Source organism: Arachis ipaensis, chromosome B9 (assembly GCF_059453495.1).
Source record: "Arachis ipaensis isolate K30076 ecotype BB chromosome B9, ASM5945349v1, whole genome shotgun sequence".
Lineage (NCBI taxonomy): Eukaryota > Viridiplantae > Streptophyta > Magnoliopsida > Fabales > Fabaceae > Arachis > Arachis ipaensis.
The window spans coordinates 9,753,270-9,825,358 of record NC_142444.1 but is presented as its reverse complement, the minus strand read 5'-3'; the positions used below and the strand labels follow the sequence as shown (position 1 = coordinate 9,825,358).

Here is a 72,089-nt window from a genome sequence, read left to right as displayed (position 1 = left end):
GTTTCCTCGGGAGGGTCGCCCGTCACCTCCACCAAGAAGTCTGCCATTGCATGGGCCTTGATTGCGTGTCGGGGTTCATACTGTAGGTCATATTGTGAGAGCTCGATGGCCCAGGTCATCATCCTGCCAGCCAAATCAGGTTTTTGCAGTATTTGCCGAATCGCCTGATCTGTCCTCACAACTATACGGTGACTCTGGAAGTATTGTCTTAACCTTCGGGAGGATACTAGGAGCGCCAGCACCAGTCTCTCCAGTTTGCTATACCTCAGCTCTGGTCCCTGGAGTGCCCTGCTCACGAAGTAGACGGGCTGTTGTGCTCTTGCCTCTTCTGTAACGAGGACCGCGGCAAGCGCTTCCTCGGTTACTGATAGGTAGAGGTAGAGCGGTTCTCCGGCTCTGGGTTTCCCGAGGACTGGTGGTGCCGCCAAGATTTGCTTGAAGTGGTTGAATGCCTCCTCGCACGCTGGTGTCCATTCGAACGTCATTCCCTTTCTCATTAAATTGAAGAAAGGTAGGGCTCTTGCTGCCGATGCGCCGAGGAAACGGGACAAAGCTGTCAATCTCCCAGCAAGTCTCTGGAGGTCTTTGATGCAACCCGGACTCTTCATTTGAAGGACCGCTTGGCATTTTTCGGGATTGGCTTCCACTCCTCTTTGAGTGATCATGAAGCCCAGGAACTTTCCGGCTTCCATGGCGAACGCGCATTTGAGCGGATTAAGCCTCATGCCGTGTTGTCGTAGGGATGAGAAAACGTCGTTAAGGTCACTCAGGAGATCGTCAGGTCGGGCGGTCTTTGCCAGTATGTCATCTACATAGACTTCCACTGTTTTGCCCAGGAGTTTGCCGAATATCTTATTCATCAACCTTTGGTATGTGGCTCCTGCATTTTTTAGACCAAATGGCATTACCTTGTAACAATAGATGCCCCCTGGCGTTATGAACGCCGTTTTTTCCTCGTCGGGTCGGTGCATCGGTATCTGATTGTACCCTGAGTAGGCATCCATGAAGCTCAGGTATTTGTACCCTGCCGCCGCGTCGACAAGCGCATCAATATTAGGTAGGGGGTAGCAGTCCTTGGGACAAGCCTTGTTGAGGTCAGAGTAGTCCACGCACATTCTCCACCTCCCGTTGTGTTTTTTAACTAGAACCACATTTGACAACCAGGTCGAGTAATCCAGTTCCCGGATGAATCCCGCTTCTAAGAGGCTGGCCGTTTGCTTGGCTACTTCGTCCGCCCTTTCCTGCGACATTTTCCTCCTTCTCTGGGCCACTGGTTTGGCTCCTGCCTTTACGGCCAGGTGATGCGACATGAGCTGGGGGTCTATTCCTGGCATGTCGGCAGGTGTCCAAGCAAAGAGGTCGGCATTAGCCCTGATCATCTCCATCAAAGGCTCCTTTATTCCGTGCGGGAGGTTTCTGTTTATGAATGTGAATTTATCATCCTCCTCGCCGACTCTGAACTTTTCCAAGTCTCCCTCTGGCTCTGGTCTGGGTTTGTCGTCTACCCTGGCGTCCAGGTCGGCCAGGAAAACCCCTGACGCTTCCTTGGATTTTTTCCTGAGAGAAAGGCTAGCGTGGTCGCAAGCGATCGCCGTTTCCAAGTCGCCCCGGAGGGATCCCACGGATCCGTCATCGGTGATGAACTTCATCACCAGTAGTTTCGTACTGATAGCTGCCCCCATGTCATTAATGGTCTTTCTCCATAGGATGATTTTATAAGCCGTCGAATCTCGTAATATTACAAAGTCTGCCATGATTGTCCTCCGTCTTTGCCCTTGTCCCACAGAGGTCAGGAGTGTGATGATTCCATCTGGCTTGATGAAGTGGTCTCCTAACCCTACCACACCGTGCTGGTGGGTCGTCAGGTCGGAATCTCTCAATCCTAGGGCATCGAAAACGTTTCGGAACATGATGTTTGAGTCTGCCCCCGTGTCTACCAGGATTCGTTTGACGAGGCCAGTTCCGACCCTAGCCGTAATGACCATGGGTGGGCTTTCCGGCACCTCGTCAAACCATTGGTCCTCCGGGCCGAAAGAGATAGGTGGGAGACCTTTAAGACTTCTAACAGGTGAGGTGGAGACCGCTAGGACCTTGGCATCTTTCTTCTGCGCCGATTTCGACCTCGGGGCGGTATTCCTGGCCGTCACCACGTTTACCACCGTGAGACCGTGGTCGTCACCTTCTGGTTCTTGTCGTCGTCTTGTTGGTCGGGATCTGTCTTCGTTGCCGCTGTCCCGGTTGCGTCTTCTTGGTTCCCTTATAAGGTGGGAGAAGTCGGCGAGTTTGCCGTCCCTGATAGCTTGCTCGAGGGCATCCTTTAGGTCAAAGCAGTCTTGGGTCTTGTGCCCGTAACCCTTGTGATACTCGCAGTAGAGGTTCTTGTTTCCTCCCGTCCTGTCCTTCAGTGGTCGGGGCTTCGACAGTATCCCCTTTTCTGCTATCTGTTGGTAAACCTCAGTGATCGATGCCGTGAGGGGGTGTAGTTGGTGAACTTCCCAACTCGGGGGAACGGTTTGGGTGGTTTACTCGGACCGCCGTCCCTGGCGTGTTCCTTTGGTCTTTCTCTGGCTTCGAAGTGCCGGGATTGGTTGTAGGCGGGCTGCCGTTTATTGGCAGCCACAACCCGGCTGACTTCCTCGTCATTGATGTATTCTTTGGCCACGCACTGGATCTCTTGCATTGTCCAGACGGGCTTTGTGGTGAGGTGTTTCCTGAAGTCCTCATTCGAGAGTCCGTTCGTTAGACACAAACTTGCCACTGAGTCCGTCAGACCGTCAATTTCCAAGCACTCGTCATTAAAATGGTCCAGGTACTTCCTGGTCGGCTCTCCGGGTCTCTGTGTTACCCCCAGCAAATTAATCGGGTGTTTGGCTTTGACAATCCTGGTTGTGAACTGAGCCAAGAAGGCGTGGCTGATGTCGGAAAATTGGGTCACCGAGCCTTGCGGGAGGTTGTTAAACCACCGTATTGCTGGGCCCGCTAAGGTGACTGGGAAGGCGCAGCATCTGACCTCATCACCCACCCCTTCTAGGTTCATCCTGGCCTCAAAGGCCGTCAAGTGTTCCAGGGGGTCTTGCGTTCCGTCATATTTCATGTCTGTCGGTTTGTCGAAGTGTTTTGGTAGTCGGACCTCGAGTACAGAGCGGTGAAAAGGGGTCGCTCCTATTATGACGGGCCCTCGGGTAGTTCTTCTCGACTCATTGTTCTCGCGGTGGGCTTCCTCGTCACCCCTGTTAGACGCGCGTCGCCTTTCGTGTCGGGCGTAGATGATGGGGTCGCGACTTCTCCTTCTGGGGCGTACCCGCCCCCCAGTGCTCTCCGATTCGTACTGGGGGCTCGGCGTGCGCCTCGAGCGGCTCCTCGAACGGGAACGGGTGGGGCTCCGTTCTGGGGAGCGTTGGTCGCGCTCTCTTTCTGCTAGCCGGCGCTCTAAGTCCTGCATTCTATGGCGTAGTTCTTGCATTATCCTGGCGTGGTTATCACCCGTCCCCCCGAAGGGGCGTCTCTCGTGAGTCTGTGTCGCATCCCTCGGGGGCGACCGTTGCTGTTGCCGGGATTCCGTCGTGACGGCGCCTCCCCCGAGTATGGGAGGCGCTACCTCGGAACCAGTCCCAGTCTGGACCAGCACGAAATCCATGAGCGTGTCCCCACAGACGGCGCCAATGTTCGGTAGGTCGGGTACCGGACGGTTCGGGTTAGGATCCTGAGGTCAACGCTTCAGTTGGTGGAGAAGCTCGTCTGGTTGTAATTTCCTGGTCCCGGGTGAGCGAGGTACCGAGCACTTCGTATGGAGGGGGGTGCCACCTGCAAAGACACTCCGATGCCCTAGTCAGAATATGTGCAGGCGGAGAGGGAATGGTGTGTGAATGTGATGTACCTCGGGGGGAGAGCCAGTCTCCCCCTTATATACATGTCAGTAGTGGGCCCCTTCGATGGTCAGGCCCATACCCTCAAGGGCGCTGTCCTCCGGCTGTGTGCAAGCCGTACGGGACGCGTGTCCGGGTCGGGTGGAGGGCGTATTACTGGGCCGGCGAGAACTCGGGTCGGGTTGACCCGTGTGAGTTTGGGCCAGGCCGTAACAATATTCATTACTTGTCCCAAACTATAGCTCCAAGCACATGAACAACTCCTAGTATATATGTTCTAATTAAAGTCAAGAAAATCCTCCCCCACCCCCTCCAAAAAAAGTGTTTCCATCACTAGAGGTCATAGGGTTTGCAATTTTGTCTTAAAAATGTATACGTTTCATATCAGTATTTGTCTATACACACACATATAATTTGTTTAATAATTTGATTCATATCTGTCAATTCATCTATTGAATTGTAATAATTGATATAACTTTGAAATATTTTGTACTTCACCGCCAAGGTTCGTAGCTAAAATAGATAAAAACATTTTTTTTAATCTATCACAAGTGCAAAACTGTTTTATATACTAGGTACTGTAACACCCTACCACACTAAACTTTACGCTTAAGTCGTAAAATAGAGGAGGTGTGGTATTACGACCTCTAAAATAAAATGAGTACATATAATAGCAGAAGAATTATAATATGCTAGGAGCCTTGAAGAATAGAAGAAACAAAAATCGCGAAATAAAAGCGCAACGCTCAAGGAACGAGTTAACTTGCATACTAAGAAAACCATAACTATTGAACATATGATAACAGAAGTAGGAATAGAGTGCCAAAGATACAAAATAACAAGCTCCTAACTCAGCCTGCGAATTCAAGACTGGCCGGAGAATATTTACACATATATACATACATATCCAAAACCCAAAAGTACATATACACAATCCTGCCTCTCCATAAACCTCTAAGAGGATCAAAAAGAACAAATTATGCGGAGAGAAAGCTAAGTACATATATATACATCACTGTACAACAAAATAGCTCAGTAACCACTTCGCTTCAAGGGTCCAGACGCCTAACGAGATGCCTCTCGACCTGCATCTGAAAAATAACATAGTATGAGATGAGAACCGGAGGTTCTTAGTATGGTAAAGGTGCCACACACATAATATATAAGGTCCTGGAAATGCCAGAAGCAATCCTAGAACGCCGACACTCAGGTTATAGAGCTTAAAGTATTAAACAGAAGCCATAAAATGTGGTTTTCTAAGGATATTTAAGCCTAACTTAACTTAACCTTAAATCTAAGTCCTATACTGCCATTCCTCCATACCTCCAACTCCATCATGCATTTTCACAGACAAATAGACAGATAAAGCCAAACACAAGAATGTTACAACTACTACAGGTAACAAATACACATTTAGCATTGCAAATACAGATAGGCACACCCAATTAAAGCACAAGCAAGTAATTCAAGTAATATGCATATGATGCATGCATGTCCTATGGCTGATGAGGCTCATCTGTCGATTATCCAGCCAACCCGACAAGTCTGAATTGTCCTTAGACTGTCCCCCGACGTGCATCCCCAAGAGTCTATGCATAGCTTTTTCTCAAATAATCAATATTGCCCAATGGAGGTAACATTCCCGGGAATTTATATAGTGCCCGGTTACACTTACGTCGTAGGGTCAACAGAGTATCGAGTTTTCAACCTGGTACACGTGGTGGCAAGCTACGTCACTTAATCCAGGGAATCTCGTATCTCAGATTATTCAAATTCATAAGCCATATAAATAATTCAATTATAATTCATCAACATCCACATCATTCTCAATCGCATCTCATTCATCATTATACATCAATCATATTCAATCCTTATCCTTCATTATCACACCTCCCATTCCGTCCATCAATAGTTCCAATTCAAAACATAATTCATTCTTTTCCAAATGAATCAAACTTAAAACATGCTCATTTTCTTAATAACTCAAAATCAAACCATATAACATTTGAATCTAAATCTTTATAAATAATCATATAAACAAAATCTCTAATTTTTTTTTATAAAATTTTGACAACATCTCTAAAATTCGGACTTTGCCACCCTTTTCGGGTCTAAACCTGCATTCTTTTCAATTCAACATACCCTTCTTCATCATCATAACAATCACCACAATAAATCTACCTCAGATAAACAATTATACTAATACAATATTCAAATCCAACAACCAAAATTCAACTAAGAATCATAGTTCACAAATCCTAGGCTTTTAACACAAAATACCTCATTATCACAACAACCTCTACAATAGTTATACCTTAAATCAATAATTCGCCAAATCACCAGTTAATCAACAAGAACCAAACCAACCATGATCATTGTAACACCCTCACTATCAGAAGTCACGCTTCCGGCTGCGCTACTCTGATAGCAAGAAGTATTACGACTACCTTACATACTAAATACTAAAATAGGAGCCTGTGACTCGAACACTGTATCGCTGATTTCTTTGAAAACCGGGAATAAATACTTTATCTTAAGAAAAATACAAGCAGGCATAAATTCATATACAAGACTCCTTACATAATAACTCATAATATAATATACATATAAAACATACAACTCATATCCCTCTTACAAACTTGTAATAACAAAGACGAGGGAAGAAAATAATCTAACTAATACAACAACATATAAACCAAACACAGTATGACTCTTCATAATGCTTCATCCGGTTCCTGAAAAGGTAAAGCTGTAGGGGGTGAGAACCTAACCACATGGTCTCACCGCAGTGTTTCAAAGTTGTCATAAGAAGATATTTAATAAGAAAATTGTTTTCAACCTCGGTGATTATCATTGCCTTATGAATCTTTTAAAAAAAATCCAATAGGTAATCTTTCAAAAACATTTTCAAAGAAATAATGTTTAATCTTTCAGAAATCCGAAACCTTTCATTTCTTATAGAAAAATCTCAATCAGAAATCAACCACGCAATCAAACAACACAATCATTAATTTAGCACCAAAGTTCATTCTTAAATGTAGCACGCCAGGACAAACACAGGCAAGACAGACAAGGAAAGCACAAGTAGGTAGCAGTTACAACAAATAGTTCAAGTAGCAGTTAAGAACAGTTTAGCAATTAGGCAAACCAAAACAAGTTCAAACCCAAGCAAAACATACAAATGCATATGATGCATGCCTGTCCTATGGCTGATGAGGCTCATTTGTCGGTTATCCAGCCAACCCGACAAGTCTGAATTGTCCTTAGACTGTCCCCCGACGTGCATCCCCATGAGTCTATGCATAGCTTTTTCTCAAATAGTCAATATTGCTCAATGGGGGTAACATTCCTGGGAATTTATATAGTGCCCGGTCATACTTACGTCGTAGGGTCAACAGAGTATCGAGTTTTCAACCTGGTACACGTGGTGGCAAGCCACGGCACTTAATCCAGGGAACCTCGTATCTCAAATATTTCAAATTCATAAGCCACATAAATAATTCATTCATCATTCATCAATATCTAAGCCATTCTCAATATCATCATCATTCGTCAATCCATATCCCATTTCCAAATTCATTCAAAAATCATATTTCAAATCAATCCTCATCATCCTTCTTTTCGTTAATCAACAATCTCAATTCAAAACATAATTCTTTCTTTTCTAAATAAATCAATCTGAAACAAGTAACGTTTAAGAACTAAATCTTTTTAAACCATTACTTCAAACAAAACTTCTAATTTTATAAAATTTTGGCAGCATCTCCTCTAAAATTCGGATTTTGCCACCCTTTTCGGGTTCCAACCAAACCAAACCAAACACCTGCTAATCACTCAAATCACTTCTAATAACAATTTTCACAACAACCACACTCAACACAAGGAAATTGCAAAATCCAGAATTCAATCAATCAATCCTATAAATCGCAATCTAAATCAACCTCATTCAACAGCATTAATCAATAATTAAGAACTCTCGGTTTTCTCAAACAGTTTCAAACCAAACCGTTCCTCAAACCCTGTTCGAACCATTTCCAAAATAGTAAATTATTCTTAATAAACAAACCGTTTTCAAATATCAAGTCCTTTCCAAATTTGTTTTTAAAATCAAATTCCGATATCAAATCGGGTTCAATATCAAATCAAATTTCAATACTAAACCTTTCCTAAAAATCGAATCGTTTCCAAAATTAAACTAAATGCCATTATTAAATCTCTTCCAACCACTCTAGAAAAACTACTTTAACAACATCATTCAACTAATCATAATATTCAACTTTCTCAATCAATCCATCAATCAATATAACTAATAACCTCATTCATCCAAAACAACTCAATTCAATTAATAAGACTTACGAAATCACCAAAAATGTATTTTACGCATTAATATCGATTTATAACAACTCTGGAAAGTAAACAAGTTTAAGAAAGGCGCCCCTACCTCAATATCTCAATTGCAGAATTTAATTCAATAATCCCCTTTATCCCCAATTCATGGCAGCAGCAGCGATCTTAGCAGTTCCATTATCAATTATGACTTTGCAATAGATAAATCGACAGTGGCCGAGACAACAACAGCGGCGACTCCTTCTAGGCTTGACGGTGAGGTTTACGACAAAATCTTCAAAACAACCGGTAGTAGCTTCAAAGGGGACGGAACCGCAAACCTTCGGTTCATTTTCATAGTGGTGGCGAGCTCCCACAGCGACGACGGCTAGGGCTCTGGTGGCGATGGTTCCTTCAACGGCGGTGGTGGAGCATCCTTCGACGGCGATGGCTAGGAGAACACCCACCACCACGCGTTCTTCTCCTCCTCTGTTCATTCACCATTCTCCCTCCCCCTAACCTAATCGACGACGCAGCTTCAGAGATGCGCCGAGGATGCGGTGGCAACAGCGACGAGGCTCGGGCTAGACGGGCCGGCGGTGACGGGTCAGACACGCGTCTCCTCTCCTCGCGGTTTTGGCAGTGGCTCGTGGATGGACCGACGGTGACGGCTTGGTGACGACGAAAGCTACTTCTTCCTCGTGCTCAGCCATCTCAACGGCGATTGGGCAAGGTGCGACGACAGCGGCGGCCTTCACGCCTACGACCGTGACAATGATGGTGACGCTCCTCTCTCTCCTGAGCTCTCTTTCTTCGCGGCTCTGATCTCTTTGGCGGCGCGACGGCGGCGACCGTGGGCTCCTCGCCGGCGCCGTTCCCCCTCTCTTTTTCCTTGATACCCCTTTCTCCCTTCCTCGTCTTTCTTTCTTCAAGCTTCCCCTGTTTTCTCCCTTTCTATTCTTTCCCTTTCTTTCTTTTTTTTTCTTCCCTAATTTCCCTGCCCCCACTTCGTTCTTCCCTTTCTTTTGTTTCTTTTCTTTTTTTTTTTTTTCTGAAGGCTGAGGCATAAGGGGTGAAGGGGTGGCGGTGGTAAATTAGGATTAGGATAGGGTGTTTTAGATAGTTTTAATAAAATTAGGGGTATAGAGTATTAATTAAAAACCTAATTTTAATCTATTAAAATTACTTTGAAAATGTTATTTGATTATTAGTTTACTAATTGACTTTTAATAGAATATTTTAATTTAAAATTAAAGATAATATAATTAATTTTCTTTGTTTATAAAATTAAAATATTAAATTTTAGAATCTCTATTATTTAACTAAATTGTATAAAATTCTTATTCTTTTGCTACTGTTAAGCTGTATAATTTAAATATAGAAAATTATTCAATAATTATAAAATATAGTAAAATTTTTAATTTAATTGTCAAAATTTGATTTAATTACTTTTAATAAAATAATTTCTAAAAATAGAGTCTTTAATGAATAAATAAATTGAAATTAACTCATAATAATATTTTTCGAAAATTATGGGTCTTACATCCTACACACCTTATAAAAATTTTCGTCCTTGAAAATTAAATTAATATATAAGGTAATACATAGTTTTTGCACTCTACTTTTTAAACACTTTATAGAAAAGTACAAAATCTTAGTATGCATATATAAATATTCAAAACTTTACAAAAGCTTGAAGGAACAAAATAGGGTGCAAATCAAGATAGGCATTCACAAAATAAAACAGTAGCTAGTGTGGCAAAAAGGGCTACAAAACAGGCTGGTATAAAATAACAAATATAACGCTCGCTCCCAGATTTCTTGCCCATTCAGAACTTTAACTCCCCAATTCCATCAATCATCTCATAACTCCATAACCCGTCACAACCCTAACATCTGCAAACTTTTACGAGGAACAAACTGCTATACTCCTCATAACGTTGCACACTTACTAATACTAATCCATCTTTCATGTTTACGAATAGCATCTTAAAGTTTCGTTTGCTACCCCTAAAAGTTGTACGTGATTCTAAGGCAATTCTCGAATTTATTTCAAAGAACACAAGACCTTGGAAAAAGATAAGCGACAAAATCCGTCAAGGCTTGAAAGGATTCTTGAAACCACAAGTAATCAGGAATGCATAAGGAATGAAGAGTGTCAGACAGAAAATTAGTTTGGGCAAATCTCAAGAATGATTCCTGAATCAACAAAATCCGATAGGAATAACAAAAGAAAAGTAGCGCAGTAGTTTGAAACAAAATTAAATCGAATAAAGGAATACGAGGTTTACAAAAAAAAAAGAATGTTTAAGACCAAAGCAAAAGCTCATAAGTCTCGGGTAGAATTAAGAACACTTTCAAATAAATTGCTCATGGAGAATGAAAAACATTTTAAAAACTATTTCACGTTTTCAAAAAAGTGCGCATCAAATATTTTGTAAAAGAAATAACAAAAGTATATTTGTAGTATTATGTTAATACAATTTCATGTTGAAATAGATTATGTAGAGTTTTAAAATAAAATGAATACCAATTTGGCTAAGAACAAAAATATTCCCTCAAATATTTGAGAAAAATAATTAGGTGCACCACTTAACCAAAAGTAGGTATAAAGCTCGGAAGGAAATCAAATTGCCTTCTGTTAAAATAATTTACACAAAATAAGTGAGGTTTGAAAAGAAAAAGTCAATTGGGTTAAGGCCAAAATAATTTTCCAAAAGTCTTAATAGATATTTAGGTATTTAGTCAAATAAAGGTATATAGTGAAATTGTCGCAGGGTTATAAGAAAATCAAACGTTTGTTTAAAAATTCTCAACGTTTATATTCAATCAAGTGTGTATAAAAATTATAGCAAATATGGAAGAGGAAGAAGTTAAACTTTATTTAGAAAAGAATTCCGAAGTAAAAGTTTGCTTATAAATCCGTTTAAAATTTAATTTAAAACAGTGCATGCCAATTCCAAAATAACTTTGTCAATTAAAAGAATAACTATGGATGCGATTCAAGCAAGAAAATTTGATTTAACCTTTTTAAGAAGAGAATCCAAAACTTGTTTTAAAAGTTCATATCAAAATGAAATTGCCATCACATAAAAACATTCAAGAATATTAAGATGTACTTAAAAAGAAATCAAGCCATATGAAAAAAGATCTTAAATCAAGGAAGTTCAAACAAGATCAACTAGGCAAAAGACATCGAACAAGCTTTCAATCGAGCTACTGAAAACTTAAACTTTCTCTTCTACTAGCCATTTCCTAAAAAGCTAACACATCGGTCTTCACCTCTAAGGACCACATGTGACACTGAGATAAGTACAAGTACGTTCAAAGAGATACAATTCGCAGGAAGAGAAGAATAAGCGACAAAATTATGTTTCTCATAAATTTGGAAGGAGGTGTAAGATTGCAACTAAGCAATGATGTACAGACACGAGAAAACGTTTTGGAAAGAGTCATTTCACATCATAATAAGAAATATTCAATTTAGGAACTCTAAGAGGTACAAGAGAAAAGTAGTAGTAAATTAGATCAGAATAAACTAAAACCAAATCAAAAGAGTACAAGGTTCACAAAAATATGAAGGAATAGTTGAAATAACCAACAAATAAAAATGGTTAAAAGTCATAAAGTATATCGGAAGGGAGAATCAAAATGCAAATAGAAAAGAATTTTTATTTCAAAGAACTCCAATAGAAACTATAGAGAAAAACAGGGTAATTGTTTTACAAAACTCAAGGGAATCATCAAAAACGTAAATATTGTGTCATGTTAAAACAAATTCAAGTCGAACTAAATTATACAAGATTTGTGAAATGAAAATTAGCTAGCTAAGGATGAAATATTTTCTTGAAAACCTTAGATACTTTACATAATCAATTAAGAATTTGCATAAAAACAAAGCGATGTTGATAGAAAATCAAGTGTTTTTTTTTTTTTTTGCCAAAACTATTTCTAAGATAAAGATAAAATAAATAAAATTTGAAAGATGGAATTTAATTGGACTAAGAATCAAAAGTGATTCCTCAGAAATCTCAAAAGATATTCAAGCATTTAGTCAATTAGGAGTATATATTGAAATCACAGTAAAATTGAAAGAAATTTCAAATTTTGTTTAAAAAGGAAAATTTGAGATATGATTTCAAAAATACATATGATCAAAGACATGCCCAATTCAAAATATTTTATCAAATTTGAAAAATGATTATAGGTACAATCAAGTAAGAAAGGATTAAGTTAAAATTTAAACAATTTCAGATTTACATAAAAGACTACATGAATCAAAAAGAGTTTGGAAAGACAAACAAATCCTCCAAAGAATTTAAGTAAACATAAGCAGTAAGAATTAAACGAGAATGCATTTCAACAAGAGGTAAAATTGAGAAATAATCAAACTACTTTTTAGAAAGAAATCTCAAATAAGGATTTCAAGGCACACTATGAAAGAACAAGTTACAAGTCATCAGTAAAATTTTCGAGACATATAAAAGAATATCCTCGAGAATTAATTCCTAACGTCCGCAAGCAGCGCGATAAGCGTTACCTATTACTTATCAATTCCAATTCACCTATAATAACCTATTAACTTCCCGTTCGCATAAGCCATCAACATTAAGTTGGCCATACTTAACATCAACAGATATGCAACGGTAAGCTAACAGTATTAATTAATAGGCAGTCATGTGCATAAAATTCTAATTCTTGTAACTTGGACAAGACCTACAACATGACAGACACTCAGAGAATGCAATGAAGCATGGTCAGTCCATCCCCAAGGCTCTAATTAGGATGAACTGCTCTGATACCATAATGTAACACACTCACTATCAGAAGTCACGCTTCCGGCTGCGCTACTCTGATAGCAAGAAGTATTACGACTACCTTACATACTAAATACTAAAATAGGAGCCTGTGACTCGAACACTGTATCGCTGATTTCTTTGAAAATCGGGAATAAATACTTTATCTTAAGAAAAATACAAGCAGGCATAAATTCATATACAAGACTCCTTACATAATAACTCGTAATATAATATACATATAAAACATACAACTCATATCCCTCATACAAACTTGTAATAACAAAGACGAAGGAAGAAAATAATCTAACTAATACAACAACATATAAACCAAACGCAGTATGACTCTTCATAATGCTTCATCCGGTTCCTAAAAATGTAAAGCTGTAGGGGGGTGAGAACCTAACCACATGGTCTCACCGCGGAGTTTCAAAGTTGTCATAAGAAGATATTTAATAAGAAAACTGTTTTCAACCTCAGTGATTATTATTGCCTTATGAATCTTTTAAAAAAATCCAATAGGTAATCTTTCAAAAACATTTTCAAAGAAATAATGTTTAATCTTTCAGAAATCCGAAACCTTTCATTTCTTATAGGAAAATCTCAATCAGAAATCAACCACGTAATCAAACAACACAATCATTAATTCAGCACCAAAGTTCATTCTCAAATGTAGCACGCCAGGACAAACACATGCAAGACAGACAAGGAAAGCACAAGTAGGTAGCAGTTACAGCAAATAGTTCAAGTAGCAGTTAAGAACAGTTTAGCAATTAGGCAAACCAAAACAAGTTCAAACCCAAGCAAAACATACAAATGCATATGATGCATGCCTATCCTATGGCTGATGAGGCTCATCTGTCGGTTATCCAGCCAACCCGACAAGTCTGAATTGTCCTTAGACTGTCCCCCGACGTGCATCCCCATGAGTCTATGCATAGCTTTTTCTCAAATAGTCAATATTGCTCAATGGGGGTAACATTCCCGGGAATTTATATAGTGCCCGGTCATACTTACGTCGTAGGGTCAACAGAGTATCGAGTTTTCAACCTGGTACACGTGGTGGCAAGCCACGGCACTTAATCCAGGGAACCTCGTATCTCAGATATTTCAAATTCATAAGCCACATAAATAATTCATTCATCATTCATCAATATCTAATCCATTCTCAATATCATCATCATTCGTCAATCCATATCCCATTTCCAAATTCATTCAAAAATCATATTTCAAATCAATCCTCATCATCCTTCTTTTCGTTAATCAACAATCTCAATTCAAAACATAATTCTTTCTTTTCTAAATAAATCAATCTGAAACAAGTAACGTTTAAGAACTAAATCTTTTTAAACCATTATTTCAAACAAAACTTCCAATTTTATAAAATTTTGGCAGCATCTCCTCTAAAATTCGGATTTTGTCACCCTTTTCGGGTTCCAACCAAACCAAACCAAACACCTGATAATCACTCAAATCACTTCCAATAACAATTTTCACAACAACCACACTCAACACAAGGAAATTGCAAAATCCAGAATTCAATCAATCAATCCTATAAATCACAATCTAAATCAACCTCATTCAACAGCATTAATCAATAATTAAGAACTCTCGGTTTTCTCAAACAGTTTCAAACCAAATCGTTCCTCAAACCCTGTTCGAACCATTTCCAAAATAGTAAATTATTCTTAATAAACAAACCGTTTTCAAATATCAAGTCCTTTCCAAATTTGTTTTTAAAATCAAATTCCGATATCAAATCGGGTTCAATATCAAATCAAATTTCAATACTAAACCTTTCCTAAAAATCGAATTGTTTCCAAAATTAAACTAAATGCCATTATTAAATCTCTTCCAACCACTCTAGAAAAACTACTTTAACAACATCATTCAACTAATCATAATATTCAACTTTCTCAATCAATCCATCAATCAATATAACTAATAACCTCATTCATCCAAAACAACTCAATTCAATTAATAAGACTTACGAAATCACCAAAAATGTATTTTACGCATTAATATCGATTTATAACAACTCTGGAAAGTAAACAAGTTTAAGAAAGGCGCCCCTACCTCAATATCTCAATTGCAGAATTTAATTCAATAATCCCCTTTATCCCCAATTCATGGCAGCAGCAGCGATCTTAGCAGTTCCATTATCAATTATGACTTTGCAATAGATAAATCGACAGTGGCCGAGACAACAACAGCGGCGACTCCTTCTAGGCTTGACGGTGAGGTTTACGACAAAATCTTCAAAACAACCGGTAGTAGCTTCAAAGGGGACGGAACCGCAAAGCTTCGGTTCATTTTCATAGTGGTGGCGAGCTCCCACAGCGACGACGGCTAGGGCTCTGGTGGCAATGGTTCCTTCAACGGCGGCAGTGGAGCATCCTTCGACGGCGATGGCTAGGAGAACACCCACCACCACGCGTTCTTCTCCTCCTCTGTTCATTCACGATTCTCCCACCCCCTAACCTAATCGACGACGCAGCTTCAGAGATGCGCCGAGGATGCGGTGGCAACAGCGACGAGGCTCGGGCTAGACGGGCCGGCGGCGACAGGTCAGACACGCGTCTCCTCTCCTCGCGGTTCTGGCGGTGCCTCGTGGATGGATCGGCGGTGACGGCTTGGTGACGACGAAAGCTACTTCTTCCTCGTGCTCAGCCATCTCAACGGCGACTGGGCAAGGTGCGACGACAGCGGCGGCCTTCACGCCTGCGACCATGACAACGATGGTGAAGCTCCTCTCTCTCCTGAGCTCTCTTTCTTCGCGGCTCTGATCTCTTTGGCGGCGCGACGGCGGCGACCGTGGGCTCCTCGCCGGCGCCGTTCCCCCTCTCTTCTCCCTCGATACCCCTTTCTCCCTTCCTCATCTTTCTTTCTTCAAGCTTCCCCTGTTTTCCCCCTTTCTATTCTTTCCCTTTCTTTCTTTTTTTTTCTTCCCTGATTTCCCTGCCCCCACTTCGTTCTTCCCTTTCTTTTGTTTCTTTTTTTTTTTTTATTTTCTGAAGGCTGAGGCATAAGGGGTGAGGGATTGGCGGTGGTAAATTAGGATTAGGATAGGGTGTTTTAGATAGTTTTAATAAAATTAGGGGTATAGAGTATTAATTAAAAACCTAATTTTAATCTATTAAAATTATTTTAAAAATGTTATTTGATTATTAGTTTACTAATTGACTTTTAATAGAATATTTTAATTTAAAATTAAAGATAATATAATTAATTTTCTTTGTTTATAAAATTAAAATATTAAATTTTAGAATCTCTATTATTTAACTAAATTGTATAAAATTCTTATTCTTTTGCTACTGTTAAGCTGTATAATTTAAATATAGAAATTTATTCAATAATTATAAAATTTAGTAAAATTTCTAATTTAATTGTCAAAATTTGATTTAATTACTTTTAATAAAATAATTTCTAAAAATAGAGTCTTTAATGAATAAATAAATTGAAATTAACTCATAATAATATTTTTCGAAAATTATGGGTCTTACATTCATCAACAGGATACTAAGCATTAAATATACACATGCAATCCAACTTATCCTATGCTCATCTAGCCTAAGTTTTTACAGAACATTATATATTAAATGCAAGAAACCTAAACCATACCTTAACTAATTCCCAAGTATTATTCCAAGACAATTTTCCTAAAAGAACACAGCCCTCAAAACTAGGGGTTTTCGCGGTGCGGTTTGGTTCGGTTTTTGAGAGAAATTTCATCCGATCCGATCGTCTAATGAAACTGCGGTTCGGTTTTTCAATCAATTCAAAAAAAAATACTTCAATACTATTTCACAAAGTCTTATACATTGAAATCGACATACACAAATACACAATTGAAATCAACAATCCGGTGTCACCCATATTTTCATTTGAACTGACATCAAACTTACTAAATAAATACATTAAACAACAAAATCAATTTACAAGAAATTTACAAAATCAAGATCTTGTTTACAAAATCAAGATCCTGTTTATAAAATCAAGCAACTTACAAAATCATTAACCAACCAGCAACAATACCAACAATAAAGTAATTCAACAAAAGTAATTCAACAATAATTCAACAATAATTCAGTAATTCAAAACCTCCAACACTTGATAAATCATACTAAATCACTTCAAAACTCAAAAGTAATTCAGTAATTCAATAGAACAGCAAAACGAAACAAAACAGAAGCAGTTTCAGTAATTCAACAGAACAACCAGCAAGGCAGCAACAATAAAATAAACAAGTCAACAACCAGCAGCAATCCATAAAATATACATTATTGGCTCCTATTTTGTGCTTTATTGTCATCAAAATGCATTCAAGAGGATTTCCATATCTCTGGATGCATCCTATACCTGTCATGATAAAAAAAATAAAAAAAAGGATTCAGCTTTTATCATAAAACAGGACAATGTAAAATTATACACATCTTTGCCTAACAAAAAATAAGCCATAAATTAGAACAACACTAAAATTAAAATAACATAAATTAGAACACCAAACCACAAACTCAAATTAAATAATTAAAACAGAGAACACTATAAACTTAGATAATAAAAATAAGAACACAGTACAAATTTTTAAACATAAATTATCAAACAGAACCACAAATTACCAAAGCTGCAAGAACAAATTAGAAAGAACAGAACCAAAAATCCTAAACCAAAAATCATATATCAAAATAAAAATAGAACCAATTATTAAAACAGAACTAAGAACAACTAATTAGATCCAAGTAAAATTAGAACAAATAATTTACCTGAAAACTAAGAGGTATCCCCATTCTAGATGCAGAGGAATGGCTACTGCAATGACTACAACGCGAGGATGACAGTGGCTACGAACTCACGAAGGACGACGAACGACGGCTCTGATGCGTGGAGTAGACAACAAGCTGCTGGAAAAGGTGGTGTGTGGAGGACGATGGGGAGAGAGAACCGTTGCGATGTGGTGGAGGAGACAGCTGCTGGAGAGGTGGTGTGTGGAGCTGTCGAGAATGAGGGAGAAAGAGAAGCGCTACCCTACGAGGAAGAGAGAGGGAGAGGAAAGGGCCATGGTGCCACGATGGTGCTGTCCGACGGCGTCGGCATCATTGGCAGAGAAGAAGGAGGAGGATTCGTTGAAATTCGGCGATAGAGACTAAGAGAGGGATCGAGGGAGTTAGGGTTTGCTGGTAGGGGATTGCGGCTGGTTTAGCAGGAGATATGGAGGGAGGCTGCTTTTATAGTACGGTTTTTAGCAACAGCGGTTCGGGTTGGTTCGGTTCGGTTTTCTTTTCAAGAATCGAAAATCGAACCGAACCGCAAAAAACTGCAAAATTCATTTTTTTTCGGTTTTTGGTTTGTCCGGTTATCGATTTTTTTGGTTCGGTTGATCGGTTTTGTTTGGATTGGATCGGTTTTGAACACGCCTACTCAAAACCTCAACTAATTCGCTTCCTCCAAGTTCCAGTATTCACAATTTCAAACTCCAATTATTTATTCACAACCTAATACACATTCATAACACATATATATCTAATTTAATACTCAAAGCTCAAATTCAATGAAAATAAAATATAATTATCGTATTCTCACCTTACCCAAGCTTCACATAAGTAAGAGTGAATGTTTTTCTCAAGCTAATTGGATCCTAAAACATCAGAAATCAAAGAAATTCAACATTCCCATTAAAAATTTGAAAATTGGGGGAAAATAGAGCTGAGAGTGATTAAACAAGTTACCAGTGAAATTGTTCTGGTAAAAATGTAGAGCTCGACGCGGTGAACGCGTGGCCGCAAACGGTGCGGCGATTGGAACTCGGACGGAGAAGTTACGAGAGTTGGAAATTCACCGTAAGGGTTCGGGAGTGTTTTCGTTCTTCTCCTCCCTGGGAAGCATTCAGCTTCGCATTGCTGAAATGAGGGAGAAAGCAATGCTTGGGTTCATTTAATAGGTCAGTCCGGTTGGACCGATGGCCCGATTTGAGCCCAGTTCAACCGGTTCGGCCCATTCGGTCCAATCTTGGACTGATTTCCTCGAAATTAGTGTCAAAATTCTCGTTTCGATGAGCTCTACCCTAATTTAATATAATATTCACATTTCTAATCCTCATTAAAAACTAATTTATTGACTAATTATCTACTAATTTAACCGGGGTTTACATCCTATCCATCTAATAAAGAATTTTACCTTCAAAATTCAAATATAGTTACCTGAAAAGAGATGTGGATAGTCCTTTCGCATATCTTATTCGAGCTCCCAAGTATGTTCCTCGATACCAGCTCGACTCCAAGCTACTTTTACCAATGATACTTCCTTCCCGCGTAATCGTTTAATACTGATGTCATCAATTCTCACCGGAATTACTGGGAGTGTTAGATCTTCTCTTACTTGAATTGGTTCCGGTTCTAGAACATGACTTGCATCAGGAGTATACTTCTGAAGCTGTGACACATGAAACATATCGTGCAAATTCGAAAGATATGGTGGTAAGGCAATTCTATAAGCTACCGGCCCAATTCTCTTCAAGATCTCAAACGGTCCAATATAACAGGGATTCAGTTTCTTAGTCTTAATAGCTCTTCCCACTCCAGCGGTTGGTGTAACTTTCAAAAAAAACATGCTCCCCTTCCTCAAATTCCAAAGGCTTTCGCCTCTAATCAGCATAACTCTTCTGGCAGCTCTGGGCTATAAGCATTTGACTACGAATCTTCTTTATCTGTTTAGTAGTTTCAGCTATCATCTCAGGCCCTAACAAACTTCTTTCTCCAGTTTCATACAAACATAATGGAGATTGACATTTCCTGCCATACAGAGCTTCATATGGAGCCATTCCGATGCTCGCATGGTAGCTATTATTATAAGCAAACTCTAATAATGGCATATACCGGTCCAAGCTCGCCGGCTGGTCCAAAACATAAGCTCTTAGCATATCTTCCAAGGTCTGAATAGTTCTCTCTGACTGACCATCTGTCTGAGGGTGATACGCAGTACTCAAGCTTAACTGAGTCCCAAATGCACACTAAAAAGCTCCCCAGAATCTTGATGTAAAGCGAGGATCCCTGTCAGATATAATGGTAGAAGGCACGCCATGCAACCTGACAATCTCTTTAATATACATTCGAGCTAATTCTTCCATTGTACAACTTATTCGGATAGGAAGAAAGTGAGCTGATTTTGTTAGTCGATCCACGACCACCCAAATAGCGTCACAACCAGATCGGGTTCTAGGCAAACCTATCACAAAATCCATTGCAATACTCTCCCTTTTCCATTATGGAATCTTTAAAGGCTGAAGGGTCCCTGATGGTCTCTGATGCTCAATCTTAACCTTCTGACACGTTAAACATTTAGATACATGTAATGCCACATCATTCTTCATACCTGGCCACCAGAACATCACTTTTAGATCCTGATACATTTTAGTACTCCCCGGGTGAATTGAGAATCCACTCTTATGAGCTTTCTTCAAAATACTCTATCGCAAGTCTCCGATATCTGGCACAATAATCCGATTCTTGAACCTCCACAAACCATCATGTCCTTCTGACACTCTCCACTGTTTCTCCTGTTCAACTGCTGGTAATACTTTACGTAACGCTTCACTATTTTGATGAGCCTTCAGAAGTTTTGATTTAAAATCACTTGAAATCTGCAACTGACTCAAACACAAAATTCCAGATTCTTCTTTAACTCCCAAATTCAAACCTTGAAATGCCTTCAGTAACTCTTTCTCCTGTAGCATCATCCAAGCTGCATATAAAGACTTCCGACTCAAGGTGTCTGCCACAACGTTCGCTTTTCCTGGATGATAATTCAATTCAACATCATAATCTTTCAGAAGCTCCATCCACCTCCTCTGACACATATTCAACTCTTTCTGCTCAAAAAGATACTTCAAACTCTTATGGTCTGAGAAAACATGAAACTTAACACCATAGAGGTAATGCCTCCAAATCTTTAAAGCAAACACAACAGCAGCAAGTTTCAAATCATGTGTCGGATAATTCATTTCATGCGGTCTTAATTGCCGTGTGGCGTATGCTACAACATTCTAGTGCTGCATTAAAACACACCCCAAGCCCTTCAGCGATGCATCACAATACACTTCAAATGATTCGCTTGGTTTAGGTAATACCAACACGGGTGCAGTAGTCGACCTGTGCTTCAGTGCTTGAAAACTCTCCTCACACTCCGGAGTCCAGATAAAAGGCGTATCCTTCCTAGTCAACTTAGTTAAAGGTAAAGCGAGCTGTGAAAATCCCTTAATGAATCTACGATAATATCCCGCCAAACCTAGGAAACTCCTGATCTCTGTCACTGAAGTTGGTCGCTCGCAATTCATCACTGCTTTCACATTAGTAGGATCCACAGCTATTCCCTGCTTACTCACCACGTGATCGAGAAACTTTACTTCACTCTTCCAAAACTCACATTTAGATAACTTAGCATACAACTTCCTGTCTCTTAGAATTTGCAGCACAGTTCGCAAGTGATCAGCATGCTCCTCTTCAGTCTTAGAATAAACAAGAATGTCATCAATGAAGACAATAACAAACTTGTCCAAATACGGTCGGAAAATCCTGTTCATATAATCCATAAATAGTATCGGGGCATTAGTTAACCCAAAAGACATCACTGTATACTCATAATGACCATAACACGTCATGAAAGTAGTTTTCGGAATATCCTCGTCTCTAACCCTTATCTGATGATACCCGGATCGCAGGTCAATCTTAGAAAACATACCGGCACCCTGTAACTGATCCATTAGATCATCGATTCTAGGCAACGAATATTTATTCTTCACAGTGATCTTATTCAATTGCCGATAATCGACATACAACCGCATACTCCCATCCTTCTTCTTTACCAGTAACACTGGCACTCCCCACGGAGAAACACTTGGTCGGATAAAATGCTTACCCAACAGATCTTCCAGCTGAGCTTTCAGTTCAGCCATTTCTAAAGGTGACATCCCATAAGGAGTAATTGAAATCGGACCGGCTCCAAGCACCAACTCAATTGCGAATTCCACTTCTCGGTTAGGTAGAAATTCATTAATATCATCCGGAAACACATCTGGAAATTCACATACAACTGGAATCTGCTCTAAACTCTGATCATCACCTGATACTTCCGCAGTTAATAACATAATACCTTGACATTCAGTTCTAGAACAGTTTACTATCATAGAATTCAAATAGTAACTATTCACCACAACCGGTGCTTCTGACCCTTCCGGCATAAATTGTACTGACTTCTCAGAACAATCAAGCAAAACATGATTCTTGGATAACCAATCCAATCCCAAGATGAGATCAAGATCAGTCATAGGCAAACAAATCAAATCATGCACAAATTCACGCTGTTGTACTCGAAAGGGAACTTGTGGACATCCTATCCTAGTCACCATAGCTTCATGAGTAGCATTATATACTTTCAAATCATAACCTAAGACCACCATTCTCAATTCTAACTCATTGGCCTTTTCAAATGCAATAAATGAATGACTTGCTCCTGAATCAAATAAAGCATTTAAGATTTTACCAGCCATTTCATAATTACCTCTAATCAGTGTCTCAGATCCCTCAGCACCGATGGTAGAAATGCTGTATACTCTCTCCGGCTGCTGCACTCTACCAGTCTCATACTTTTTCTTCTCCGGACAATTACTGGCTATATGTCCGGGCTGTCCATAGGAATAGCACACTCCAAGTCCTAATCTGCACAGAACTCCAAGATGATACTTTCCGCACTTCTGACAATTTAGATCCTGTTGTGGCTGCTTCCCAAACCTTTTTTCTTGATTAGAAGTAATATTCGGCCTTCTGTAATTACCTTGACCCTGAGTCTGCTGCGGAACAAAACCTCCACGCTTGAAATTCCTACCTCTCGGAGCAAAATTCCTCCCTGAAGGCCTCTGAAAAGGCACCCTCAAACTCCCTTTCTCTGCTGCCGCCTTCTTCACACAATCCTTAGCCACCCTACTCTTATTCACCAATTCAGAAAACACACGAATCTCCATTGGGGCAACGAAGCTTAGAATATCGCTCCGAAGACCTCCTTCATACTTAATATATTTCCATTCAGCAAAATCTTCAGGCGCACCTTGACAGATACGAGAAAAGTGACATAACTCCTCAAATTTACTAGTATACTCAGCAACAGTCATCTGTCCCTGCTTTAACTGCATCAGTACAAGTTCCTTGGCATTTCTGGCTGAATTAGGAAAGTACTTCTTATAGAACTCTGTCCGAAAAATCTCCCAAGGAATTACAGCACCATCAGGCTGCAGGATACGTCGTGTTCCCTGCCACCAATACTGAGCTTCACCTTGCAACTAATAAGTTCCAAATTCAATCCATTGCTCTTCAGAAACCTGTTGTGCCTGTAACGCCCTTTCCATAGTCTGAATCCAAGTATCTGCATCAGTGGGATTTGAGGTTCCCCTAAAAGTCAGAGGGCAAACTTTCAGAAATGTAGCAAGTGTCATAGGACCGTCCTCATCATTATTATTCCTATGATTACCCAATGCCTCAACTGTTGCCTGCATAGCTGCAGCCGTATTTTTCAGGACAGCCATAAAGTCTACTGGATCAGTCCCTATGGGGACAGGAGTAATGGTGCCTGTCCTACCTCTACCTCGCCCACGACCGCGTCCGCGAGTCAACAATTGGTTCCTATACACACCAAACAAGTGATATTAAGTTGATCAGTCTCAATATCGCAGGTCTAATGCTTTAAGTTCCAAATGCATGCTCATAAACGTTTATGCCATATATATCAATCAGATATCCTAATAGCACATAAACACATATACAGAGAATGCACAGAAGTACAATCAGTCCGTCTTTCAGGCTCTATAGGAACGAACTGCTCTGATACCATAATGCAACACCCTACCACACTAAGCTTTATGCTTAAGTCGTAAAATAGAGGTGGTGTGGTATTACGACCTCTAAAATAAAATGAGTACATATAATAGCAGAAGAATTATAATATGCTAGGAGCCTTGAAGAATAAAGGAAACAAAAATCGCGAAATAAAAGTGCAACGCTCAAGGAACGAGTTAACTTGCGTGCTAAGAAAACCATAACTATTGAACATATGATAATAGAAGTAGGAATAGAGTGCCAAAGATACAAAATAACAAGCTCCCAACTCAGCCTGCGAAGTCAAGACTGGCCGGAGAATATTTACACATATATACATACATATCCAAAACCCAAAAGTACATATACACAATCCTGCCTCTCCATAAACCTTTAAGAGGATAAAAAAGAACAAATTATGCGGAGAGAAAGCTAAGTACATATATATACATCACTGTACAAGAAAATAGCTCAGTAGCTACTTCGCTTCAAGGGTCCAAATGCCTAACGAGATGCCTCTCAACCTGCATCTGAAAAATAACATAGTATGGGATGAGAACCGGAGGTTCTCAGTATGGAAAATGTGTCACACACATAATATATAAGGTCCTGAAAATGCTAGAGGCAATCCTAGAATGCCGACACTCAGATTATAGAGCTTAAAGTATTAAACAGAAGCCATAAAAGGTGATTTTCTAAGGATATTTAAACCTAACTTAACTTAACCTTAAATCTAAGTCCTATACTGTCATTCCTCCATACCTCCAACTCCATCATGCATTTTCACAGATAAATAGACAGATAAAGCCAAACACAAGAAGGTTACAACTACTACAGGTAATAAATACACATTTAGCATGGAAAATACAGATAGGCACACCCAATTAAAGCACAAGCAAGTAATTCAAGTAATATGCATATGATGCATGCCTGTCCTATGGCTGATGAGGCTCATCTGTCGGTTATCCAGCCAACCCGACAAGTCTGAATTGTCCTTAGACTGTCCCCCGACGTGCATCCCCAAGAGTCTATGCATAGTTTTTTCTCAAATAATCAATATTGCTCAATGGGGGTAACATTCTCAGGAATTTATATAGTGCCCGATCACACTTACGTCGTAGAGTCAACAGAGTATCGAGTTTTAAACCTGGTACACGTGGTGGCAAGCCACGGCACTTAATCCAGGGAATCTCGTATCTCAAATTATTAAAATTCATAAGCCATATAAATAATTCAATTATAATTCATTAACATCCACATCATTCTCAATCGCATATCATTCATCATTATACGTCAATCATATTCAATCCTTATCTTTCATTATCACACCTCCCATTCCGTCCATCAATAGTTCCAATTCAAAACATAATTCATTCTTTTCCAAATGAATCAAACTTAAAACATGCTCATTTTCTTAATAACTCAAAATCAAACCATATAACATTTGAATCTAAATCTTTATAAATAATTATATAAACAAAATCTCTAATTTTTTTTTTATAAAATTTCGACAACATCTCCTCTAAAACTCGGACTTTGCCACCATTTTCGAGTATAAACCTGCATTCTTTTCAATTCAACATACCCTTCCTCATCATCATAACAATCACCACAATAAATCTACCTCAGATAAACAATTATACTAATACAATATTCAAATCCAACAACCAAAATTCAACTAAGAATCATAGTTCACAAATCCTAGGCTTTTAACACAAAATACCTCATTATCACAACAACCTCCACAATAGTTATACCTCAAATCAATAATTCGCCAAATCACTAGTTAATCAACAAGCACCAAACCAACCATGATACTAAGCATTAAATATACACATGCAATCCAACTTATCCTATGGTCATCTAGCCTAAGTTTTCACAGAACATTATATATTAAATGCAAGAAACCTAAACCATACCTTAACTGATTCCCAAGTATTATTCCAAGACAATTTTCCTAAATAAAATGTATAAAAATTATGTTTGAATTATAAATTCTCTAAATAAAATTATCCTATTTAAAATCTTTAAATTATGATTTTAATCATAAATTATAATTATGATTTCAATCATGAATTACAATTATGATTTTAAAAAAATTCTTTGATATAATATTACATTTTTTCTCCACTTTACTATTAATATATTGATATTGCAAGTCTAACTTACAGTATTTTACTGAATCTTGACTGAAAAAGAAAATAGTTACATGTTTCTATCATTTAATTTATTTAATACACCATGTGCTAACACTAACGGTATTTTTTAAAAAAATATATTGATAAAAATAGATATAATATAATTACAAATATAACATAAATAAATAAAATATATAAATAAATGTGAAACCAATATGTTTACCAATGTCTTTGTTAAATTTTATAAATTAGAGAATAAATTATGTATTCGGTTGCTTGGTGATCACATAGATGATCAAGTAATTGGATTGTAAATTGATCTTATAGTGTACATCTTTTTTTTTTTCTCATTTTTGAATGAAAGCAATAATTAAGAGAGTAAGTAGTAATACATAATGGAAAAAAATTTGCACTACAACACATAATTATTACCAAAAGAAATATTCATATTAAAATTTTACATACTGCAAATCATGAAGATCAATCACAGTGTACTGGTCACTTCTCTCTATTTTTTAGCATTATATAAGTTTTTCTTTTCTAGTCAAGAATCCAATAACATCTAATTAAACAAAAAAATTGAATTAAAAGTACCAAATTAATGACAAATGAGTGAATAATATAAGAAATTATAACTTCGTACGTATATAAAATAAAGAGAATTTACTGATTTATTTTATGTTAAACGATAAAACTAACAATAGTATATTAATAAAAGGATATACTTTCAAAAAAAGTCACAATACAATTTCAAATATTTTCATAAATAAACTATTAAAATCTTTGTTATTGATAAAATGATGCTATTATACAATTTTTTGGCAAAACTTAAAATCAAAAGAAAAATAATTTTGTGTAGATTAATATAAATTAATTACGTACCAAATAAGTAGAATCGTTCATTTATTTGTTTCAATATATCAGCATGGGCAAGCAAATTAAAATAATTATTCAAAATTTTATGATCATCGACCGTATGTACTATACGTGACTCCATCTTAAAAGATATTTTGCACGTGTGTACATTCAGAAGATATATTCCGCTTGATTTCTCAATCTCAAAATTTGAGAAGACATAGACCTTTCTTTCTACTAATTCATTCTCAAATATTTTTGTTAAATAATTCTTGATTGAACATTGAATTTTATCGTATTGTAAAATAAATTAAATATAAAAGCTATTAGCATTTACAAAGCTATTAAAAAGAATTATCTTTGACTTGTGAAATGGTGTACTTATAAATTAACTTAAAATATGAATTACAAATATTTATAAGAATTTAATTTTGATGCACTGACAGTGTAAAGTAGTTTTACAAGTGCACCTAATTACGTAATGACACATCAATAAAAATAAATACCTTTCACATTGATCGGTGAATGGTCATCCAAAAGAACGGATGTGATTGCACGACTGTGTCGGTGCATCAAAATTAATCTCTATTTATAAATTGAACTTAGCATTACTTGAAAAAATTTAGTAAATGAATCAACTAATCTTATCATCTATTAGAACCATTTTTATGTAAACCGTCTTGCTATTGTCAAACTTGAATAGAACTTTCTATAACTTTATAATTATTGTCTTTATTTTTCATACTTTCTCTTCGTATAATCTATTATAGGTGATACTATTGATAGGATCGTAGTCAATAGCTATTAGGTATAACAAAAAAAATAGAATAAAGACTATGTGAAAATTATAAATTTTTTAAATGATAAACATGAAACAAAATTTACTATTGCTTATTATATATACTAATAATATGTCAAAAATTTTAAGAATTTACTAATAATACTAATAGTTTAAAGATAATTTTACTATAGTTATAATAAATTTAGTTATTACTCTAAATAAATAAAATAAATAATATATTTGAAAACTAAAGAAAAAAAGATTAGCGGTAATTATGTTTAGAATATTCCTATGTTTTTTTTTAATTTTTTTTTGCTTGTCATTCTTTTACTGCAATATTCGATCAAGAAAACTCTAAATTTAAAATATAATGATAAATATGTCATGTGATAGAAAAATAATATATATATATATTATTGCTATATACAGAATCAATACATAAAAATATGTTATCGTAATAAAATATCACACTATAAATAATTATATTTATCAAATAAATTTATTTATACTCTATATCTATTATATTATTTTATGTAAAATTAAAATTTAATCTTCTAATTTAATATTATATATATATATATATATATATATATATATATATACTTTTGACATTGTCCAAAATTAAATTGGGATTATGTCTAAAGTCTTAACACAGTAAACGAAATTTAATTAATATCTAATATTTTAATAATTAAATACCTAAAATAAGTTAATAAATAATAATAATTAATACCTAAAATATCACACACACACACACACATATATATATATATATATATATATATATTTGATATTATCCAAAATTAAATTGAAATTATGTTCAAAGTCTTAATACCGTAATTGAAGTATAATTAATACCTAAAATTTTAATAAGTAAATACCTAAAATAAGTTAATTAACTAACAACAATTAATACCTAAAATATTGAAAAAGAATTTTTAATAAATGTGAGAAATAAAAATAAAAAAATTAATAAATAATATTAGTATTTAAATGAAAGAATTGATAAAGAATAATAATTATAAATAAAAATAGTATTTTTATTTTTGAAAAAAAACACATGAGAAATTGTTTAATAATCCGTGCCATGTACATGATAATAAATTATTCAATAATTCGTACTATGCACGTGATAAGATTGAAATTATAATTTTAATTATTTTATTAAAATTAATTTGAATTATAGTAATTTGATTAATAAAAATGTAACATGTTATGCGTTTGTTTTTTCTTAATCTAGTGTTATGTGTATCAATTCTAATATAGTTATTAATCATTTTTGTTAATCTACTTTTTTTCTAAATTTATGATTTAAAATAAAAATTATAAATATTAATAATTAAACAAATTATTATATTATAATTATTTACGTTTTATTCCCAAAATTGAAAACATACTATTTCTTTTTTATTTAATGGTTTTTTATTTATACTACCAGTATATATTAATCGATTAGTCAATGATTTTTTTATTCGTAGGATATATTTATTTATTTTGTTTAAATAATTTTAAATCTTTTATTATTTAAGTATACATATATATTAAGTAGTCACATATATTAATTATTTTTTAATTTTTTTATTATAAATATTTTTTTTTAATCTACAATCATTCAATGATTTTGTTATTCCATTAATACCATCATACGCATAATAATATTCATAAATCATACTAATTTTCGTATTTACTTATATGTATATATATCAATTGTTTAGTTAATAATTTTTTTTATTTTTAGAATATATTTATTTTGTTAAATAATTCTAATATATATATATATAATATATTTAAATTCCATATATTAATTATTTTTTTATTATGATTAATTTTTTTTGAGCCTACAATTATTTAATAATTTTTTTTATTTTTTATTATTAATGTCATCGTATGTGTAATTTTCGTAAATTATAATAATTTCATATATATATATATTTATTAATTGTACATATAAAAATTTAAGTCACATATATTAATAATCATATAATATATATATATATATATATATATATGATTATTTTTTATTTCGAGTAATAATTTTTTAATTTTTATATCCATGCATATTTTTCAATTCCTTTCATATGCATGATTAACAATTTTTTTTAAACGGTGATATTTTAATTTTTTTCTTTCAATTATTTTCATATATTAGCAAGAAAATAAAACCACGTATTGTGACTCTTTTTTTTTCACGTCTTAATCTTAATTAATCAATCTTGTGTCCACATAATATAATTAAACTTTTAATCATTCTAATTTATTGATGAATTACATTTCTCTTAATAATTGCATTACTAATCTGAAATACAAAAAAAGGTGATACATATATCCAAAAAAGAAAATAAACTTAAAAATTAAAAAAAAAATCATATTAAAAAATTTAAAAATAACATATACAAAAAGAATAGTCATAATATATAAATTGAGACAACAATTTAAATTCTTCTAAAACTAATTTAATCAATTACCAATATTAGAACTAAATTATTTAAATAATATTTAATCTATTCTAATCCTTAGATACGTATAGATTAGAGTCATTCTCGTAACAACCAACCAAAATAATATCATAAGATCGAACACTTAGAATCCGTACAAATTCAGACTATCTTCTTATTAAAATGGTCAAATTAAATTGACTTTTATTCTCCTCAATGGCATTGCATTAATGCACCAGAAGACCGGTAGTTTCTGAAAAAAATCACAATATGTTATAAATTATTTTTAATACAAAAAGTTTAAGAGAAAAAAATTTAAATATAGTACCAATTTTTGAATTGCATCTTCAAGGTTGGCACGAATTTTTCAAAACTGAACCTAAATTGAGGAAATTCAATCTCATTATATGCTCCACTTCTAATATTTTTGGACAAACATAGAAAACGTGGAAGGGATGTGACTTGAACTTGACCTACAAAGCTCCTTAGAAACAATTGTCCAATCAAAGAAGAATAAAAGATTAGAAAAAAAAGAATGCTTTGATTCTTAGAAGATTTGGACTCACTAACCACAAAGAAACACTATATATAGCCTTTAGTAGTACAAAAATAATTATAAAAATTAATTATTGCAATATCAATTTACCACTACGAACGTTAGTATCATATTTATAACAATTAGAATTATAAATTTATGTTTAATTTTTTATATAATTATAATTAAGATATTCTTTAAATTAGTATAATTATGCATTATTCATTAAATACTAATTGTAATATATTTCTAATAAAGATATTTTTTAAAATAAATTTAGAAGAGAAAATAGTGCTTTTATTTTGAAAAAAAAATAAATTCATGAGGAATTGACACCTTACTTTTATTAGTTGGGGGAAAATCTAATTTTAGTATATTAAGTAGATTATTTTATATAATTATAATAAAGATATTTTCCTAAATTAGTATAATCACGCATTATTCATTAAATGCTAATTGTAATATAATTATAATAAAGATATTTTTCTAAAAATAATTTTAGAAGAGAGAATAGTGCTTTCATTACATGAGAATAGTACTTTTTAAAAATAAAGATATTTTCTTAAATTAGTATAATCATGCATTATTCATTAAATACTAATTGTAATATAATTATAATAAATATATTTTTCTAAAAATAAATTTAGAAGAGAGAATAGTGCTTTCATTACATGAGAATAGTACTTTCTAAAAATAAATATATTTTCTTAAATTAGTATAATTATGCATTATTACTTAAATGCTAATTATAGTATAATTATAATAAAGATATTTTTATAAAATAAATTTAGAAGAGAAAATAGTGCATTTATTTTGGCGGAAAAATGGATTCATGAGGAATTGACACCTCACTTCCATTAGTTTGGGGAAAATCCAGTTTTAATATATTAAGTAGATTTAAAAATAGCACATCCACAAAAAATACTCATAATATATAAATTGAGGCAATAATTTAAAATTCTCTAATTATAATTTAATCAAATACTAATATTAAAACCAAATTACTTAAACAATATTGAATATATTCTTGTCCTTAGTCACGTATAGAATAAAGTCATTCTCGCAACGACAATCAACTGAAATAACATCGTAAGTTTCAACATTTAGAATTCATGCAAATTCAGACCATTCTCTTGTTAAATAAGCTTCATCATCCGCTATCCATGCAATGCGGCAAGGTATAGAATTGCCACACCGAGAAACCAAACTAACCCTTATTCCCCTCAATGGCATTGCATGCATGCAAAAGAAAGCCGTTAATTTCTGAAAAAAATCACAATATGTTATAAAATTATTCTAATAACGAACAGCTTAAAATAAGAAAATTTAAATATATTACCAATCGTTGAAATTGCATATCCGTGTTTGTCACGAATTTAGCAAAACTGAACTTAAACTGAGGGAATTCAATCTCATTATGTGCTCCACTTTAAAGATTTTCGGACAGACGTAAAAAGCATGGAGGGGATGGAACTTGAACTTGCCCTAAAGTTCCGTGGAAACAATTCCTCAATCAAAAATCGAGCTCCTCCCAAGAAAGCTAACTTTATCCACATTCCATTAGGTTGGTCATAATAGGTGAGTAGATCCAACCATCCTTCGGTAAAGTAGAGATTATTGCCCCTTCTTTGAACGCTTACATCCATGTAGTTGAAACTCGAATCAGTGAAGCCAACTCGATGAGATATTTCATGGATGTGATGCATTGTAAACGATTGTGGCAAGACAATCGAATTGGAACATTAGACGATAAGAATAACTTAGAGTAACAACCATTAATAAATTATCAAAAGAATAATATAATAGAATGAGTATATGAAAAATATTATAAAAAATTATAAATTGTACCTTAAAAAGATCAATTTCAATAAAAAACAAAAAATACATTCTTATTCTATGAAATAGTAAAAAAATACTAAATATAAAATTATGAGTTGACTCTCAAATTTAGATTCATGTACAACAAAAAAATACTATATATAGACTTTAGTAAAACAAAAATAAATATATAAATTACTTATTATTAAGGTAATTTTTTATTATATACAGTAATTATGCATTATATATTAATTTTGTTAAAATTATATAATTTTATCATATCATGATTAAAATCCTTATCTTCTATCATGATAAGAGAAATCTCGGATAATAAATAAGAATATTATACCTAATATACACAGATTGAAATAAAAAGGGGTATATATATATATTATCATGCACGGGTTTGATAACTTAAAATGTTTGAAATAAATATCATAAGAAAATAGAATTATAACGGGTTAAAGTAATAAAAAAATAAATTGTACAATTATTATATGCTAATGCTAAAAATAATTTTACCTAACCCTATTATAATTTTTACGATTACCCGTGATAAATTATTATAAATTTAAGTTGTTACTTTACTCACGTGATAATTTCAATTTTATTATTATTATTATTATTATTATTATTATTATTATTATTAAATAATGAATAAGAATTAAAATTATATCAATATTTTTAAAATTAATATAATTAAAATAACTAAAAATATTTAAAATTAATGTGCGTTATTAGTATCATAAGATTTGATCATTTTATAATTAGAATCAAATATTCTTATCATGATTACCATGACCGGTGTCATTATCATATCATTATCAATTTATCATATATTATTATTATTATTATTATTATTATTAAAATGACTAAAAGTATTTTTAGTTGATAATTGATAAGTAGTTTAATAGTGTATTAAATATTAATTTGATATAATTATAATGAAGATATGTTCCTAAATTAGTATAATTATATATTATTCATTAAATATTAATTATAATATAATTATAATAAAGATATTTTTTATAAAATAATTTAGAATAGAAAAAATTTCATTCATTTTGGAGGAAAACGGAGTCACGAGGAATCGACACGTCACCTTTATTAGTTGGGGGAAAACCCAATTTTAGTATATTAAGTAGATTGGTTATCTAGTGGAAGATATCAATCCCGTTAGGAAATCAACAGGAATCTAGCCAACAAGAAGTCAACAAACGCTTTTAAACTACACTATATACTAATTAATTGTCATTAATTAATGATTATTTAAATTTTATTTTATAAAAGATGCAAATTTAATGATTATTAATTTCCTCTTCTTATTCTAATTCACCTTTTACCATTTATTACGCAAATCCTAATTTCTCTTTTTAAAAAAAATTTGAAACTAAAAAGATCCAAAACTAATAAAAAGAATAATCTAAATCCTAAAAAAAAAACATACAGAACATAGGAAAAAGAATCTTCCAAAATTTAAGAAAAAGAAATATAAAAATTAGTTAAAAGAATAATTCAAAATCAAATAGGAGGAAGAGAAGAAGAGTCGCAGGGTGGCCAACGACGACCTCTTGGACGGCATTGCGTGGATGGTAGGAGACTCGCTGTGGTGCGTTGCAAGGAGGAAGCCACGGAGGCCGCGCATCGCGAGTGGAGGAGTCGCCATAAATTGGAGTAGTTGATCGCGCGTCGCGAATAGGGCCTGGCGGTGACTGCGTCGCGACGGATGGAGAGCTATGGGGTGCAGATTTTATAGTGTCTGGCACGATGGATGAAGGTCACAATGGTGTTTGGCAATGCAGATGCGTTGGGATTATGATCCCACGGCGGTGGAGACGGCTATGTCCAATAAAAAAGGATGGCGACGGGATGCGAAGAAGAGGCCGTACAGCGGAACGAAAGACACAGTAATGGTCGGTGGGCGACGCCGCCAAAAACTGCATGGAGAAGGTGGGTTTGTGGAATAAGAGATTTAACTGTTTCGAAGTGAATAGAAAGGGATTAAGTTTTTTATAGATTATTTTTATTGTGTACTATAAATATGATTAAAATAAATGTACATAGAATTTTTTTTAAATTTTGATTTTTAAATTTTTATTTATTTAAAAAATTTAAATTATAATAAAATTGGTTTATGTTGAATCGTAAAGGAGTCGTTTTTTATACTTTTTCCGGAAGATATTCATTACTACTTGTCCCAAACTATACCTCCAAAGTGTCCAAACACATGAACAACTCCTAGCATATATGTTCTAATTAAAGTGAAGAAAATCCTCCCCCACCCCCTCCAAAAAAAGTGTTTCCATCACTCGAGGTCATAGGGTTTGCAATTTTGTCTTAAAAATGCATACGTTTCATATCAGTATTTGTCTATACACACACATATATAATTTGTTTAATAATTTGATTCATGCATCTTTAATAATTTGTTTATTAAATATCATATCTGTCAATTCATCTATTGAATTGTAATAATAACTTTGAAATATTTTGTACTTCACCTCCAAGCTAAGGTTCGGAGCTGAAATAGATAAAAACATTTTTTTTTAATCTATCACAAGTGCAAAACTGTTTTATATACTAGGTACCATACACATAAAGTATTGATAATTGGATATTCTTAGATTAACTTAAAAAAAATACACATAGTATAACTGATGAAGAAAATGAACAATTGGTGTGTGAAATAATAAATGTAGAACTACAAATGTATTCAATAACTTCTCACTCTAACAAATTCTCTCTCTATTTATCATTGTGATAAAGATTCACATTCAATTGTATTTATGTGATGAAGTTGATATTTTAAAATGTTAATAATTTGACAAATTTTATAAAATTATCATCTAACAATTTATAACTATTAACTTCACATAAAATATAACATTTGTACGTAAATTTTCACTTTTTATTATTCATTTAATTATTAGTAATAACTCTTATATACACCATATATAATTTAAAAGAAAGACAAATAAATAATTATTAATCAATCTAGAATAAAAATTTTGTACTCTATAAAGAAAGTAATAGAATATCTCGTACATGAGACCATTTTTATTAACTCCCTTCGATTATATACGCAGTGTTTTACATGTGTACTCATTTAACTCTAATCTTTAACCCACAACACAAATAGGAAATTCGATTACGGAAATGTTTGGTAACCAAAGAAAATCAGCCAAAAACAGCCATAACTTTTTTTATTTAGCATCTATTAATTATTGTGATAATTAATTAATGCTAAATAAGACAAGTTCTGGCTGTTTTTTTTGTCTACCTACCATTACCCTTCAATTAATGAGAGTCACGTCTAGGTTATATCAACTAAATTACCAATTCCAACTCCTTAGCATTAATTTTGATAAATTATCCAAAGGTTTCTATTAGCTGAGTCACAATTTCCTATTTTTAATTTTTACCCTATCTTTAAATAAAAAAATTGAGAGAACGAGATACTCGTGCATGCTATAGTACGCATCTTCTATTGCATTGTCATTATATTAGGAAGTAAAAAAATTATTGCATTTCTCAACAACAATAATTACCATTATTATAATATGTGGATAAACTTTGCACATAGTCAATACAAAGTTTCACATTATTATTAATTTAATTAGCATTATTTATCACCTTCTATATAATAATTTGCGATATCGACAACGATGTTAGTATTTGTCTTCTCTTAATTCACATTTTGCACATGCAGCTCGTGGATCACGAAGATTAATATCTAGAACACAAAAACATAGTTTATGCTCTTCTTCAATTTCTATAAATACCCACCAATTTTGCATGGCTTCATCACAAGCAATAGCCAAGCCAAGGTCTCATATAAAGCTTTTCAATAAGTATTATTATTAGTTAAGCAAAGATGACCCTTTTTGGTCAAACGATAACAGGCACAGTTGTGCTTATGCAAAAGAATGTGTTAGACATTAATAGCCTAACTAGTGTTGAAGGGCTTCTTGACACAGGTTTGGGTGGTTTTACTTCAATAGTTGATACTGTTACTTCCTTCTTGGGTCGTTCAGTTGCTTTCCAGTTGATAAGTTCTGACAAAGTTGATTGTATGTTCTTCCATCACTTACCTTAATTTTTGCTTCTTTTATATTCGCTTTTTATGAAACTCACTTACAGTTAATTTTATTTAAAATTGATATTCAATTTGATATGTTTGATTAAATTATCATTTAACGTTTTTTAATAAACTTCACGTGAAGCTAATAACTGCACCTGAATTTTCATCGTATAGTTCTCATGCAATATATCATGAATTTGTCAAACATTATTCGAAATGATGAATTTGTTTTGGATTGTTTTTTCAAAAAAGTAATTTTATGAATCATATATCGGCACACATACATGTTGCATTTGGAATCTTTTGTTTTCTTCTAAATATATCTCCTATAAAAATTTAGTGATATATATATTCGTCAACTATACACTAATATGTAGCAAACTTTGTTATTCTATTTTAGGGAAATTAAAGCACGCCATACAACTGAATTTTAATTAAAATATTATTGGTTTCGAATCATTGTGGCCAAAGTACAAAGTATTTAGTTATTTTTAGTAAATAACTAATTTTAGTATGCCGAATAAAAATTTCAATAATAACGAAGTCAACTTAATAAAAAAAAAGCACTTAATAATACAAGGATGTATATATGTATCATTATTCATTCTTATCGCTTACTATAGTTAATACTTTTAGAATATTGTATAAGTCAACTTCATAATAAAGTTTAGAATAATTAAAAAAAAAAAAGAGAGCGACAAAAAAAAAAGGAAAAGAAGAAGTGTTTTCATATATAGGGAAATTAAAGTTTCAATATCATGCTGTGATCATAATTAAGTTTAGAAGTTTTGCTAACAAATAGTCAAATATGTTAGCACACTTGTTAAAATTACCAATTAATTTTTTTATTAAAAAATTGATAAAATTTAAATTTTCAATATATTTATTAAAAAAAGGTTTTTAAATTCTTAAATTTCTAAGATTAGTTACGCTTGTTAACTAGACTCTTAATTAAGTATACAAGTACTAATAAATAGGAACACTTTTGCAATAAAGTTCTACTTTGATAAATCAATTTTTATGCATATAACATTTTTTTTATGCAGCTAGCGGGAAAGGAAAAGTTGGGAATACAGCTTATTTAAAAGGAGCCATTAACAATTTGCCAACTTTGGGAGACAAACAAAATGCATTCAAAATTGAATTCGATTATGATAGTAACGTTGGGATTCCGGGAGCATTTTACGTAAAGAACTATATGTCAAACGAGTTCTTGCTTGTTAGCTTGACTCTTGACGATATTCCAAATAATGTTGGAACCATCCACTTTGTTTGCAACTCCTGGATTTACAATGCCAAAAACTATCAATCTGATCGCATTTTCTTCGCCAACAATGTAAGCTATCACTACCACAATTATATTAATTGTACACTAAAATCAGTCATTAAAATTAACCATTCATAGCCAATGAGTTATAACTCAAATGGCATAGTCTCTTCATACTCAATTATGAGGTTGCGGGTTCGAGTCTCCTATCTGTGGTAAAAAAAAATTAACCATTCCTATAAAATATAAGACGAATTTAGATTGAATTTTATAGAGAGGCCAAAAATTAATTTTTTAATAGAAAGAAAGAGAGTGAAATTAAATTTTTAAAGAGGATTCAACTAAAATATATCACTACCACAACTATAACATGACTTGTTATTATTTGTCTATATTTTAATCGTATCGGTACGTATAAATTTATCATCATACTGAAATAAATATTTAAAATATATATTAAAAATGAATTAAATAAAATATATATTTATATACAAAATTCATAATAATAATTAATTCTAGTGGCTGATTTTAGTAATATAAATAGCATTTCTCAATAATATTTTTGTTATGAAAATTATTCATCCACTGCATTATATATATAAGGTTTATGTTAATAAGTAAGTAGGCGATGAGACTTGGTCTTTTTATTTAAAACCTAACCGAATTAATCCAAGACCTAACCGTTATATAATTTTTTTATATTATATTGCAGAATTATCTACCAAGCAAGACACCAAGTGCACTAGTGTACTACAGAGAATTGGAATTGAAGAATCTAAGAGGAGATGGAACTGGAGAACGAAAAGAATGGGAAAGAATTTATGATTATGATGTTTACAATGATTTGGGTGATCCAGACAAAGGTGTGGCATATGCTCGTCCAGTTCTTGGAGGATCTTCTACTTATCCTTACCCTAGGAGGGGTAGAACTGGCAGAAAACCAACAAACACAGGTTTATACCAAACATATTTGAAAATTATGCATCGAAATTTTTGGAAAGTAGAAACTCACCTGCAAGTTAACTTCACGTGAAGTTGATAGTTGAAAGTCGTTAAATAATTAGACAAATTTGACTAAATTGTTATTTAATAACTCTCAACTATCAATTTTACATGAAAATAACTGCATATGAATTTTTACAAAATTGAAAACACTTTATGACTAGAGATAATAAGTATGCTTCTCAAACTCTTAATTCCTATGTATTTGTCTTTCTAACAGATCCTAACAGTGAGAGTAGGAGCAGCAGTATATATATCCCAAGAGATGAAACTTTTGGTCACTTGAAATCTTCAGACTTCCTAGCTTATGGAATTAAATCAATATCCCAGGATGTAATCCCTGCTTTGAAATCAGTGTTTGACATAAATTTCACACCAAATGAGTTTGATAGCTTTGAAGATGTGTTTGATCTCTATGAGGGAGGAATTCACTTGCCTACTGATGTGTTTAAGGAAATTACTCCTTTGCCTGTTGTCAATGAACTTCTTAGAACTGACGGTGAAGAATTCCTCAAGTTCCCAGTGCCTAAAGTTGTTCAAGGTATGTTTTTCTTTTTTGGAATATAAGTTTGTTTGAAAAAAATGAAATAAAATAGGAGGAGTGCTAGGGCAGCACTTTTGTTAAATTTTGGCCATCACTTAACCATCAAAAGGAAATTGAATGATTCTACATCATTAGATGCAATCTCACACCATTAAAAATATTATGATGGCTAATTGATGGCTAAAAATCACAAAATCTGCTGACCCATAGACTTTCTTATACAATATTTATGTCCTGAATTAATTTTTTTTTCAAATTTCCTGTCTATAAAAAATTGTAGATTGTAAATATTCAACATACGTGCTACTTGCAATTTTATAACTATATTTTCAATTAATAATATGAAAATAAATATATATAATCCATTTTTTACAATTTGTTTATTTATTTATTTTATATTTTCAGTGAGTAAATCAGCATGGATGACTGATGAAGAATTTGCTAGAGAGATTATTGCTGGACTTAATCCTGGTTTGATTCGTGTTCTGCAAGTAAGATTAATATTTTTTTTTTTAAAAAAATTCATACAGCATTGTTGTATATATATATGTATATCCTTAATTAAGGAGATGAATAATTGTTTTACATCATATTTATTTCAAAATTTTATAAAATTATATATTTGATCATTTCAGGAGTTTCCACCAAAAAGTAAACTGGATAGTACAGTCTATGGTGATCATACTTGTATAATAACCAAAGAACAGTTAGAGCTTAACTTAGATGGACTCACAACAGATGAGGTAAAGAGAAATTGTGTGTCCAATAATGTTACATATTACTTTGATGATCATATATATAATCCTAATTAATGAAATTGATTGAGATAAATTTGGTTGAGCAGGCTATCCAGGGCAAGAAATTGTTCATCTTGGATCACCATGATTCAATAATTCCATATCTAAGGAGAATAAACTCAACTCCCACAAAGGCCTATGCATCAAGGACCATTCTTTTCTTGAAAAATGATGGAACTTTGAAGCCATTGGCCATTGAGTTAAGTTTGCCACATCCTCAAGGAGATCAATATGGTGTTGTTAGCAATGTCTACTTGCCTGCAATTGAAGGTGTTGAGAGTGCTATTTGGTTACTTGCCAAGGCTTATGTTATTGTAAATGACTCATGCTTTCATCAGCTTGTCAGTCACTGGTAAACAATAATACTTATCAATCTTATTACCTTCTTCTTCTCCATTATTAACTAACTTTTTTTAGACTAATATCAATTAATTTTTTAAAAATTATTTTATTTATTTAAAAAAATACTAGAGGATTAATTTATTATTTTTTACCAATAATTAATCAACAATATTTAAAATATAAACAAAAAATATATTGTTAGATTAATTAAAAATAATGGCTAAAATCAATACATTCTATAAATTTTTAAAATATAGACCCTAAATCATAAACTTTTAATTGTATATGCTAAATTATAAGCTTAAATTTTAAAATTGACTAACTAAAAATTAATTTTTTATATTTTTTTGTCTATTATATAGCTGCTGATAGTGAATGCAAAGAAATTAAAAACTTAATTTTGTCATGGATTATTATTATTATTATATGTAGGTTAAACACACATGCAGTAGTTGAACCATTCGTGATTGCAACAAATAGACAGCTAAGTGTGCTTCATCCTATTTATAAGCTTCTACATCCTCATTATCGCGACACCATGAATATAAATTCACTAGCAAGGTCATCCCTGGTCAACGCAGATGGTATTATAGAACAAACATTCTTGTGGGGAAGGTATGCTATGGAAATGTCCTCTGTTATTTACAAGGATTGGGTTTTTACAGACCAAGCATTGCCTGCGGATCTCATCAAAAGGTAAATTCTTACAACACCAGCAATTACACATTATTATTATTGTTTCTTAATATTTGTTATAGAATTATTTGTGTCAAAAGTTTAAAGTCATATAAGAAGATGTATATAAATTATTATAAAATTATTGTTAATGCTAGGAACCTAAGACTATAATAGCTAAGATCAACTAACACTGTGGCATACTATTTAGTACGAAATTCACTACATACGAGTTTTGTTGAATTTTGATTTTGAATAAATTTTTTAATTAAATTTTAGATGTTTTTATTTTTAAAAGTTTGAGATATTCTTTTTTAATATTGAGTATTGACTATAATGTTGATTCCAAAAACTTTTTTTTTAATATTTTTTTGTTATAAATATTAAATTATTTTTAATAAATAAATTTTATTTTTGTGTTTAATTTTTAAAAAATATGAGTATAAACGTATTAATTTATGTGTAAATTATGATAAATATAAGTATAAACTATATATTTTTTTAATATAAAATTCTTTTAAATATGAATATAAATTATGAGGGATGCTCCCACATAAAGACGCATAAAACGTCTTTTTTAAAGATATTTTTAATAATTAAAATTTAACATATATAATTATTTAAATTATGTTATTTTTATCAAAATTACGTCAGACAAATTAATTTGACTGAAAAATAGTGAATCAAATTTTAAATCGGTCTAAATTAATATTATTTTTTATAAAAAATAACTACAATACCCCTATTATATAAAATGACTAAAATACTCTTATTATATATATTAATTTTGAGAATTATAAATTCTAGCCATTTTCTTCTTTATCGTTATAGGGTTAGAATTTAAAATTTTTAAAATTAATATATATATATATATAATAGAAATATTTTAGTTATGTTTTATAATAAGGGTATTATAGTAATTTTTTTATAAAAAATATTAATTTATATCAGTTCAAAATTTAATTTATTAATTTTTTTGTTAAACTAATTTCACTACAACAATAAAGATTATTTTTTAGGGTTATAATGTGTAAAAGAAAATTAAAATTTGTCAAAAAAAACAAATTTTGATACTATTTTAACTATGAAAATATGTTAATAAAAATTTTGTCAAAAATAGTATTTTTAACATATAAGTGATTGTGAAAAAAATTTAAATCTTATTTTGATAAATATTGGCTGTCAAAAATAATTTGTTAGAAAATTTTGAGAATATATTTTTTGTGATACTTATTAATTGTTAAAAATACTATTTATTTTGACACTTATTGACTATAAAATATTTTTAACAAAATATTTTAACAAAGAATGAAATGAGATCTTGAAACTAAAGAATAAATTGAGATTTTGAAGATAAAGAATGAGTAGTATAATCCTAAACTGAGAGCAGTGTGATGTCAAAATTAATAGAGCCCAAAGAAGAAAAAAAATAGTGGAGTAATTAAAAACAAATGAGTATCAAAATTGAGGAGTAATTTTCTACGGTCAAATTATTCATCAAGAAAATATAGAAGATTTGACATTTGTGATATTTGTCAAAAATATATATTAATTTTGACATTTAATTATGGTGTTAAAAAATAAAGTGTTAAAATAACTCTATTTTCTTATAGTGTTTGTCTGATCTAATTTTAATAAAAATAATATAATTTAATTAATTATATGTATTAAATTTTAATTTTTTAAAAAAATCTTAAAAAAAAGACGTTTTTGACATCTTTATTTAAGTGACTCCCATAAATTATTATTGGTCAACATAATATTTGCAGATCACGTAAGATTATATTTTATAATTTAAAGAAAATTTTGATTGTTTAATTTCAGAGGAATGGCAGTGGAGGATCCAAGTTCCCCTCATGGTGTCCGTCTAATAGTAGAGGACTACCCTTATGCAGTTGATGGACTAGACATTTGGGACGCCATTAAAACATGGGTCCAAGAATATGTATCAATATACTATCCATCAAATGACACAATTCAGCAAGACTCTGAACTCCAATCTTGGTGGCATGAAATTGTCACTGTTGGCCATGGTGACAAAAAAGATGCTCCTTGGTGGCCAACAATGCAAACTCCTCAAGAACTCATACAAGTCTGCTCTACCCTAATATGGATCGCTTCGGCGCTTCATGCAGCTGTTAATTTCGGACAGTATCCTTACGGCGGTTTCATCTTGAACCGCCCCACCCTCAGTCGGCGGTTCATGCCGGAAAAAGGAACTCCGGAATATGATGAGCTTTCAACGAATGCTCAGAAGGCTTACCTGAGAACAATAACTCCCAAGTTTCAAACTCTGATTGATCTTTCTGTTATTGAAATCTTGTCCAGGCATGCTTCTGATGAGTACTATTTAGGGCAAAGAGATAGTGCTGACTTTTGGACAAATGATACAAAGGCACAAGAAGCATTCAAGAGGTTTGGAACAAATTTGGCTAATGTTGAATTGCAATTGGTTCAGAGGAACAACAATGAGACTTTGAGGAACAGAGTTGGGCCTGTTAGCATGCCTTACACTTTGCTTTATCCTTCAAGTGAAGAAGGCTTGACTTTCAGAGGAATCCCTAATAGTATCTCTATCTAAATGCATATGGGGGTGTTAATTAGTTTGGTTGTATTATGTGTGGCATTTAAATAAGATAAGGAATAATCTTAATATATTCCTTGATCAAGTTATTAAGTATTATGTATAATTATCTTTGTTTTTGTGTTTGGATGTTTTAGTTTGATTTGGAAATAAAGTTGTGTGTGTTTGTACAATATGCTAAATTTGCAATATATATGAAAATAAATAAAGCTCCAGTCTTTTGTATATTTATTGAAAAATCTTTTACTTGATGCTTCTTTTTAATTTTCGAGAATACAGTATGAATAGAGATACTAATACCTTTTTTCTCCCTGAAAATTTCATTAAAATAATATAAAAATATTATTTATATATTAAAATTAACTATTAAAATGAGTCATTATTTATTTATATATAAATATATATGTAATTTAATTTATTTTTAATATTTATTTTATATTTTAATATATATTTTATACTAATAATAAATTTTGATAACTGATTTTAATGTATAATTAATATAATTAGAAATAATATATTTCAAATTGTAATTCTAATGTGCTACTCTTTATCTTTGTGTCTTCAGTATAGTGTTTGGTTTTTGATTACCGTTTGAATCTTTCTTTTTCTGTGTGTACTTCCTATAATTTTATATAAAAATAATTATACATAAGTTTTCACAATTCTTTATATACATTTTTTTGTTTATTTTGTAGATTGTGTTATTTGACCATTTTTACGTTTTTATTTTTAAATTGTAAAAGTAAACACTTACCTTGGTTTTGTTGCATAAGGTGTAATTAAAAATAAAAAATTATTTTATTTTAAAAAATTATGTTTTATTTGAATTTTTTATTCCATTAGAAAATATGTAAGCACGTCAATAAAATTAAAAATATTTTTTCTTCATAAATGATGTCTTTTGTCCTTAAACTCTTCATTAATTTTGTAAAAAATGTTATTTCATTTTAATTTATTGTCTCAAGATAAAAGTATAAATATTATTTAATTTTTAATAATTAACATAATATTTTTAACATAATTGTAAAAATTGGATTGGACCGATCGATTCGACTAAAAAATTAGTGAATCGGATCTCTAATCGGTCCGGTTTAGTAATATGATCGAATAAAAAAAAACTGTTGAGAATCGGGTTAAACCGGTCGATTCTGATGAAAATCGAAAAATTGGCGGTTTTTACTCAACTGACCGGTTTGAAAACTTTTTTTTAAATCATTTTTCAAAACGACGTCGTTTTGGTTTTTTTTAAAAAAAAAAGGTAAAAGAAAAGTGTAGCTCGTGACTCGTATCCCCCTCCCCCCCCACTTTTCCCCAACCCAGCAACCCTAATCCCCTGACGGCTAACCCTCCCCGTCACCACCTCACCTCAATCTGTCACAGTGTCACTCACCCAGCCACCGCCGCCAGCCGCCTGCCGTCGTCTTCTTCGTCTCACATCTGGTCCAAATATGAACCTACCCTGAAAGAAAAATTTCTGCAAAAGAAAAGCCCGAAAAACATGAATTAGTAAGCATCTCCTAAGTGATAAATTGGCCAGATACAGTAAGTAATTCAAATAATATGCAGCAATATAACTAAATTTTCCTGTTCAATAAATGTTTTGTAACAAACAAATTACAACCTGAAAAGTACATCTGGACTTGATTCCCCAAAGACCACCAGAAAAATGTTCCCAAATCAATTTCTTAGAAGTTAACATTTGGTGATTCCTTAAATTAGAGGAGAACAGCATAGTAGAATGTTTGATTCACTTTGATCATGTCCACTTCTTATGTATTTAATTTCCCATCCAGTTTTCCAGATTCTTTCGATAGAACAATATCTCAGGCATTGATCAAATCATAAGTAATAACTTGCAGCCTCCATTGCCTCCAAAGCAATTAGAGCTTTCGAAACATTTCATCAACGGTTAGAAAGAAACAGAAAGTTCAACACTTTTTATCCTACCCAAATAAACTATACTAAATTTGACACGCCAATCAGACAACCAAGTGGATGTTACAGCTGCAAGGCTTCATTAGTCAGTTCCTCAGAGAAAAAACACCCTTAGAGACATATTTCCTAAAAATTTAAATTAGGATGTAGTTCCACATTTGTGAGATGAAGAGCAACTTCCTGGCTTCGAAATCACTCTTTGGATTTAATTTATGAATTGTTATTCTTATTGTGTTTAATTAAGATACTAATGTATTAGTATTAATTAATTTCATGTTTTTCTTTCTATTAGTTATATTTAAACTTTGAAATTTTGTTATTTTTAAGTTGTTGGTGAAGAACTAAAGATATGTATTTTGAATTTATTAAGTTTATGACTATTTTTAGTATTTTATATTTTTTATTTATGTAAAATCGATTTTATCAATTTAACCAGCGATTTATAAGTTGAACTAATAAATTAGTGAACTAGTAATTTGATCGGTTTAATTATCGGTTTGGTTCTTACAACTATAATTTTTAATACGTCTATTAAAATATAATAAAATTAAATTTTTTGTAAACCCTTTTCTCATAGCCATTGACCAAACTCTCAAATTGAATTTTTTTTGAAAAAAAAAAATTTTTTATAAATTAATAAATTTCTTCAATTGTCAGGTAACAAAATTAGTGGCAACTCCATGATACATGACAAACACACGGCCCGGTCCAACTCGAACCTGGACCCGAGTGACCCGAAATTGACTAGGAAAAAAGAAATCAAATCTGAAAAGAGAGGACCGGGCCAGATCTCGGGTCACTCGGACCCGGACCCGGACCGGACCCGGACCAGTCATCGTACACATTACACAATTAGGGCTAGGGGTGTACAGGCAACAGCGCTGACCCCTGACCTCGTCTTCTCTCCCACTCCCAGCTCCTCGTTCGACTGACGACGGTGGCGACCGACGATTGACGTCCGACGACTGACGACCTACGGTGCTGCTCTGCTTCTCGGTGACGACTGACGCACCTCAAGGTTCTTCTCTCTTTCCCCCTTTCTGGGTTCTTGGATCTCATCTCAAAGTTCACAACTTTCCCATCAATTCCTCTTTTTTTTTTTTTTGTGTTTTCTCTGTTTATAACTGTTTTTGACCAGGTGTTCTGTTTCTACTTTGGATCTAAATACAGGAACTTTTATGGGATCTTCGTTTAGATTTCTATTTGAAGTTTATTGTTATTAAAATTGGTATTCGGAATCAATGACTATTGAGAAAGCATAAGGAACTTGTGTTAGTTCGGGATTCAGTGATATGCAATGCATACAGTGGGAGCAATTATAGTTATTTTTTTATGGTTCCTTTCATTTGATCTAAGCCAAAAGGATGCTTATTTGATTATTTCTGTTTCTTTGTCTTTATTTGATTATTTGATTATTTACATCACTGCTTATTGTTATTAACACAGACCTCATATCAAAGTCTTGGTTACCTCCACAGCTTTGGAGGAAGCTCTTAACTGGAATCACTGAGCTGAAGAATTCAAGAAAGAAGAGGAAGAAGATGGGTAATCAGAAGCAAAAGTGGACGCAAGACGAAGAAGATGCACTCATCGCTGGCGTGGAAAAACACGGTCCAGGGAAGTGGAAGAACATTCTCAAAGACCCTCAATTTGCACCATTTCTCACTTCACGTTCCAATATCGACCTCAAGGTGCAAAATTTCCCTGATTAGCCTCTTAAATTTCTTTTTCAAATTCGCGTCTTATCTCAATCTAAGGTTTTCTGGATAAATGGTGAAATTTGAGTGTGGGGTTTTAATTTTGTTCTTTCCTGGTAATTCAGGATAAATGGCGGAATTTGAGTGTTAGCAATGGCACTCAAGGGTCCAAGGAAAAATCTAGGGTTCCTAGAATCAAGGCTGCGGCCCCTATTGCTGCTACCCCAGTTGCTGCTGCTGCTGCTAGTAATGCCATTGTTGTTGCCGGGGAAGATGCTACTATTGTCACCACTATGATTCATCAACCTGATCCTTCTGTTGCTGTGGGTGATTCTTCTCAAAATGACGAAGATGCCAAGAATCGTCCGAGGTATATGGTTAAAACTGTTGTATGCCTCAACAAAATAAGAAAGGTATTTTGTTACTCTTGAATTGTTCTGAGGCCTGTTTGCTTTTGTTTATTTTCTCTCCAGGTACAATGCAATGGTTTTAGAAGCGCTATCAACTTTGAAAGATGCTAATGGATCTGACCTGAATGCGATTGTTAACTTCATTGAGGTCAGATTATTCATTTTTTTTTATCGTAGTGGTTTCAATACATCCATAGTTGATTGAAATGCTGTGCTGTTATCTGAGATTATATGTTATATAGGTGTTGCATATAAAAGCTGGAAATGGAAATGTGATAAATATAGTTATGCATTCTTTATTGTGAAAGATATGGGGTGGAATTTTTGGCATATGATTAGGTAAGTCCCCTCTTAGTCTAAGAAGAGAGTAGTAAACATTCTTTAATTTTTTGGGGGAGGATGAATGAGATTGGAAACACCATAGATACTTTTAACATCGAATTTCTCATTGTATTTGGTTTGGGGGAGGGGGGGGGGATGAAATTTAATATGGACTGTCCATTGTCCATATTGTTCTGTTTTCGATATTCTCGCGTGTTCATTTAATTTAGTTTTGAAGAAACGACTCCATGTCAAATGCAGCAAAAACACAAGGTTCCTCAGAATTTCAGAAGGGCATTGAGTACCAGGTTGAGGAGGCTTGTTAGTCAAGGGAAACTTGAAAAGGTTTGTCCTATGTGATCCTTTTACTTTTATAGTTATTCATCTTGATTATTGCAACTCATGCTTTTACTGTTAGTTCCCTCAATATATTTTTGTTCCGCACTTTGTTTAAGCCATTGACCTAAATTTTTATTTTTAGTGTTGAGACTGCTCTCATGCCTCCTAAGAAGAAATTTCACATATCTAGGCTGAATGATTTCAGAACTTGTTTTTGCTATATGTGGATTTGTCAACTCTTTACACCGAATGCAGGTACAAAACTGTTACAAGATTAAAAAGGACTATTCACCTGTGCCAAAATCACCAGTTGCTGTGAAAAAGAATGTGTGGCCACAACGGCAACAACCACCACCACCCCCCGAGTTTGTGGCATCTAATGAGACAATAAAGGAAGCTGCTGAAACTGCAGCCTACAGAATTGCCGAGGCTGAAAGCAAGTCATATTTAGCCGCTGAAGCAGTCAAGGAGGCAGAACGAATTGCACGCTTAGCTGAAGATGCTGAGGCGATGTTACAGCTAGTACAACAGATTTATGATGCTTGTACTTCAACTCAATTATCCTACCTACCAAATAGTGAATTCTCTAAGTTGATTTGGTTATCACTGCTTTTGGGTTCATAAGCACTGATCTTGTGGGTTTACCATTGCAGGTTCGCGCGGTGAAGCTGTCATCTTGGCATCTTAAGTTGGTCAGTGTCGGGTCTATCAATGGACTCCTGGATTTTGCTCTCTGTAAAAATAGTTGTTCATATATCGAATTTCATTTCTTGAAGCTGCACTTAGGTGATGTTTATATTTAGTAACACAGTTCACCGATTTTGCATCCGAACTCGAAGCAATATACAAACTAATATGAAGTTAGTTTCATATGTTAACCACTGTTCATGTATTTTGCAAGTAGACTTCTTTGGACTTAATTTTGGCCTTCATTAGTTTAGAGTAAAACAAAAAAAATCAAATTTATATGTTTGGCCAATAAAGAAAACACCATCGAATGTTGAGTGACAAGTTGGCTTTTCATACTACATTTAACTATCGCTTACCAATTTTACCAGTCCAGACAAGTTAGCTTCATATATTTGTCAAACTATCAAAAGGTTATACTGAGTCATACGAAGGAAACATTTAATTACATGTAAACAAATAAAATTGCATCATCAGAGTCTTGGGTGTATCTTTTTCTTTATGTTTTTTTTTTTTCAAGTTTTATTTTATTTCTGGGTGGTGGCAGTGGAGATTGATGGGTTGGGTTGGAACCTTGGAGGTGATGCCATGGTTGTGTTTGTGGCTGTGGGCGGATTGGAGGACTGCTGTGAGTTTTTAAAACCTTGGTATAAATTAGAAAGGTCTTTGTTAAATTTAGATAATATATCTACATTTTAGAAATAAAGGAAAAAAGGTTTGATATTGAATTAAATTAGTCTGCAAATTTTTCAATATATTACGTTTCTCCTTATTAATTTTCGCCCAAGATATATTATTTTCTCTAATTTGTTAAGTTTTCTTTTTCTAGCGATGGTTTCAAAATCTCTAGTAGAAAAAATAAGTATTCCCATTCTTAAACATTTTTCTATTGATTTTTTTGTTTTCATTCGTATCTTTAGTGCTCTTGTGGCATGTTTTCTAATTTCTACCACCAAATTCACTCTAGAAGAGATGGAACAATCTCTTTTTCCTCCTCTTCTATTGCATTGTTTTCTTCTCCCCCCCCCCCTTGTGTCTCAATTTCTGTTCAGTGAAGTATTAAGGTGTAAATTTGTGAGTGTGAAATCTTATAGATCAAATACATGTTTAAAACCCACAAAAGCATAAACAAGACGGATTTGGATCATTTAAATTTTGAATTTCACTTTATAGAGTAAAGTGTGATTTCTCACTATTTATTTCATTGGTGAAAAATCATACTTTACCTTTTAAAATAAAAATTCAAAATTTAGAGAATTCAAATTCAAACAAAACACCCCAAAAATAACCGAAAATAATAGAGTATGGACGGTAAAATGAATAAGGACTAATGTGGTTGAAGTTGGAAAGTCTAAAAAAACTAATTTGATTAACGAATAAAATTTAAGAAATTATTTTGATAATTGAATTTTCAATTTTGTTAATAAATGTCCTAAACAGCAAAGACACTAGTTTTTTTGGTGACTGCAAAGACACTAGTTAATATTAAACCAATTTAATATATATATATATATATATATTTTAAATTATATATTTTATACATAAATATTTTATTTAAGAGCATAGTAATAATAAAGCTACTGAAGATTTTGATTTCGGTCTAGTTAGTCATTGAAGAAAAAAAAATACTAATTTGATTCTCTACGAAAACAAAGTATAAACAAGTTATATTCTTCTATTAATTCATCACATAAAACTTAGCGATAATATTTATATGTATCGTTAATTATTGTAATGTGATTATATTTATAAAAAATTATAATGTAAATAATAATTTTTGGTACAAAACTTCACATGTTTTAGTAGGATTTATAGTAAAATAAACATAGAATAGTTGATAAATATTATATAAAAATTTAAAAAAGATAATAATATTTTACTATTTCAAATTATATTATTTTTATATTCATATAACAGACATCTAATAATAAAATATATAGATAATTTAATTTTATTTTATACTATTTATTAATAAAAAAATATATGTCTACAATTTATTATTGTAAATAATTTAATTAATATTTTTTTAAAATTAATTAATCCAAAATTAAAATTTTTGCGAATCTAATTATTATTGTACTTTTAGTTTAATCTAAATCGAACCTTAGTTAAATTTTTAAATTTCTAACTCTATGAATTCGACTATGGATTCCATTTTGAAAATTTGAGTACCTCATGGTAACATTTATGATTTGATGCTCTCCCTTTTTCTTATATGATTAATTTAAAAAAGAAAGGACAAACATACACCTGAACATTTACGCATTAAATATAATTACACTTTAATTATTTAATAAGTTACACGTACATAATATTTATATATTTTGATAGATACAGTATTTTGGTATTTATTTTTTAAAAAAAAAAATAAAAATACACCTAAAAATTTACACGCACATAACTAATTAAATAATTAAAGTATAATTATATCCAACCTGTAAATTTCCAGGTATATTTTTTGTCCATTCTTCCTTAATTTAATTCCGTATCTTTCTTTACTCATTTCTGTGTGTAAGTGTAACCCTATGTTCTCTCTCTCTCTCTCTTCTCTCTCCTCTCTCGATTAGATCTTACGGAATGGATTTAGAGTGAAGGAAAGAGGGATTCTTCTCCGTACGATACTTTCCTCTCGCATCACTCTGCCTTCTCTCTTCCTTGGTGCCTCCGTCGCGCTTAATCCCTTCATCTTTTCCGTCTTTCTTCCCTCTCTCTCTCAGATCTATTAAGGTACCCTCTCTTTCTCTCTCTTCATTTCTTTTTTCTTTCCTTTTTCTTTTCACTGTGCTTCGAATACAGCTTCATTCAATACCTTCTCGTTCTTCTATTTGTTAATTTATGGGTAAAGACTGTTAAAAACCATGATTTTAAACTGGGGATGCGTGTTCTGTTTTGCGATTCCGATAATTTCTTTCGGGTAATGTAATATCAGGTTCAAGGGAATTTCTTTGTTTCTTGTATTGTATTATTGTCTTTATAAATTAAGAAGATATCACATTAACCCTGCTTGTGAACTGCATTTCACTTAATATGGTTGCTACTATGCCTGGTATTTTATTGAGTCAACGCGATAATTTAAGGTTCATAGATTACATACTTTAGTCCAATTAGGGGATATCACCATTCAGGGTTCATGTGTAGAAGTTGTTTAGTGAATTAGCTGGTGAAAATATTTAGTTACAGGTTATTTACTTATGGATCTTATAGCACTAGGCAATAGCAGATTAATATTGTCAATTGATGAAAAGACTTTCTTTTGTTTGGTGGTTATCTAATAAAATTCAACATTGTACAAAGCAATTTAACCAGGATGTGTTAATTGCATGCATTGATGGATGATGAAACTTGATTGGAGAGTATGTTTTCTTAAAATGCTATTTTGTCATGTCACCTTTGAAGTAAATAAAAAGGTTTGATTGTTCAATATTAAAAAAGGAATGAACTAGTTTTTGTTAATTCCAACACACATGATATGAGTATATCATATGAATTTGGGATATTTTTGTTCTGTTTGCTTTGTGCCTGCTAAAACTTTTACAGCTGCAGTGTTAGGGTGAAGTTTTGCTCTCTTCTATCAAATCTGTTTTTCAAACGTACTTATTTTGTGTCTCAGCTTACTTCGGTGAAATATTTGCGATGGCTGATAGCAATCCCTCCTCCGGATCACCTGGAGAAACTCAGAATCCCATACCAGATGGGAATGCACCTTCTGAAAGCGATCTTGCACTGGACAATCTAGCACAAAAAGTTCAAGAATCCCTCTCCCTTGAAAGAAGGCATAAATTTTGGGAAACCCAACCTGTTGGGCAGTTCAAGGATGTAGGGGACACCAGTTTGCCTGAAGGCCCTATTGAAGCTCCAACTCCCTTGTCAGAGGTCAAACAAGAACCCTACAACCTCCCTAGCCTCTATGAATGGGTAACTTGTGACATCAACTCCGATGAGATGTGCAATGAAGTATACACCCTTCTTGCAAACAATTACGTGGAGGACGATGAGAACATGTTTAGATTTAACTACTCAAAAGAATTTCTGCGCTGGGCTCTTCAACCTCCTGGTTACTTCAAGAGTTGGCATATCGGTGTCCGTGTTAAGACATCCAAGAAGATGGTTGCCTTTATAAGTGGTGTTCCTGCTAAAATCCGCGCTCGTGATGATGTTGTTAATATGGCAGAGATCAATTTTCTTTGTGTTCATAAGAAGCTTAGAACTAAGAGGCTTGCTCCTGTAATGATTAAAGAGGTGACCCGGAGAGTGCACTTGGAGGACATATGGCAGGCTGCTTATACTGCTGGAGTGGTTCTTCCGACTCCGATAGCAACCTGCCAATACTGGCACAGATCCTTAAATCCGAAGAAGCTAATCGATGTTGGATTTTCACGGCTCGGTGCACGAATGACAATGAGTCGAACAATCAAGCTTTATAAGTTGCCAGAATCAACAGTCACCCCAGGTTTCAGAAAGATGGAAATCCATGATGTTCCTGCAGTTACTAGACTAATTAGGAATTATTTGAGCCAGTTTGTCGTCGCACCTGATTTTGATGAAAACGATGTGGAGCATTGGCTTCTTCCGAAGGAGGATGTTGTTGATAGTTATCTTGTTGAAAGTCCTGAAACTCATGAGGTCACTGACTTCTGCAGTTTTTATACGCTTCCTTCTACAATCCTTGGAAACTCAAACTATTCAATTTTGAAAGCAGCGTATTCCTTCTACAATGTGTCGACAATGACCCCCTTGCTTCAACTGATGAATGATGCTCTCATTGTAGCAAAACAGAAGGACCATGACGTTTTTAATGCATTGGATGTCATGCAGAATGAAGCCTTCTTGAAAGAACTGAAATTTGGACCAGGTGATGGGAAGCTTCATTATTATCTTTACAACTACCGGATAAGGAATGGGTTGAAGCCATCAGAACTTGGCCTTGTCCTTCTGTAGCTTAAAGTTTACCGAAAATTTATTGCAATTTATGGATTTTGAATTACAATCGTTTTGCTGATAGACTTTGTATCGTTGGTTGCACATGATGTTAGACTTCAAATTTTGCCTGACTATCTGAACAAAACAAACACATTAGACACTGAATTTTCATGGTTACGAATTTTATACCAAGTTATGTCTTTGTTGCATAAACCTGAAAGAAAGCAGCAGTACCTATCTGCTTCAGTTCATGCCTCTCATCTCCATCTATATTTGTTTCCCTGCCTCTCATCACAGCTGATTTATTTTCTTGAACTTTCCAATTGTCATGACAGGTTTATTGTCTTAGTTGGCTATGAATATTTCCAGAACAGATTAAATATGCTTTTAGGTGGATGCAAATATTTCTTGTGTTGTTAGATCAAGTCCCATTAGTTTTGATAACAAAAATTGAATATCCTCAATCCAAATCCATATCATGGCTTTTAATTAAAAGCCAGAGAGATACGTAATGAATAATTCAAGCTGGATATAGTGATTAGTACTTGCTGGATGAAAAAGCATTATGTGGTTTGTTTATATCGCTGGGGTGACTCTATCAATGCTTATACTAATTTATTAGGATTTCATAATTAAAATTGTTTTGTCAAGGGTCAAAGGAAGTTCATATTGGAAAAGTAAATTGATAACGAAGTGCCCTTAAATAGATCTAAAGCAGTGCTTTGTTAGCAACAATACAGAGCTGGAGAAGAATTTCTTAGTTGCCATTAACCACCACCATCGTTTCTATGATTTTCTTCTCTTTTTCTTTTTTTTAAAAAAGTCTTTTTTTTGTACATAAAAAAAAAAGAGTCTTTTATTCATCAGAAACATGACAAGTGAATGGCCACATAATATTGAGCTATGCCACTAGTGTTTTATTTTGGCAATGATGCTAGCAATGGCAACTACTACTATCCTTTGGTGACCAAATAACATGAAAAAAAAAGGGTCAAGAAACTATGGTTTTTATGTAGATATAATAAGAATGGAGAACTTCTACAATTTTACATAAAAAAACACAGTAGAATTTATAATTAATTTTACAAAGGACTACCAATAATTCTCCCCAAACAGAGGGCTACCGAATCCAAATCCAAAGCCCGGTTTCTAATGTTGGCTTTTCACTCTAACTCCCACTATACATTTGTATCTTCTACCCATTTTAGCTTCTAATCAGATACTTAAATGATGATGTAGCTTCAGAGTGTTTACATAACATTACTCATCAGAAGAAGGAAAGAGGGGAAGAGAAGAGAGAGAGGGGGGTTGGAAGGGCACAAGAACCATCATGGTTGATATAACAAAAATAAACATATTAGAGATAGAACAAACTTCCAGACATTGAAATATCTGGGTAAACTGTGACTTATTTACATAAATATATGTTATTTACAGGCATAAGCATGATCCGAATTCCCTACTTTTATCACTATCCCTTAGAGATGACAGCTAAGACATGACAAAAATACAGAGATGGAGAGAGAAAGAAAATTCGTATCCTTGCTCTCTACCTTTCAACAAAAAAATTGACAGATTGTTGTATATTCATATCTCCAGCTCCACACACAATTTCTTATTTTTCTCTCCATCTCTGTATTTGTGTCCTACGATAGCTATCAAACACTACACAATTGTAGAATAATCATGCTAATAGAGAAGCAAGAGAACCTCCAAAATTGACACATCAGGATACAACAAAATAAATAGAAAGGGAGGCGATCATACTTAGTACTCTCTTAAAACAAACCCTTAAAGTATCCATCAATCATTCAATTATTATTGATCAAAATGAAGAAGCCTCCTGCGACAAGTGAAGCAAAAATGCACAAATTCACTCACGTACGTTCCTTCGCGCTATCATCTCTGTATGCTTTGGCCTTATCAATAGACTTCATGGCTTCTTCAAATGATTTCTGAGTGCAACATTAACAAGTAACAAAGGAGTATTTCAATGTTCCAGCACAATACAGTTCTCAAAGGGAATTTCCAAGAAATCAATAATCCATACTAAATACTTGTTTTATCCTTGTAAGCAAAATAGTGTTGTGTCAACACAAATAATAAAATTTGATAAATAAAAGGCAGAAGGTGTTTCATTGCCATTATCACACATATTTCAAGTTTTTCTCCACACACTTTCTCAGTTAAAGAACGTCAATTTGTGTTGCTTATTATCATCATCAGATTAACTTCAATATAAAAATCAAGATTTAATATTTTGGCTCAGTAACATATAGTTTATACTTGTCAAAAGATTATAATAGAAATTTCAAAAGGAAACAGGATAATAAAATAATAGAAAGGCTATATCATTGAGCTGGGATATCTGATCACCAAAATTGGAAGCTTAAGAAAAGAAGCTCCAGGAAAGGGGAAAATCAAAACTCTTACCCCAGAATTTTGCCTTTCCCACAAAGATTCTCCACTTTTATCGATGATAACTATTCCACCCAATATAGCTCTGCAAGAAAATATTCCATCAGGTTTATCAGCAACACACTTTTGAACAAAAAGCAGCTAAACAATTGTCAATTATTCAGGTCAATTATTCAGATGTATAGGTTAATGTTGTGTGCACCCACGAACAACAACAAATTAGTCCCAGGTCCCTACAAATGCAAACTTCTGATACCTCAACTCTGCGTTATTTGCTACCAGAAATTAATGAGATGATACACCGGAGTAATGGTTGAGTAGTCTCCATGTGACTTTAAGGTCACAGGTTTAAGCCGTGGAAACAGCCAGAGATATAATTATTAGGTTAGGCTGTGTACGTTACACACCCTTTGGGTGCGGCCCATCCCCAGACCCTGTGTAGCGGGATGCTTGTGCCAGGGATGCCCTTTTTTTAATGCACCCACATGGGTGTGGCACCTTACTCTGCCTCGTCCTCCTCCCACCTCATCCTTTGTCCTCATCCCATCTACACTGCTTATTTAAGTTGGTTAACCTTCAATTGGCTATCCCTTGTCCTCATTCCATCAATATCGCTTATTTAAGTTGGTTAACCTTGTCATCTATAGACTTATTCTCCAAGCTACTTCAAACTATAAACTTTTGCATTATATTCACATACTTTGAATTGCAAAACCATCGTAAGGAAAACACAAAATCCCTGTAAGAAATATTATGGTAAAATGTCCAGTGCATTTGATTTTGGTGAGGCATCATGCTGACCCACAGAGTGGATATACCCCACCCCATCTATGTCTCATCCATGGTTTGAAATGATACGATATCCAAAAAAGCGTGAGCACACCTAAATAAAATCTTTTAGGCATGTCACTCCAATGCAAATAATACTTGATGGATTCACAATGAGAGTTCTCTATTCCATGCCCTTTTTTGTGAGTGTTTGTGATATGCATACACTAAATCAACAGGGCAGGATGCATATTGTGCTTGCCTTCTAATGCATGGTAGCTCCATGTCAAATGAAAACAGGCACAGTTGTGACCAGCATCAGTGGCTGGGTAAATACAGTATTCTTATATATCATATACTTCCAATTCTTAAAAGCTTTCTTCCCCTAGCAACTGCTATACAAACTATACATAAGCTGTTAGTGCTACTGTTTATTAAATCCTTAGTAGATTATTAACTTTCTTTTACTATTTAATTGACCTTTTGTGCTTATGGAAACATTAAATTCATAACTTGGATGAACTAAACACAAGGTAGGTTTACCACTTGATAATTATTAAGTATAATTCACGGTACATCAATATACATTTTCACCTCTCACTAGACAATATCTAAAGATTTTGCATTGTTCAAGAACTGGTAATGGAAACTGAGAGGAATTTTTCCGGGTAATGCTCCCATCTATATGCACATATCCATATACGAAATTGAATAAAAATCATAGCAATAAAAAGGCAGAAATAGAAATTGCATTAACCACTAAAAACTGCATAATTAAAACAAAAAGAAGCCACATTACGCTGCAAAGCCGAGATTGAGGAGAGAAGATCTCGCCGTCAAAATTCGAATAGCAAGCTCAAACTTCGAAGCAATGCCGCCTCCGCCGCCACCACCACCACCATATTGATGCCTGGACCTTTGTTGGTAACTACTACTCCCACGACCGTATCCGTAAGAATACTGCGAATAGTAACTGCTGCTACCACCGGCAGCGGTGGAGCGGGAGCGGAAATTGTAATCGGCGCGCTTGCGATCGTCCATGAGGACCTCATAAGCCTCAGAAACCTGCTTGAATCGAAGCGTGGCGTTGTCCCTGACGACCTTGGGCGAGTGGGAGTGCTTGTCTGGATGGAATTGAAACGCCAATTTCTTGAACGCTGCTTTGATCTCTTCCTTTGATGCGGTTCTGTGCAACCCTAGAACCTTGTAATGATCCATTCTTGCGATTAATTCTTATTTTCTCGGGAAAGTGATGGGAGGAAAGGTAAGCGGGATGGTTATTCATGGCGCGAAGAAAAGGAAGTCGTCGTGGAACCTCTTCGGCCGCTTCTTTTCTTCTGCTTTTCAATTTTTCTTCACGGTATATGATTTATGGAGTCAAAACTGGGCCACAGTATTCAACGGCCAAGCCCAAACAGTGTTGGTTTAGATTTCTACTACACTAAATTTTGTTGGTCAAAAAATACTATATAGAATAAACTACCATTTCTATCTACAAAAGTTGAAGACGCTGACATATCTACCCATCAAAGATGAAAATTATCATTTATACCCATAAAAAATGGCTTTTGCAAGCAAAATTGTTAGGTACCAGACAAATGACACAGCAAAATATAGAGATGAAAAATTAGAAATTTGTATAAAATATGGAAACAATTGAATAACTTTCTTTGAGAATTACAACTTCTCTCTATCACAAGGAGACTACAATAACACTCTCTCTTGACAAAAGGAGAACACACTTCTCTCTATATATATAGAAGAAAACTACTCAAAGAAATATTATGTTATTCTCTTTGGATGACTTGTTTGAAATGAATTAAAGAAAAGCTCAATTTATAGGTGAGTCTCTTCAATATGAATCATCCGTCAATTAGAGGTATATAATTTTTCTCTTTTTCAACCATTAAAATTCTAAGGTTATAAACTAAGATTGTTTATTACCTCTCATTTTATTTAGTTATTATTTATTTATATATTTTCTAAAATTAGCTTTACTAATTTTACAATCTCCCACTTAAAGCTAATTTTTGATAAATTTTCAAAATTTATGTTGCTCATGTATTCCATAGGCCGTATGAGGATCTACACCATTCAAACTTTTCTGTGTTGATTGGTTTTGTCATGGCATCTGCTAGGTTATCTTTAGTGTGAATCTTCTGCATATCAACACTTCCTTCTTCTACTACTTCCCGAACAAAGTGATATTGTACTCCAATGTGTTTTGTTCTTGAATGAAAGGCAGGATTCCTTGCAATGTGCAAGGCACTCTGACTGTCACAATACACAGAAATCTTCTATTGTTTGTACCCGAGTTCTTCTATCAACCTTTGGATCCAAATAGCTTCCTTGCATGCTTGTGTAGCTGCCATATATTTAGCTTCTGTAGTAGATAAAGCTACAACAGTCTGTAATTTAGATAGCCAGCTCACAGCTCCTCCTGCAAGTGTAAACACATAGCCTGTAGTAGATTTTCGTTTATCAAGATCACCTGCAAAGTCTGAGTCGACATATCCATTGACAATGAATTCTGATCCTCCAAAACATAATGCAACATTTGAGGTTCCTTTGATGTATCTCAAGATTCTCTTAACAACATTCCAATGCTCTTTACCCGGATCTGCCATAAATCGACTTACCACCGCAACTGTTTGAGCGAATATCTGGTCTTGTACAGATCATGGCATACATAAGGCTTCCCATCGCTGATGCATACGGTACTCGAGACATTTCTATCCTCTCTGCTTCACTACTAGGGCACATACTTGAGGATAATTTGAAATTCATAGGAAGTGGGGTTGAAATTGGCTTACATTCTTGCATATTGAAGCGTTGCAAGATTTTCTTCAAATAATTCTTTTGCGATAGCCAAATCTTCCTATCTTTTTTGTCTCGGTGAATTTGCATCCCTAAAATCTTGTTTGCTGGTTCCAAGTCTTTCATATCAAACTCCCTAGCCAACTGTGCCTTCAATTCTTGGATTTGATCTTTGTTGGGACCTACCACCAACATGTCATCCACATACAACAGTAGAATAATGAAATCATTATCACCAGACCTCTTGTAATAAGTACAATGATCTGAACTAAGTCTGTTGTATCCAAGGCTAATAATGAAAGAATCAAATCTCTTGTACCAACACCTTGGCGCCTACTTTAGACCGTATAGAGATTTAGTTAACCTGCAAACCAAGTTTTCTTTTCCTTGTTCTTCAAAACCTTCTGGTTGGAGCATATATATCTCTTCTTCAAGTTCTCCATGAAGAAAAGCAGTCTTTACATCTAATTGCTCTAGATGTAAATCAAATGCAGCACACATAGCCAAAACTACTCTAATAGTAGTTAGTCTCACCACTGGAGAAAATATTTCATTGAAGTCAATACCTTCTTTCTGAGCATAACCCTTGACAACCAATCTTGCACGATATCGTTCCACCTGATCATTACTATCTCGTTTGATCTTGTAAACCCATTTGTTACCAATGGCTTTCCGACCTGCTGGAAGTTCAACAAGTTTCCAGGTATGGTTCCTATGTAATACCTCAATTTCTTCTTGCATTGCTGTCATCCACATAGAAGCGTCTGGATTGCGCATAGCCTCCATAAAAGTTGTTGGCTCTCCATCTTCTGTCAAAAGACAATATGCATCATGGTTTGTCAAAACATAATTTGAGTGCCATGATGGTGTTCTTCTTTGTCGAGTAGATCGATGAACTTCTATGTCATTAGCCTCTGCTTCTTGTTCTTCGTGCTGTGGTTCTGCTTCAGAAAGATCACCTTCTCTGCATTTTTCATCTATTTGAACAGTGGTTATCTCTTTAATAGTGCTGTCATTTTCTTGTTCTTTTTGCAATTCATCTTCTGCAAATATCACATCTCTACTGACAACTACATTGCGGGCAGTGGGATCCCACAGGCGATACCCCTTAACACCGTCAGCATAACCCAAGAATATACATTTTCTAGACTTTGGGTCTAGCTTTGTTCTTTCTTGGGAATTGTACATCACGTACACAGGACAACCAAATATATGTAAAGAAGAATAATTACGTGGCTTACCTTGCCACATCTCCATTGGTGTCTTTAACCCAATTGCAGTTGATGGTGACCGATTTATCACATAACAGGCGATTTTAACAGCTTCTGCCCAAAAAGACTTGGCTAAACCTGCAGTTTGCAACATAGCTCGTGCTCTTTCTAGGAGAGTCCTATTCATTCGCTCTGCTACACCATTTTGCTGAGGCGTATATGCAACTGTGAATTGTCGTTGAATACCTGCTTGCTTGCAAAATATTAGAAAATCACCATCAACATATTCTCCTCCATTATCTGTCCTTAAACACTTGATCTTCTTTCCAGATTCAAGTTCTAACTTTGCTTTGAACTCTTTGAACATCGTAAACACGTCTGACTTTTTCTTGATCGGGTACACCCATAGCCTCCTAAAGTAATCATTAATAAATGATACAAGATATTTTGCTCCTCCTAGGGACATCTCCGGCGATTCCCACACATCAGAATGAATCAACTCCAATATGTGCTTGCTCCGAGCAGTTGATCTACCAAACGTCAATCTATGTTGTTTGCTTGTAATGCAGTGCTTACAAAACGGTAAGTTTACCGATTTGAGCCCGGGAATGAGATTACGTTCTACAAGAATCTTCAAGCCTCGTTCTGACATGTGGTCTAGTTTTCAATGCCATATCATCGTCATTTCTTCTTGGCTTGTTGAAGCAACTGATGCCTCTGCCTCTTGCAAAGTATCTCCCATAAGCATGTATAGATTTGCTGCAATCTTTTCTGCTTTTATTACCACAAGAGCTCCTTTAACAAATTTTAAGATCCCACATTCAATATGGGTCTTACAACCAAGTTCATCCAATTGCCCAATCGACAACAAATTCTTCTTCAAGCCTTTCACGTGTCTTACCCCTTGAAGTGAACGAATAGAACCATCAAACATTTTTATTTTGACAGTACCCATTCCAACAATTTCTAAGGCATGATCGTTTCCCATAAACACAGATCCTTCCAAGACAGGTTCATATGTACAAAACCAATCACGATGAGGAGTCATGTGCCATGTTGCTCCTGAATCAACAATCTAAACATCAGTGAGCTGTTTACTGCCTTTAGAACCAATTGTTGCTTCGCCATACAGGATTTCTCCATCATCAGAGGTACTTGCAACACATCCTTGAGAACTTGATCCTTCTGGAACCTTCTCTATACTCTTCTTATTCCAACAATCTTTCTTGAAGTGCCCTCTCTTACCACAATTGTAGCATTTGACCTGCTTCTTACTTTGTGACTTTGGTCTACTTTGACTCCCACTGAAACCACGCTCCATTGATCTCCCTCTTGTCATCAACAAAGCCTCTGCTTGTTTTGAGCTTTCTAATCTATCTTCCTTATTCTTGCGCCTAGATTCTTCTTCAAGAACCGCAGCAGCCATGTCATCAAAAAAAAGATAATCAGTCAAAACATTATTAGTTAAGTTAATGATAAGCTGATCATATGAATCTGGTAGACTTTGAAGTAAGAGCTCTGCACGTTCGTTTTCCGCTATGGTATATTCCAACGATGAGAGTTGGGAAAATAGCGTATTTAGATTGTTGATGTGATCCGTTGCCGATGTGGATTCACTCATTCGAAGAGTATAAAGCCTTCTCTTCAAGAATATCTTGTTGTGAAGTGACTTGACTTCATATAATTTGGTGAGAGCATCCCAAATTTTCTTTGCTGTCTTTTTCTCTGCTACACTTGATAAAACTGAATCAGCTAGTGCCAAGTGTAAGTTTGCAACAGCATTGTTGTCCATCTCCTTCCATTTTTCATCTGTAATTCCAATGGGTCTACTTTCAATTGCTGTCACGCAATTGTCTTTTCTCATAATGGCTTTTATCTTCAATTTCCATATGGAAAAATTACTCCCACTGAATTTCGGAATTTCATAATTTGCTGCCATTTTTTTTAAACGGTAACTCGCAGCGGAAAAAAAAATATATTAATTAGCAACCTTTGCCTCTGATACCACTGTTAGGTACCAGACAAATGACACAGCAAAATATAGAGATGAAAAATTAGAAATTTGTATAAAATATGGAAACAATTGAATAACTTTCTTTGAGAATTACAACTTCTCTCTATCACAAGGAGACTACAATAACACTCTCTCTTGACAAAAGGAGAACACACTTCTCTCTATATATATAGAAGAAAACTACTCAAAGAAATATTATGTTATTCTCTTTGGATGACTTGATTGAAATGAATTAAAAAAAAGCTCAATTTATAGGTGAGTCTCTTCAATATGAACCATCCGTCAATTAGAGGTATATAATTTTTCTCTTTTTCAACCATTAAAATTCTAAGGTTATAAACTAAGATTGTTTATTACCTCTCATTTTATTTAGTTATTATTTATTTATATATTTTCTAAAATTAGCTTTACTAATTTTACAAAAATTATCCAAACCCTAAAAAATTAAATGAAATTCCTAAACTACCCTTCTTTTCAGTCTCCACCACTACTACCATTGTCTTCTCCCCTCTTTCTTTTCACTCCTTTCCAAACCAAAATCTGTTCCAGAGAACCAATCTCTCCCTTTTCTCCTCTCTCTCTCTCTCTCTCTCTCTCTCTCTCTCTCTCTCTCTCTCTCTCTCTCTCTCTCTCTATTACGTGCTATTGTTCTCTCTGGTGGCGTCGTCGTCATCTGTGGCCTCGCGTCTCTTCTTTCCGACCCCAAGGAAAGACCGCCGTTGAGTGGTGGTAGCATAACCACCATCAGAAGTTCGCGTCGGAACCCACGGATCCGAGATGTTTGTCCTTTCCCATTACTGCTCCATCAAGGTAAATAGAACTTGTTTTCGCCTTATTTGCTCCGCTTCTCCTTCACAACGACATTGTTGTTGGCCGTTCGTCACGCGACACTGGTGTTCAAAGGGGTTCTATCATCAGCTTCTTCAGCTAAGTCTATTTCGTGCCACCCACAACCGTCTTCGTCCAGAGAGCTTGATTCTGTATCCAGGGAGGTTGGTACCATATCCAGAAGTTCTGATTGTAAATCTAGAGTTTTTGTTTCTGAATATTTTGAATGGATGTTGAGTAGTAGAAATTCTGAATTAGAAAATGTCTTGAGTTTATGGCGAGAAGGAGTAGATCTGGCAAGGACTAAGCTCGCGGCGACGATCTGAAGGAGTTGGAAATCACTGGAGGTGGCTGAGCCAGCTAAGTGTAGCATGCGAGGGAGGATAAAGGAGGTGATTATGGTGAGTGAAGCTGCCTCTGTGACTGAGAGAAGGGAGGGCCAAGAGAGAGAGAGACCGCGTGGAGGGAGGTCGTCTGGGAAGCTTGTGGATTTTGGATGGCGGTAGTGATGGTGGTAGTTGGGGATAAGAGTGGTGGTGAAGAAGAGTTTGGGTGGTGGTGGGATTTGAGATTAGAAAAGTAGTGGTGAAGATAAGGGTAATTTAAGGATTTTAGGTGATTTTTTAGTGGTTGGATAATTTTGTTGTGCAGAACCCATATCTCATAGGTACATATGGTAATTTCCTTCTTTTATGAGTAGATATGTCAGCGTTTTCAACTTTCGTAGGTAGAAATGGTAGTTTACTCTATTATCTATTAAACCAAGTTGGGTTGGTCTAGTAGTTAGCTCACTAGTCCGCTTAAGTATGTGTTGGAGGTTCGAATCCTGCTTTGTGCATACAACAACTCATTGGCCAGCGGCAAACTCTTAAATGGAGTTCAGTACCGCAACGGATTAGTCCTTGACCTGTCGGGTATAAACACACGTCAAGAACGTAAAATCACGTTGGCGTTTAGAAGAAAAAAAAAAACATATAAACATAAGGAGGAAGCGTTCAATGCACTCAAGCGTGCTTCTCTTCTTTCTAACGCTAAAGCAAACATTTTATAAATAGTGAGAGAAATATTTTTTTTTTGAATTATCTAAAAAAGATTTTATAAAAAATTGGTTTAGAATAGGATTGGTTTAGATAAAATTGGTTGAGTTCGTCGGATTTTAATTTGACGTTGGAAGATCCTATTTTGAGTTCTGCATGCATATATCATCTATATTTTGTCATTCCTTATGTTATATAATACCCAAATCAGCAACTGAATTGATTTGAGGTACTCCTCTTTCTTTTATTTATTTTCTTTATATATTCTCTAAATATTTAAGTTAAACTAATTTTATTAAGTCACTAACCAGAATTGGCTTGAATTTAATAAATGACCCAATTAATAAATAAACCGAATTTGTATGTGTAAACTGTAAAAGATTAGAGGTTTCTTGTACAGTACACCTTAATTATTTAAAAAAAAAAAAAAAAGAAAAAAACAAATGAAGGGTGAGGTCGAACCACAAAAATGTCAACAAGTTTAATCTAATCCAGCTTTGCATCTAATATAATTATGTAAATTTTTATTTTCAAATATTTTGATTTAATTAAAATAATAGTGATAATGTTAGAGATAAGTAGAAATAGTATAGTAATAATTTTTATTAAGATTATAGGTGTATGATAATAAATTAATTATTATTAATTGTTATTAATAAATTAATTGTAGTAATAATTTTTATTAAGATTATAGGTATGATAATAAATAAATTAATTAGTATTAATTGTTATTAATACATTTATTGTAGTAATAATTTTTATTAAGATCTAGGTATGATAATAAAATAATAATTATTAATTATTATTAATAAATTTATTGTAGTAATAGTTTTTATTAAGATTATAGGTGTGATAATAAATTAATTATTATTAATTATTATGAATAAATTTATTGTAATAATAATTTTTATTAAGACCTATATATGATAATAAAATAATTATTATTAATTATTATTAATAAATTTATAGAAGATATATAAAATTTATTGAATTAAATATAATTTATTGCAGCATAATTGAATTTTAAAATGAGAAATACTTAATAGTTAATAAAATTTATTGTTTTTCACTAATATTTTTAGTTATTAGTTCAAATTTTTTAATTTAATAATTTAATAATATATTTTTAATTTATATTTTTAAATTTTGTTAACTAATTATTTACTAAAAATAATAAATTTTTTAAATAATAAATTTATAGTTATATATATAATAACAAGTCATTAACATGGGGCTAATATAGTTAACAATGTAGTGCCTTTAACACTATCAGGATGATGGCAGAGAAAGTCCAATCGTAAAACTGTAATTATTGTGTGTAGAACACTCAAATAAAGATGATTATTTCATTTTTTATTAAAGATATTTTTGTGTTATATTTTAATTAATTTTATATAATTTATTTGGTATTTCTTGTCACATATTATTAAATTTTTTAAAAGATTTTTTTTCTAAAAATAATAAAAAATATTTAGATTGGACTAAAACCAAAAAGTAATAAATTAACTATTAAATTTTTGATATTATTTATATAAAAAAATATTATATATATATATAATTTTTTTAAAGTAAAATTTATCATACGAGTTATATTGATAACAAGCTCAAATCTCTTAAAATTTTTATAATATTATAGATTAAAATTTACTAATTTAAATTTATTTTCATTTTTAATATAAGTATTAGAAATAAATAAAATTTTTATAACTAGATATAGTGTAACAAAAAATATATAATATTAACTAATTTTTAAAAAATTATAAAAAAATAGTTTCTTTCTAATAAAGTGTTATTAGAAAATTAACATTGTAGAAACTAATTTCAACAAAATAATAGGTTATTAAATATATTTAATACAAAATACATTGAATATAAATTTTTGTTGAGTTTAAATTTTAAATAATTTTTAATTGAATTTCGAATATTCTTATTTTAAATAGTTAGAATATTTTAACATTATCTTTTTCGTATCTTTTTAATTGAGTCTTTGATTTTTTAAATTATAAATCTTATTTATAATTAAAGGTAACGTTTCAACACCATCAATTAGCCCATACATACAAAAATACCAAAACAATTCTATAGTTATAATTATAATCTAACTTTATAAGCAATACAATAAAACTATATATAAGTAATTTAACTAAATTTTATCTATAGTCACATTTTATAAATAATATAATCAAATTATATTTATGTTTATAATTAAAATATGAATAAAAATACAAAAAATGATTATGATGGTTAATTTTTTTTCCATTCATATTTTTTTTATTATTTTGTTGTGAAAAGTTTAATTATTTTAATTGTTAATTATTTTCTAAAAAGGATAATTGAATAACACAAAATTTTTTTATTAATATTAATTTATTTAGATGTGATTAAAAAATAATTGAATAATTATATACTGTAGAAAATTAATATTATTAAAAGATAAAATTAAAATCATGTTTTTTTTTTTTCTAAAATTTATCTATGAGTAATTCTATAAGTATTTTATGATGAATAAAAATATTAAATTCGTACTGAAATTTATTTTAGTAAAATTCATTTTTATTCTGTTAAACATTAAATAAACTATTAAAAGGAATTTTGTTCCTTCTATTAGAGGAGAATGATAAACTTCCATACTTCTATTATGTTATGATAATAATTTGGCCGTGTTATTTTTAAAGTCATGATTGTACTTCATGATTTTTTTCACTTTTATCTATGAATTTTTGATTGTGCAAAATAATAATAATAATAATAATAATAATAATAATAATAATAATAATAATAATAACAATAATAATAAAGTATGTCACAGTAAAAAAAGAAACACATCACCAAATAATTTAGCATCCGAATTATATATGAATCAAATCGATAATAGGAGGGCTAATACCAAAAATATCGATAATAGGACTAGAGACTTACAAAACCTTTCTTAAGTTTACAGAAAAAACGTTTATATTTGTGTGACATATAAAATAATTATCATATTATTATTATTACATTATATATATATATATATATATGGGCAAAAAAAAGTCCAATGGATTTAAAGTAAATTTTTTTTAATATTTGATTAAATTGTTCTTGTATTTAGTATTTTTTTGGGACTTCCTCTTAATTAAAAGTATAATCATTATAATTTTTTTAATTATCATTGTTAGGGGTGTTCGCAAATTAGATATGGCTAAAATTTCGATACAATCCGCACTAAATTCATTAAATTGAATTCGATATCCGCACTTTTTATGTTTGGATAGAATATCAAATATATCTGTAAAATAAAAAATATTAAAAAAATTTATTTTTAAACATATTTACTTTTATGAACACTTTTTATGTTTATTTTTTCAGAAATTTTTCAGAAATTTTTTAAAACTAATTAATATTATATATATTTTGTTACACTACATCTAGTTATAAAAATTTATTTATTTCTAATACTTGTATTAAAAATAAAAATAAATTTAAATTAATGAATTTTAATCTATAATATAATAATAATATAGTAATTGTTTTATATCTCGCACGAATATAAATTAATTATTTTTTTATTTATAAAAAATTTAAGAGACTTGAGCTTGTTATATATATATATATATTGATGAGTATGACATTTTTTTTATATAAACAATTTCAGAAAAAAATCTCATAGTTAATCTATTACCTTTTTGGTTTTAGTCCAATTTAAATATTTTTTATTATTTTTGAAAAGAAAATCTTTTAAAGAATTTAATAATATGTGACGAGGAACACCGAATGAATTATATAAAAATCAATTAAAATGCAACACGAAAACATCTTTAATAAAAGATGAAATATGCATCTTTATTTGAGTGATTCCCTTAATAATAAAAAATACGTTTCTTCAAATGAAGATAATAATAGTAGGATATTCTCACGATGATATCTTCATATATCATAACTCTTGACTAAATATATTTAATTAATCATTTAAGAATTATCACGCGAGTATTCCTCATGATAATATATATAGCCGCAAACTAAAGTTTCGAAAGCCGCAAACTAAAGTTTTGAAAGTGAACACAACAATCAAAAGAAATGAAGACGGAGGTGAGTTTCTTGTGCAGCTATGGTGGCCAGATCAAGTTCCACGATCGAAACAACTAATACTTATACGAGGGAGACAATAACAAGAAACTCCACGTCTGCAGCAGCATCAATTTCAATGACATGATTGCCGAGCTCTCCGCCATCAATGGCACTACTGACATGGCCTACTTCAAGTACCAGATCCCAGGGTACGGCCTAGAAACCCTCCTCAGCATCACCAACGACAGAGACCTCCGCAACCTGATGCGGAACTTCGATCCAAACACACCCCACGACGTCAAGCATATCTTCCTCTTCTTCGACAAAAATCCTTCACCCTTTCCTCCTCCTCAGCAAATCGCTGAGAACACATCCGAGCTAGCAGCAGGTGCCGGTCCGCGTGTGGTTCACTGCTTGATGCTTGTATCGGCCGGTTTACTCTTGACAGCGGTACTACTTTTTTTAGTATCCTTCGTATTCACCCTTCAACAGCAGAATCATTCAGTTATGGTCGTTAACGATAACCTCAAGAGTACTGGAACTATCGCAGTTAATGATGATCAATCTGTCTCTGACAAAATTGCAAAAGTACTGGTAATTTTACATAATTTTAAACTATCGCATAATTTCTTTGTCAATTATGTAAAATTATGGCGATTAAAAAAAGTGACGTTCTAAATGCTAAAAATAATGACCAATTTTTAATATTATATTAAATAAATTTTAGTATGAATATGTTATGATGATTAAGATAATTATATAAATATTATTAAAATTAAATTATATTTTTATATTTTAATAATATTTTATTTAAATAATATTTTTTTAAATATTATTTTAATTATAATAATTTTTTTAAAATATCATATATAATTATATTAAAATTATTTGTTATATTATACACATCTAGATAAGATTTCCAAGGATACAGTGAAAATGGAGCTCGTAGGAGAGTAGCAGCAGCAATTTCGTGTTTTAGGGTTGGTTTTCCAAATGTTCTGGAACATTTTTTTTTTTATAAATTTTTATACCATCAGCTTGAAAAACCATTCTGCTAATTTTTTTTATTGGTCCTCTGCAACCAAATTTTGTTCGGACCGGATGGAAAAAGCTTATTTTCAGTTATCCAGGTCTGAATATAAGTCATGACATGTAATAGCGACACGTAATATTTGGCTTAATAAAAAAAATTTGACAATTCATTAACATGTAGTTGATTTTAATTTTTTTTTCTCTTTCTCTTTTTATTTATTTAATTTATTTTTTCTGTCAAAATAATTATATTTTAAGCTTTTATTAACCGAGTCAATGGCTAAAAAAATGATAGCAGCTCCCTAGTTAGTTGGAGTGTCTTAATCATATCCTTTTTAAGGTTTTTTATATTAATATCTAAATCTTATTAGTTATTATTATAGATTGACTAATTCAATTAGTCGGCCTTATTAAAAATTTAAATTTAAGATCACAAAAAAAAAAAAAAAACAAAGAAAGAAAGAAAAATGGTGAATTCTTATACCACTAGATCAAGTAATAATAATGTATGTTATTAATTTCTTAGATGTCTTAAAAAAATGTATTTTCAAAAACTAATCATTATCAAGAAAGTTATATTTCAATGTTAGAACTTGATTTCCATATAAGTGTTAGATTTTCATGAATAGGAATGAAAAGTATTCAAGAAAATGTTAAAATATCCCCAAGTATATAATAACAATAATAATACAAATAAATATCTTGGGCTATATTATATATTAATTGGTCTTACAATAATACCACCTCATCATTGGTGAATGATATTTCTATTTATTTTTAATATATATTTATATTTTAACATATATTTTATACTGATAATTAACTTTAATAATTGATTTTAGTGTATTCATAACATAATTTTTGATTAAATATATTTAATTAATCATTTAAGAGTTATAATGCGAGTATTCCCCATGATAGTATAATAGCCGCAAACTAAAACTTCGAAAGCTGCAAACTAAAGCTTTGAAACTAAACACAACAGTCAAAAGAAATGAAGACGGAGATGAGTTTCTTGTGCAGCTACGGTGGCCAGATCAAGTTCTATGATCGAAACAACCAATACTTATACGAAAGAGGCAATAACAAGAAACTCCACGTCCGCAGCAGCATCAATTTCAATGACATGATCGCCGAGCTCTCTGCCATCAGTGGCACCGCTGACATGGCGTACTTCAAGTACCAGATCCCAGGGTACGGCCTAGAAACCCTCCTCAGCATCACCAACGACAAAGACCTCTGCAACCTGATGCGGGACTTCGATCCAAACACACCTGACGACGTCAAGCATATCTTCCTCTTCTCCGAGGAAAATCCTTCACCCTCTCCTCCTCCTCAGCAAGTTGCTGAGAACGCGTCCGAGATGGCAGCAGGTGCCGGTCAACGTGTGGTTCATTGCTTGATGCTTGCATCGGCCGGTTTACTCTTCACAGCGGTACTACTTTTATTGGTACCCTTCGTATTCACCCTTCAACAGCAGAATCATTCAGTTATGGTCGTTAATGATGACCTTAAGAGCATTGGAACTATCGCAGTTAATGATGATCAATCTGTCTCTGACAAAGCTACAAAAGTACCGGTAATTTTACATAATTTTAAACTATCGGTAACTGCAGCTTTGTAAAATTACCGGTACTGTTGCAGTTTTGTCAGAGACAGATTGATCATTATTAATTGCGATAGTTCCAGTGCTCTTGAGATCATTGTTAACGACCATAACTGAATGATTCTGCTGTTGAAGGGTGAATACGAAGGGCACCAAAAAAAAGTAGTACCGCTGTGAAGAGTAAACCGACCGATGCAAGCATCAAGCAGTGAACCACACGCTAACCGGCACCTGCTGTCATCTCGGACACGTTCTCAGCGACTTGCTGAGGAGGAGGAGAGGGTGAAGGATTTTTCTCGGA

The 72,089-nt window shown here is 33.1% G+C and overlaps 4 protein-coding genes across 5 annotated transcripts; 3 read left to right on the top strand and 1 right to left on the bottom strand.

The window, feature by feature from the left end:
- Positions 1-36,204: 36,204 nt before the first annotated feature.
- LOC107617918 (seed linoleate 9S-lipoxygenase-3) lies at positions 36,205-43,876 on the top strand. The gene is made up of 9 exons (XM_016319797.3): positions 36,205-36,479; positions 37,537-37,826; positions 38,470-38,710; positions 38,980-39,300; positions 39,709-39,794; positions 39,939-40,046; positions 40,148-40,452; positions 40,875-41,138; positions 42,942-43,876. The coding sequence occupies exons 1-9, from the start codon at positions 36,284-36,286 to the stop codon at positions 43,696-43,698; spliced, it is 2,568 nt and encodes an 855-aa protein (XP_016175283.1). The 5' UTR covers positions 36,205-36,283; the 3' UTR covers positions 43,699-43,876.
- A 2,577-nt stretch (positions 43,877-46,453) lies between these two features.
- Positions 46,454-49,281, top strand: LOC107618954 (telomere repeat-binding factor 4). Of its 2 annotated transcripts, none has more exons than XM_016321148.3 (7): positions 46,454-46,654; positions 47,083-47,327; positions 47,459-47,703; positions 47,807-47,891; positions 48,326-48,409; positions 48,659-48,947; positions 49,057-49,281. In XM_016321148.3, the coding sequence occupies exons 2-7, from the start codon at positions 47,178-47,180 to the stop codon at positions 49,089-49,091; spliced, it is 888 nt and encodes a 295-aa protein (XP_016176634.1). In that variant the 5' UTR covers positions 46,454-46,654; positions 47,083-47,177; the 3' UTR covers positions 49,092-49,281. The 2 variants fall into 2 exon arrangements, with proteins under 2 accessions (XP_016176634.1, XP_016176635.1); XM_016321149.3 differs by having other exon boundaries at positions 46,499-46,654; positions 47,115-47,327.
- Positions 49,282-51,562: 2,281 nt separating this feature from the next.
- NMT1 (myristoyl-CoA:protein N-myristoyltransferase) lies at positions 51,563-54,223 on the top strand. Its single transcript, XM_016320309.3, has 2 exons — positions 51,563-51,817; positions 52,701-54,223. Exon 2 carries the CDS (start codon positions 52,724-52,726, stop codon positions 54,026-54,028), a length of 1,305 nt encoding a protein of 434 aa, XP_016175795.1. The 5' UTR covers positions 51,563-51,817; positions 52,701-52,723; the 3' UTR covers positions 54,029-54,223.
- A 1,151-nt stretch (positions 54,224-55,374) lies between these two features.
- On the bottom strand, positions 55,375-58,547 carry LOC107619565 (Chaperone DnaJ-domain superfamily protein). The gene is made up of 3 exons (XM_016321856.3): positions 57,996-58,547; positions 56,444-56,513; positions 55,375-55,965 (listed from the first exon to the last, which is right to left on the bottom strand). Exons 1-3 carry the CDS (start codon positions 58,412-58,414, stop codon positions 55,888-55,890), a joined length of 567 nt encoding a protein of 188 aa, XP_016177342.1. The 5' UTR covers positions 58,415-58,547; the 3' UTR covers positions 55,375-55,887.
- Positions 58,548-72,089: the final 13,542 nt, after the last annotated feature.

What these genes read in the sequence shown, in the direction of transcription:
- LOC107617918 (XM_016319797.3), top strand. Translation starts at nt 36,284, where the DNA reads ATGACCCTTTTTGGTCAAACGATAACAGGCACAGTTGTGCTTATGCAA. An exon ending in AAGTTCTGACAAAGTTGATT is followed by an intron (nt 36,480 to 37,536) that starts GTATGTTCTTCC and finishes TTTTTTATGCAG; the next exon opens with CTAGCGGGAAAGGAAAAGTT. An exon ending in GTTTGATTCGTGTTCTGCAA is followed by an intron (nt 39,795 to 39,938) that starts GTAAGATTAATA and finishes TGATCATTTCAG; the next exon opens with GAGTTTCCACCAAAAAGTAA.
- LOC107618954 (XM_016321148.3), top strand. Translation starts at nt 47,178, where the DNA reads ATGGGTAATCAGAAGCAAAAGTGGACGCAAGACGAAGAAGATGCACTC. An exon ending in GATGCCAAGAATCGTCCGAG is followed by an intron (nt 47,704 to 47,806) that starts GTATATGGTTAA and finishes TTTTCTCTCCAG; the next exon opens with GTACAATGCAATGGTTTTAG. An exon ending in ACAACAGATTTATGATGCTT is followed by an intron (nt 48,948 to 49,056) that starts GTACTTCAACTC and finishes TTACCATTGCAG; the next exon opens with GTTCGCGCGGTGAAGCTGTC.
- NMT1 (XM_016320309.3), top strand. Translation starts at nt 52,724, where the DNA reads ATGGCTGATAGCAATCCCTCCTCCGGATCACCTGGAGAAACTCAGAAT.
- LOC107619565 (XM_016321856.3), bottom strand. Translation starts at nt 58,414, where the DNA reads ATGGATCATTACAAGGTTCTAGGGTTGCACAGAACCGCATCAAAGGAA. An exon ending in CTCAATCTCGGCTTTGCAGC is followed by an intron (nt 56,514 to 57,995) that starts GTAATGTGGCTT and finishes ATTTTCTTGCAG; the next exon opens with AGCTATATTGGGTGGAATAG. An exon ending in GGGAAAGGCAAAATTCTGGG is followed by an intron (nt 55,966 to 56,443) that starts GTAAGAGTTTTG and finishes TGTTGCACTCAG; the next exon opens with AAATCATTTGAAGAAGCCAT.